Below are 56,656 nucleotides of genomic sequence, written 5' to 3' on the forward strand. Positions count from 1 at the left end.
CCTCTCTTTCTCTCCTCTCTCTTGCCCTGGCTGTCTAGGAACTCACTCTGTAGACCAGTCTGGAACTCAGAAATACGCCTGCCTCTGCCTCCCAAGTGCTGAGATTAAAAGCATGTGCTATCACTGCCAGGCTTACTCTTACTCCTGCTTCCCGCTTGCTTCTCTCTCGCCCTCTTGCTCCTCCTCACTCAGCCTTACCGTCCTTCCTCTCTCCATATGGCCATGGCCAGCCTCTTCTTCCCTACTCTCTCTCTCTCTGTCTTTCTACAATAAATGCCTTAAAACCATGCACTGCCTCTTCTCATCAGGATCTGCCATGCTGGAACAGTGGAGCAGGTCCACCTCTAAAGAGCTGCATCTAACCTCTGGCAGAAGGCCAACTTGCGGTCCCAGACATGGCATCCACCAACCCAAACTGCTGCCTAACCAAGCCAAAGACTTTCCTCCTCCTGCTAACCAGCCAGAGCCCTCCTCCTGCCCTTTTCCCTTTGGCCCCCAGATGGCATGAGGTTGAGCTTTTAACAGACTGAAGATTGTGTTTTGAAAAGCATGTGCCTGAACATTGAAGAAGCACACACAATCCAGTTGAAAGTCTAATTGCAACCACTAGGAAGTATGACTTGTCATTTAGATCAAATAAAAATTATTACATTTAAACCATCCACCTTTTTTCCTGTGTGTGTGTGTGTGTGTGTGTGTGAGAGAGAGAGAGAGAGAGAGAGAGAGAGAGAGAGAGAGAGAGAGATTTCTTAGATACCATCCACTTTTTCTTTTTAATATTAAGTCTTACACCAGCATGGAATTCACCAAATAGAGTAGACCTGGCTAGCTGGTCAGTGAGCCCCAGAAATATGCCTATCTCTGCTTCCTCAGAACTGGAATTACAAATGTGTGTATGGTTTTACACCGTGGGTTCTAAAGTTCCTGTGTTTACCTTACCAATTAAGCTATATCCCTTTTTCCAATTTTCATAATGCTAGGATACATTTTTATTGGTATTTCAGATTTTCTTGTGACTATAAAAATGTAAAGTAGTAACTATTAATATGTCCGAGCTTTCAAACCATCAGATGCTTCAAATAAACAATGCATTAGTTTTATCTCATCACTGTTTCATGTCACTACTTAATTTATAATATTATAACAAAGCTTTTGAAACTTACCCTGTTAAAAGGCACATAAATGAATTGCCAAGTCAATTTGGAAAATTTAACACTGAAGGAAAGTTACATGTTTCTGAGATGATAATACAAATAAATATGCATTGTGGTAAAGAACAGTCTGGTGACAAAATGTTATAAATTAAGATTTCTCTGTTTTGAACTGATATAATGAAAATAATATATAACTGATTCCAAATAACTGTCAAACTCTGTCAATCAAAAGGATACTGAAGTTGACAAAATTCATAAATTATTTCTCTACACTCAAGTAAACAAGCTATAAAATTTGAGAGATAAAATTGATGTTTCATTACCACAATATGCCAGCATTATAGCTGTACTCTTGATCCTTGGTGGTCATCATAAATAAAAGAATGCTTTGGAAGTCAAGTATGATGCTTCATGAATGTACGTAATCGCAGCATTCAGGGTACTGAAGCAAAAGGCTACCATGAGTTCAGAGCCAATGCTGGGTTCATGGTGAGCTTCATCCTGCTAAGTTTACATGGCAAGGAAAAGAAAGAAGAGAAATATTTGGACATTTGAAGACAGCTTTAAAATGAAATCAGGAGGTCATCACTGTCAGAGAGCCTCTTATTTTTTTGTGTTTCTTACCAGATTTAGGAGTTACTGACTTTACATCTCCATGCTGTTATACCATAAACTGTGCCAGTCCAAACCAGTCTTCCTTATTGAAGAGCTGCCTTAAAATGATTTAGCTCATTCCCTAAAACCCCATGAGTCAAAACACTCTCCACAAGTCCAATTAGACCTCTAGTGGATTCCAGAAAACAGATAAACATGTTTCCATGTACATACATAGTCTATTTTTCCTGTACTTATGTGCCAATTATAATCTTTAACCTTTTATTAATTGAAACAGTTCATGGTTCCTCTTAGATACACCCAACTTGAGAACATCCATGGTCTTCCACTTTGGAAGCATTATTAAATAAGAGTTTCGTGAACAAAAGTACAGTGAAACTGCAGCAGTCAGTCTGCTAGCTGATAGTGCTGGCAAGTGACAGGGAATGGGTAGGATATATTGTGGATACTCTATACAAAGAAGTGAGTTGTATCCTGGGTGGGACAGAACAGAGAAGAATGAGGCATGATCACCCTGCTCAGAACAGTGTGCAATTTATAATTTATTGATTACTTATTGCTGAAATTTTCCATTTAATATTTTTGTTCTATGTTGACTAAAAGTAACTAAAACTATAGTAGAAACAGAAATTTTGAGCAAAAGAGGTCTATTATATTCTCCCTAACGTTTCCCATGTAAGATACCTTGGTGGGGGCCTGCCCTCCTCAGAAGGTATCATAACTTGATTCTGCATTGTCAGAAATGTTGGTTTATCAGCATAAACCAAACTTGTCTGATTTCTTATCTACCTCTTGCTATGTAGTCTACTACTGTCAATTTGGTCTGCATGTTTACACTGCTTCAATGAAAGAGTTTTGCCTGAAAATTGTTCCACTTTTCCTACTACTTTGCAAGATCAACTATCCTGGCAAAAGTTTCCATCCATCCCCATCAGTTCCAGAAAGTGGTTTTATTGAAAGCAGTGGTTCTCAGCCTTCCTAATGCCGTGACCCTTTAGTACAGTTCTTCATTATAGTGACTCCTAACCATAAAATTATTTTGCTGCTACTTCAAAACTACTTTTGCTACTGTCATGGATCATAATGTAAATATCTGATGTTCAGGGTATCTGATATGTGACCACAAAGGGTTGCAACACGTAGGTTGAGAGGCAGTTATTTAAAGACCCAGGCTCAGCTGTTCTGGTGGCTAGAGTAAGAGAAGTAAAGTGCTGCTTGCTACTGTCAACTCTTCCTCATCTCCATCCTCTGCATTCTGTGTAATTTGGATGAGGAACAGCTGTCACAAGATCCTTGAAAGCCATCCTAAATCCCTAGCAAACAAGGCAATCACTGTTGAAACAGCTTGTTAAAGCAAGAGTTCCTGGTCACCTTCCTGTGAGTTGGATGCCATACTTTTAAGAGGGAACATAAGAACTGGAATTTTTGCTTAGGACAGCACATTGCTAATCTCCTTCCTCTAGAATAAAATGACATTTAAGCAGTAGAGAAACATTATAGTAAAAAGATAAACATTTAATCATAGCCTCAATGCAATGCTAGTGAGTTCTTGGGTCTCTGTTACAGAATGTGAAGGGAATGGCATTTGCTGGAGCTGTGTATGGCACTGTACCATGCAGTACACCTGAAATTAAAGCTCCACATTATGTCCTGTTTTGAGGCTTGCTAATCATTAGGAAGGCAGGAAATGGTACTATAGCAAGTTGCCTTGAACTCTGCTATCTCATAAAGTCTTCTCCTTGAACATCTGCATCATCATGAGCAGGGACCAGTCTCTCATCCTGGGGTAATGGGCTTTGAGATTTCAGAAGGCCAAGACAGGCTTAGTGTCTTTCTCTCTTTCTGCTGCCTGCAGCTTCAGATGTAGAACTCTCACCTACTCTCCAGCATCATGTCTGTCTGCAGGCTACCGTGGTTCCTGCCATGATAACAGTGAACAAAACTTCTGAACTGCAAACCAGCCCCAATTAAATGTTTTCCTTTACAAGAGTTGCCATGGTCAAGGTACCTTCTCACACTAACAGAACTCTGACTGAGATGAATAAATAATAATAATAATAACAACAAACTATTTATCAGCTGGCTGTTTAGCATAAGACATTAACTTGATTCTCAGCTCAGCTTTCCAGGACAGATATGACTACAAAAGCCTCTCCTTTCTCCTTGCCTTTCTGGATACAAGAGCTAGACAGTGTTTTCCCTCCCTGCACCTGGTGATGTATTCTTGCTAAGGAAAGAATGAGTTCCAGTAACTACACACTTCTGAGCAAAGGTGATCCAAACTGGTTCAAACTTTCTCCCCAACTGGTCCCCTTTTCCCAGTAGGTGACTGAGGATGATGGAGACATGTACTGTAAAGTAGGTGCTGGATCTTGAATCACTGATTAGAACTGGGCTGCACACACTCTCTTATCTAGACTGTATGACACAGATATAAGAGTTCACTCTGTTCAGCCACTGAAACTGAAGTTGTTCTGTCATACTATCAGTGTCAGTCATGGCATTAGGCATTATGCCATTTTGCTCCTATGATGACAGTTGATGAAATTTATTAAACTTCTAACTGATCCCAATACTATTTCATGAATGAGGAAGGAAGGCTCTGAGTGGTCAAGTGAAGTATAAATTCACAGCTGGTATGTGATGGAGCCATAGTACAACTATAGATGTGAATCCTACCGATCAAAATGCTTCCTGTAATCTCAGAATTATCATCACGACAGGAAGCATGTTGGTGTGCAGGCAGACATGCTGCTGAAGAGGTAGTTGAGAGTTCTGTGTCTGGATCTGCAAGCAGAAGAAAATGAGAGATATTGGGCCTGGTTTGAGCTTCTTACACCTCATAGTTCACCTCTACTGACACACTTTCTCCAACAAGATGATATCTACTCAAATAATGGAAGGATAACTGGATATAACCAGAGTAATGCTTTCATGCTACATTGTGATTTTTTTCACTCATTTTCTATTTGACACCTCATACTCTTAGCATCAAGTCAATTTATTGCTGAATGTATAGTTCAAGTAACTGTACTCTAAAATATGTTTTGGCACCATTAACTGGGATAACAATCCACACTTGGTTAGATGATAGAGCTTAGGGTAAAACATAATATTATTATCCTCTTCAATGGACATGATATTAAAATGACACCTACTTCTTCTTTTAATGACCATAGATGAGTCTATCTCTCTACTTTTATCAGAGAAGCTTCTTTTTGAAGTATATGGAGAGTAATTCAGAAACTGATGAATTGCAAAGTATAAGAGTATGTGATGTGCTCAGCTCTAAATGACACCTCTTCCTCCTAAGGCTCCAAGACCATAGAGGAAGAAGGAATGTAAAGATTGTAAGATCCAGAGTCAGTGGATAATTTCAGTGAAAGAATATTTGCCAGATAAGACAGGGTCATTGAGCACAGTTACTCACAGTTGTGGTTCCTGTGGCTACATGAACAAGACCTGCATAATTTCAATCCAGATAAGATCCTACCTCTGGATGAGCTAAGAGAAACTGATGGCTGCCTTGAGAGGGAGAGTCAGTTTTCTTTAGACTTGCAGCCCTTGAGAGGTTGCCCATACTCCAGTAGATGCTTCTACACCCATTCCCTACAGGAAGAAGTAACTGGATTCACTATCTATTCATCTATCTATCTATCTATCTATCTATCTATCTATCTATCTACCTACATACCTACCTACCTACCTATCTATCATCTATTTAGGTCAGTGAGAGACCCCACTTCTGGAGAGTTATCAAGGAAGATCCCAAGCATCAAGAAGCCTCTGTCACATACACACACACACACACACACACACACACACACCACATGACTGCCCACACACATGTGAACACCATACATACCTTCACATACCACACATGTAAATAATTCAATTAAATTAAGGTGTAACTGTTACACTCAATTCAGTGATTATATAATCCTTCAACCTGGGATGCAGATTTATGTCATTAATATTTTTCAGAAGTTATATAACAAGTTGGGATATCAGAAAGGAACAATGCAGACTGTTTGTTTGAAGAGTGTGAAAGGAAGACACTTTCTTGCAGATGAGACCTTGACATCTGCTGCACATTTAGTTTATCTTTGCAGGCTTGATATTCTGGGCAGAGGTTGTGATTCTGGGATTTACAGATGTATCTTTTCTCCAGGCACTTCCTGGCATCCTCTGATAACATGTGTAATTGGCTATTTCCCTTCCCTATTAAAGTCTGCATATTATCACAGCCATTCTGGCTAAATCAGACTCAAGAGGCCAACAGTAATGAAAGAAGAATTAGGAAATCTGTCTTTATTAAATGGGAAACAGAATAACTGAGAAGGTCAAGATGGAAAAATAAACTGTATCATGGGGAGAGTGATCAGAATCAATTGCCAAGATTCACCAGCATTCAGAATCTAATTCAAAGGCCTTTTTTAAAAAAATGACTCCACTTTCTACCACATTTGATCTCAAGTTTTAAATGCAGTCCATCCTTTCATTGTGTTGGAGTTGGGGTTAGAGGTTCTAGAACTCCATTGGAAGATCTGAGAGCTCGTGTGCTATGCTGAAGAAACAGGACTTGTACCGAACTCCACTATTTCAATTCCATACCACCAATGGGTAAGATAATGACAAGCTCATGATCATGCACCTCTGGGTCTATTCAGTGGCTCTCTACAGTTAATTTTATTTGATATAAACATTAGACCACACCCTTGTGATGAGACAGACATGCCATTCATGCTTCTTTTGCAGTTTCAACAGAGTTTCCAAGCAGCATCCATGATAGGTGCCAATATGAAAACTGTACCCATCATACCCTTTCCCACAGTATATCTGTCATCATCTCAGAAGTCACCATGTCCCAAATCCCTTGAGGGGAAAAACATCTTAACTGTGGGAAGTGCCAGTCTGATTCTTTCTCCCTTTTACTTCTTTAACCACTGTCAAAGAGTAGTGTATTTAATTAGAAAAGGGAATATTGAAGGCAGGCATGCAAATTAGCACAAGAGGGCAAGTTAATTATAGAAGAGTCAAGGTTCTTACTGAGAAATATTGATGGCTGTATCCTCAGAGTTTCTCCTTTGTGTGAAACATTGAAACTGAAGACTAGGGAGGCGACACAATGGATGTCTGAAGCAGGGATAATTTGGGAAACAAAGGTAGCTCCGCTGTGTAATGTAACCTCTATTTAAGTAACCTGCTATTTTTGCTTGTGAACTAGAGACATTTTATAATCAGGTTCTCAATAATCTTCCTTGTAAAGAAGACTTGCTTGCTAATCGGTTTAAGGAACAAAATGTCAAGATTCGCCTGTCTGTCTTATGAACTTGTTCAGCAACCAAAGAAGGAAACCAGACTTCATTGATCCCCTAATGCAAGCTGATAGCCATACCAGGTGCCATCACTTCAACAGTCATGCATTGATTGGATTCTTTCTCCATGTGTGCAGGGCACTGGAATAAACTCCAAAGAGAAGATTTGAAAAGGCATAAATCTTCCTTTCAAGAGGCTGATAGTCTAGAACAAACAACAAACAGATAAAAAGTCAACCAAAGTGAGTGTGTTCAAGGTTTGGTTTCTACTCTGTGGTGCTACTGGGAAATATTGGGAACTCTAGTAGGTGAGGCCTAGTAGGAGATGGTAGAGTTTGCCTAAGGAGGGAGTATTTGTATCCTAAGACTTCTCTGTTTCTGTTTCTCTCTCTCTCTCTCTCTCTCTCTCTCTCTCTCTCTCTCTCTCTCTCTCTCTCTCTCTCTCTTTCTCTCTCTCTCTCTCCCTTCCTCCCTCCCTTCCTCCCTCCCCCCCTCTCTCCCTCTCTCCCATCTGTCTCTCTCTGCTTTCTGTCATGAGTTGAGCAGGTTCCAGGGTTATGGGGCTCTCACCATATGCCACTAGCCACAGGCCCAAAATAACAGGCCAAAGGATTGTGGACTGAAATCTTTAAACTGTGAGTACAAACAAATGTGTCTTCATTAGGGCTCTCTTGCTGTGAAGACACACTGGACACACTGTGCGCAAGGGAAGACACACTATGAGCTTGACAACTCTTCTAAAGGAAAGCATTGAATTGGGGGTGGCTTACAGTTCAGGGATTTAATCCATTATCTTATGGTGAGAAGCATGACAGCATGTCAGCAGACCTGGTGCTGGAGACACGCGAGAGTGCAAGCAGTAGGAAGAGATTCGGAGACCTCAATGCCTACTCCCAGTGACAGGCTTCCTCCAGCAAAGCCACACTTACTTTAACAAGGCCTAAGTAAGTGTGGGCCTTATGAACCTATGGGGGTCATTCTTTCAAACCACCACAAAACCTCTCCTCTGAGGAGAGACTGGCTATGCATGTTCCCATGTGATCCTTCCTTGAGGAACTCTTGTCCAAGAGCAGCAGATGAGGAAATCAGAACTTGTAAAAATTCTCTCAAGTTGGTAGAAAATTATATTCCTAAAAACAATGTTTCTCTTTCCACAATGAGACTAGAAGGAACCTTATTTTCTAGAGAAAGCCATAGAAGATCACATTGCGCCAACATGGGGTGGATAATAAAGTTGACAGCAGCACATTTTGAAACAGTTGCTACTTCCCAGGCACAAGTCTGAACACACTTCGTCTGTTAGTTTACTCAGCCACTTAAGCAATCCTTGTCTAACTCACTGAAGTGGCACAGGTTAAGAACCAGAAGCATCGCCAGGCGGTGGTGGTGCATGCCTTTAATCCCAGCACTTGGGAGGCAGAGGCAGGTGGATTTCTGAGTTCGAGGCCAGCCTGGTCTACAGAGAGAGTTCCAGGACAGCCAGGGCTATACAGAGAAATCCTGTCTCCAAAAACCAAAAAGAAAACAAACAAACAAACAAACAAACAAACAAACAAAAAACAATGAACCAGAAGCATCTGAGCAGGCTCCCAGGCCATTTGGCTCTATGACCTGAAAACATCTGAAATGGAGAACTGGGGAGGGGCAGAGGAAAACTGCAGAGTTCTCCTTAGAGGACTCGGGTTGGGATGTGAAAGAAAGCTTTTCTAAGTCAAGGAATTCACCCAGATACTGGCGCTGTTGAGAGAGCTCCAGAACTCTCTAGTCTGAGGACAGAGGAACCTCTAGAAAACATGACCTTCTATAAGGAAGGCATGTTGAGAAGATGGGGGTTACTTAAAGATGAGGCTGTGTGTATTTTATGATATCTGCATCTTAGACCCCAGACTTCTACTCCTACTAGATGATATGTTCCATATAGATCAACTTGGGGCTGTAACCCAGGAAGTTCCCTTTTAGAGTTCTGACTCTTTTAATAGAAGGTGGCTAGAGTTCTGAGTGATTCCTTCCAGTATTCATTACTCTTTCATTGCTGTGATGAAATACCAGGACCAAGAGCCAGCTATAGAAGAGAATATTTATTTTGCCTTCCCATAACAGAGGGAAGAGTCCATAATGGAGTGGAGACTAGGAAGCTGGCTTATCTCCATACACAGAAAACAGAAAGTATGAGCTAGAAGTGTGGTAAACCTCTGAACTCTTAAGTTTAGAGTGCTATAGTTCCTCCATCAAGACTCTACCTCCCAAGGATTGTAAAATAACATCCCCCAAACAGGACCACCAACCAACTGGAAACCAAGCATTCAAATACTTGAATCCTGATGGATATTTCCCATTCAAACCACTACAACTGAGCTTTCATGAATGGGGTAAATGTAGCATTATCCTCTTTCTTCTACTTGAGTAGCAAGTGAGATGACTAGCACCTACGAAACTAGGATGCTGACTTAACTGAGCTACCCATTTTAAGACCCCTGGTTGGATTGGTAACTCAATTGGGTGATTATCCATGCTGCTTTAAAATGACAGTTTTACAACTCACACTCATCAGGCAGATCTCTTTTACCATTATTGAGATAGCCCTTCACTGTACTATCACAACTGTATGTGGGCAATTGATTCATTTGGGCTTGTTTAGGTCTTCCCCATGTATGCTACAGAAAGTCTCAAGCAATCCACGACTTTCCCTAGACTCTGCCTGATCTCATGCTAGCCTATAGCTACAGTCATCTTCTAGAAATAGAAGATTTCTAGAGGCATCACATGGATAAATGTGTGGACCACTTAGAAATGTTTTTCTCACATACCATCCTATGGAGTTGCCAAGAGCTCATGGTTGAGGTAAGGCACTACCATGAAATATTCTGACCTTACAGGTGAGAAAAATTACACAACAATTTAGCTATTCTGAAGTTGGGGATACTGATGGATAAACTATTGAATTAAATGAAATAATATCCGTGAGTGATAGCATTTAAATAGTTTTATAGTTGAGTATATTTTCTTTCTTGTGGGTAGGAGGAATATTTCAATGAAGAAATTATTTGTCAAGAGACAAAGTTTAAAAGAATCTCCTAAACTGAGCTTCAGTGGATAAATTAGCTAGAGCTGCCAGTAATTCAGGATTGAGAATAACAAGACCAAAAGAGACAAGCAGTCCCTTGGGGCGGGGTGAGGTTAAATGATGTACCATAAGAAAGGAGAACATTTGGCAGTCCCTTCAACCCTGCCTAAGAACTATGATTTCTGCTCACTGCATAGTTGTTTGTTTATTCCACTAAAGGAATCCAGAATCTCAGAGCAGCCATTGTTGTAAAACTTTCAGGAACTCTTCTACCCCAGTGGCTTAGTCTGACTCTAAACGTTCATCCTTTATAACAAACCAGTATCACCAAAACATATATAATTTTTATATATACAAATCAAAAAGTGAAAGTCTAGGCAAGTACCAAACAGCATCTGTGTGTAAATGTTTATTTTCTTCTATTTTCCTAGTAATTCCATCTTCTAGAAATATAGCAACACACACACAGGTGGGTGGCTGGGTGGACTTTAAGGTTTTTTTTTTTTCAGTTGTCTAAGTGTATCCTTGTATGTGCCTGTGAGTTGGTATCCTATGAGGGTGACAGCATATGCACGACTATTTTTCTATTTTGTAACATTTTTATTTTATTTTATGGATATGAGTGTTTTGCCTGCACATATGTATATGAACCACATGAGTGCTCAGTTCCCACAAAGGTCAGAAGAAGACATCAGATCTCCTGGAACTGGAGATACAGGTGGTTGAGAGCCACCATGGGAATTCGGAGAATTGATCCTTGGTTTGCTGAAAGAACAACAAACGCGAGTACAACTGCCCTGTCCTCTGTAGATAGTCTTTGTCCCTTAAAATGTTACACAACAGGGAAGGACTGCTCTGTTCAACATCCCTCCGCCAGCTCTCAGAACAAGTAAGTCAACAAATGGTTGCAGTCTGAATCTGGTCCCAGGAATGACCTAAGTCCTTGTAATAAGGTGAATGTACTTTGCATGTGGCTTACTAAAATAGAATCTCATAAACTCAGAACATTTTAAACCCTAAAACATAGATTTACACATTTAAGTGTTTGTTTATTTATTTATTTATTTATTTATTTATTTAAAGGGGGTTTGAGGAGATGGCTCAGTGGTTAAGAGCAATGTCTACTCTTCCAGAAGTCCTGAGTTCAATTCCCAGTAACCACATGGTGGCTCATAACCATCTGTAATGGGATCTAATGGCCTCTTCTATCTGATGCTGTCTTCTGTCACGCAGGCATACATGCAGATAGCTTGCTCCTATACATAAATAAATAAATCTTTAAAACAAAAATGTAAAAGGAAGAGTTGGAACTCTTTAACAGAATAGGACTGTTTCATAAGCGAAGCACTGAGGAAGTGCCCATAAAGGTAATGAGGTCACTGGGAGACTGCCTCACAGTGGCTTGCAAGTCACTTAAATTCTACTCAAATGCCATTTTCATGTTGGTTCTCATACATAAATGCTTCCAGGCAAACAAAAAACATTCACGTTATTAGATTCCAGAGGCAACTGAGTATTGGTGTTATCAAAGGCAATTTGCATATACAATTTGCATGCTATTTTACAACCTTTCTGATTTAATGATTCATTAGAAATGATCAAATTATCCTGTTACGGGAACTGTTGAAAATAAATACAGTGACCCATTTTTTTTTCTGTTATTAGTTGGCTTTGGAATATACACCTGTGCTACATTATCTTTGAAGCTAAAACAAAGATATTTGCCATTGAGGGTCTGTGGGAGGATAACAATTCCTCAGAAGCTTTTTTAACACACACAAGTTAGATGTACTACTATACACAAGCTGATTCCCAAACATTTACAAGATCTATGTGAGTGTCTCTGATTTGCAGACTAAATTTGATTTTCTGGAGTAAATATGAAATTTTGATGTTTCTTTTAACTCATATTTTGCATGTTGCCTGAAAGAGAATGTTGTCTCAAATCCTAAACCCTGAGGCAGCTGACTCCTTTTTCCCTACTAGCCCAATGTAACACTTCAGTCTTCTATTCCAGTCTAAACCAGAGTTACCTTTAATAAAATAAAACCTATTAGAGTCATTCCTCTCGTCAGGCCCATCTGCTCATTCCATCCTTTAAAAGCCCTATACTCCCAACTCTATGAAGTTATCATGTCTCCATGTTCATAATTGGCCTGCTGCCATGAGAATGCTGAGTGCTAGATGGCATCAGGGAGGGTGAATGATGTTTCAGAATATTTTGAGCCAAACAAGATTGTGTCAACTTGAGATAAATTGGAAAATTTTTTTGAGTCCTTTGTTGAGGGTGAGATCATAGTGTTACAGATTGAGCAGTTGTTTATAAAAGAGAACTCTGTGGCCTTTGTCGGCATCATGACTACACTCAATTTCTGGTGCGTAACAAACCACCAAGAACTTACCAGCTAAAACCACAGGCATCCATTATCTTCAAACTCTAGAGATCAGAAATCTGAAGACTGTAGAGAAGAATTCATGTCTTGCCTCTCCTCCTTCTGGTGGCCCTGGGTGTTGGTTGGCTTGTGGCTTGGACATTTTGACCTTGGCCTCCCTTCTCCTGTGGCCTTCTCTTTCGCTACAAACTCTCTCTGCTCTTCCCACAAGGACATTGGTAGCTGGATTTGAGGCCAATCCAAATACGCTGAGTTGTCTTACCTCAAGATCTTCCTCTCAATCCCATCTACAGATATCCTTTCTTCAAATAAAGTCATACTCAGAGATTCAGGGAAGATCTAAATTGTAGAGTGTCAACCAGTCAACCCACCTGCATAGTGTTTCATTTTAAAAATCCAAACAGTTTACAAGCTGACCTATATCAATGTAGTTTTATATAATGAGGTCCTTGTGGGCAGTTATAACCATCCTGAAGTTTGATTCACTGAAAGCTCATTTCCCAACTCCTCTCTCTGCTTCTATGATACAATGAAAGCGAGACCCTGACCCCAGTTCTGGTGCACAGACGAACACTTATTGACACACTGACTTAAAGCATGTCCTCCATGGCTCTTGTAACTCAATGAGTTGCACATTCTTTGTACTTCATGACCTTTATTCAGCACGAGGCAACAATAAAACCACAAAATAAAACAATATTTCAGTGCCAAGATTCTGTTTGTCTTCTTGCTATGATTTGAGTACTCCCACCCAAGGGCCTATGTGGCAGGAGGCATGTTTCCCTTGGTGACCCTATTAGAAGATGGTAAAATATGTAATAGGTGGAGCCTAGTTAAACACTATTAGATCACTAAGGGTGAGAGAGTTTTCAAGTACAAGCAGCCGTTTGATCAATCTCATATTATAATGGGTATAAAAGAGGTTCTTCCATCCCTTTAACTCCTTAACTGACATATGACCACTCCCTCATTCAAATGCTACACTATAAAGTTCTACCAGCTTGGCTGTATAGCCCACAACATACCATGCTACACTTTCCAAACCAAAAGCTAACAAACATTTTTCTCATAACATTAGCCTTAGGTATACTAGTAAAGAAAACTAGACTAATATACTTCTATTTTATAAATTTTCAGATTAGAGTTTCTAGATAATCATTGTGCTATAAAATAAACTTGGGATCATTGGCCAGCAACTTATAAAAGAAAAATATAGTAGAATTGAATTGAAAATAGCAAGGCAATTATACAAGTCAAGACTTAGTAGAAAACAAAACACCTACCCTGTGTTTGTGTGTATGTGGTGTGTTTGTGGGGTATGTTTGGGGTGTGTGTATGTATCTGTATGTGTGTGTATCTGTGTGTGTTCATTAGGTCAGGAAATGATGGTGTTGACTATATTTAATACTATGATCTCAAAACAAAAAAGTCAAGCCAAAACAAAAAAGTCCATTTTAAATGGATGTGGGCACAGAATGTAATTGATCCTTTTACCTAAGACAACACTCCTATAGATGCAGGCTGCTGGGCACCCTTGTGACCCACACATGCAATGGAAGCTGCTTCTGTGTAATTATTTCTAGGCAGTTTAAATGAGCCATTCATCTCATCAATTAAAAAACTCATTTTAACATTATTTCACCCAATCAGTAAATGTTCTAAAGATAGTCAAAGACTTACAATAGTTTCCCCTTGAAGATGGATTTCTGATTACATTTATTAAAATACAAATTGCGCCTGATTATGTACTCTTGACTAAAGCATTTTTTTAACTATTATCCAGCTCTAAAGTATAAACAAAACAAAGCTCTGCCTTGTGTGTTGAAAGTGTATGTACAACTGTGTGTGTTGGGGGCAGGGAGTGTTTGCATGTAAGCATGTAAGTGTGCATAAATTCCTCTTATATCTGTGGTAAAACTCTGACTAAAAAGATTGTGGAGGAGCTGGCTTATTTCCATTATACTTCCAGGTCACGATCCACTATGGAAGAAAAATCAGGATTCATGATAGGAACCCGGAAACAGGATTCACAGAGGAAGCTCAGCTTGCTGGTTTGCTCTCTGGCATGCTCAGAGGTTTATGCTTAGCTAGCATTCTTGTATAACTTAGGACACCTGCTTAGTGATGATGTTGCCCACAGTCATCTGGGCCCTCTTGTTTCAATTAATAATAAAAATAATTGCTCACAGGCCAATTAGATCCAGGTAAGTCCTCCATTGTGTCTTTCTTCTAAGTTGACGTTAGGTTGTACCAAGCTGATAGTTAAGGCTAACTAGACTAATGAGGGACAGAGGCTGGCTGCAGACATTCTTTCAAGAAAGATGGGAAAAAAATTAATAGAATGTGTAACCCAATACCATGTGTAATATTGGCTCATAATCATTGATATTCAATGTAAAGGAAGCCACAATTAAGTATACCACGTGAAACCTCACCTGTCATCTACTTAATAGAGGTTCAAAGCAAGGCAATCAAAAATTACAACAGCATAATCTGAAGATGATATATTCAGTCTAACCTCATGAAGCTGTTTCTAGTTATTTTGTTTATACACAGCAATATCCATTCTCTGACAAATCACTGACTTTCCACTATCTGGAAGACAGCAAATATGTCATAATAAGTGCCAGAGGCAGAAAGTAAAAGCAGATTGTAATCTACACCTTCAGCTGTGCCTGCCATGGCTGCAGGGCACATGTGGAAAGTCACTCTGAGCCCTTGTACATGCAAAGGTTGAGACCACTGGGAAACAAAAAACAAAACCCAAATATCTGAAGCCCTTTGTTCAAGAAGAGAAACACTTCCCCCCCCCCTTTTTTGTCATCTTTACCACAAACTGTACAGGTGTTTTTTATTTGATATGTAATGTCCCACCCTCTCAGGTAGAGGAAACTTTCAGATAGGAGCACTGACCTCTTGGTTTGTTTCATAGAGAATACCTGCTTTAGTCCATGTTTCTCAAAGACCATCCTCAGGGCAGCTGCAGTGGCTGGGTAGTGACTGGTCCATCTCAGCGAGGTAGTGGGAGGCAGCTCCTGAACTCAGTCTCTATAGGTCTGGTACATATCACTTTGTCTCACTGAACCATGCTTTAAAAATTATATTACATTATTTAATATCCTGTTGTCAGGTCCCAGTCCTTTTCCTGATTCCTCCCTCCCCATCCACTCCTCCTGTTTCTCATCAGAAAAGGGCAGATCTCCTATGAGTATCAACTGGCCATGGCATATCAAGTTGCAATAAGACTAGGAAAACCAAGCTACAAACCAAGATGTAAACTGAAATACAAACCAAGATCCCCCTCTTTTATTAAGGCTAGACAAGGCAACCCAGGAGGGGAAAAGGGTAACAAAGATAGATAACAGAGTCAAAGACAGCCCTGCTCCTACTATTAGGAACCCCATAAGAAGATCAATCTATACAACTGTAACATATGTGCAGAAGGCCCAGATCAGCCCCAGGAAGGCTTCTTGGTTGGTGTTAAACACACTTTCAAACCACAAAATCTGATGATAAAATTAAAAATTTCAATCCTGCATGCCCAGTCCACTATGACCCAACTGTAGATATTCTGAGAAGTCTGTGTAAATAAGCCTGCTGCATGATCACAGAGCTGATTCTGTTGAGTAGCCCTCATTCTCAGCTCTCTGGTCTTCAAGTCTTTCAAGCTGTGATACTCTGTGGGACAACATGTACCTGAATATCTTCCTCTTCTAATGATTTAGTGGAGTCAATTAAAATAATAATAATAAATTTAAAGTAGCTAAGTTGCTATCCAGTACCACACTTAATAAAGTCTAGAGTCCTTGCATTTTGTAGGATTACAAGACTTTACATGTTACAATTGGCACTTAAGAACTTAGGGCCTACATGTTAAAAAAGATGAGTGATTCATACTTGCTATGTAAGTATGAGTACTTCAACATCACATAAAAGTGGGCATGGCAAGCAAATGTCTGTCACCTTGGTGTTGGGAGAAGCAGAGACAGAAGAATTCCTGGAGGTCACTGGCCAGCCAACCAAGCCAAATGGATGAGATCCAGGTTCAGTGAGAGATTCTGCCTCAAAAACTAAGGTAAAGAATGGTCAAGAAAGATAAATAATGATGACCATTGGCTGGCAGTCGTGAGCACCCGTATCTGGAAATTGGAGGAGGGAGAGAAAAAGAAAGAAAAGCATTCAGAAATTCCTTGTAATTGGGGCTAGGGTTTATTCTCATAGAAATTTGGATGTACTTTGCAAATCTGTGAATGCCTTTGACTGTTTTCTTTTCTACCAAAAGCATGTGTTTAATGGTAAAAATCTGATCTCAAACCAATGTGCATGTTCATTCCTTCATGACATTCTTTTCATGTGGTATAAACTTTTCTCAAAGTCCTTCCAGAACGTCCCTGATCAGACCCTTCCTTCCATGGTTGCTCATGACATTTAAATGGGACTTTCGTCTTCAGAATGATGTTACTATAAGTTGAGTGTGCATTGCCTTGGTAGCCAGAAGAGATAAGCAGAGCATTTGTGTTGGAGACTTGGACTCAGATGTCATCTTAAACTGGGTCTTGACCTTAGACTACAGCTGGCCAAGTTTCCTTTGTGTTCCTAGAAAAGCCCACTTTCGTGGATCAAAGCCATCCGAATGCATTTCCTTTCAGCTATGATTGCCCTCCTCCCTGATCTGGCTGGACTATAAGAGGTTAACGCCTCATACTTTTCTTGATATTATTTTTTCTCTTGTCTGAAAGAATCCCGCTCCCTCCCTTTAGATTTTTTCGTTCCACTCAGCAAAGGCAAATCCCTCAGAATTGGAAGATGGATGAATTCATTGATGGTTAGCAGCAGTTGTTCTATTATGGACTATTTTCTTTTTTTTTTTTTTTAACTTGGTTTAAGTTTTATTGCATCATGATGAAAAAAGATACATAATTTCAGTTTATCTGAATTTAACATTTAAAAACTTAAGTAAATAAAATTACATCACATTCTACTTTCCCTTTTGCACCCCAACTTCTCCTAGAAACCCCCTTGAATACTTGCAATACCTTTTTTTATTTTGTCATATTCTTTAAAATTTATAAAATATTGTAACAATAAAACTGAGTAACATAAAAGTTGTTTGATATAAAACAATCAATTAAACAGTCTTATGTAGATGCTTGTCTGCAGCAATACTGAAAATACACACATTTTTCTCAATATAGATTTTAAATAACTCCAAACATATTAACTGTACATTTTAAAATAATACATCACTACTAGTTTTTTTAAATAAACATAAACAGATAAGGTCTTTTTGGTTGTTTGTTTGTTTGTTTGTTTTTAGTAGAATTTAAAATCTTGGATCTTATTGTGGTACAAGCCCAAAATAAAAACAATTTTTAGACATTGGAGTTCATTGTAATAAGACTGTACTTCAGTGTTTCTCACATCACCAAAGGATTGTACCTCCTTAGTAGCTAAGCTAAGAATTGACAGTTCTGCTGTGCCAAGGAGTGAACTGTAGGCACAATTTTTGGATTCAGACTTCCCACTATGGTCAAAGCTATTTGACTGGAGTGATTGTCTTCATTCCCAGCCCACAGACAACAGGTTACATTCATTTAAGAAATAGCATGTGCATTAAGATGGTCTATCCATGAAGTCATTCACCAACTGTTTCAATGAACAATGGTTCTGCTTGGAGGGTGGCACAGACATTAGGTGAGGGTAAGAATCTTGTTCATTGGCTGTGATGATTTTGAAAAGCATTAATCTCAGAAAAAGAGTAACTTATAAATTTCTCTTCTTCAAAATTGATACACTAGTTTACAAACATCAAGCAAAGGTTTCAGTCTCATTCTTTGTTGTTCTCTTATAAGCCACCTCCCAAGTTAATTGTTCATGTTTCTTTTGGCTATATAAATAATTTTGAAATATGTAAGTTGTTCCGAAAACCATAGTATAGTGTAAAAATATCAAATAAACAATCCTATTAATAGAGAGGCTGAGATAGGAGAAGCATGGTTTCAAGACCATTATGTGGTGCCTGGCAAGACACTGTCAGGTACAAACAAGCAGAAAGTGTGTATAGATTGTACAATATTGGACTTATTTCTCCAATTACCAAATTAGAGAAACCACCAGATGATAGCCAACACATTTTCACTTCCTCATACTTTTGAATTTAAATCAATTAGGATGAGTTGGTAATATTAATTTTCATATTAAGAGATATTAAGAAAAAGTAAGTATTACTTCCTGTTATTTTTGTTGTTAGAGGTGAGATTATGTTTGTGTGGGTTTGTTGAAAGATTACTTTCTTGCTTCTTCTGGGGTGTAGTTTTGCTCCTTATGTTAGTGTTTTCCATCTATTATCCTTTGTAGGGCTGGATTTGTGGAAAGATATTGTGTAACTTTGGTTTTGTCATGGAATATCTTGGTTTCTCCATCTATTGTAATTGAGAGTTTTGCTGGGTATAGTAGCCTGGGCTGGCATTTATGTTCTCTTAGCATCTGTATGACATCTGCCCAGGATCTTCTAGCTTTAATCGTCTCTAGTGAGAAGTCTGGTGTAATTCTGATAGGTCTGCCTTTATATGTTACTTGACCTATTTCCCTTACTGCTTTCAAAATTCTTTGTTTAGTGCATTTGGTGTTTTTATTATTATGTGACAGGAGGAATTTCTTTTCTGGTCCAGTCTATTTGGAATTCTGTAGGCTTCTTGTATGTTCATAGGCATCACTTTCTTTTGGTTAGGGAAGTTTGCTTCTATATTTTGTTGAAGATATTTACTTGCCCTTTAAGTTGAGAGTCTTCATTCTTTTCTATACTTATTATCCTTAAGTTTGATCTTTTCATTGTGTCCTGGATTTCCTGGATGTTTAAGGTTAGGAGCTTTTTTGCATTTTCTTTGACAGTGTATCAATGTTTTCTATGGTATCTTCTGCCCCTGAGATTCTCTCTTCTATCTTTTGTATTCTGTTGGTGATGCTTGCATCTATTACTCCTGATTTCTTTCCTAGGTTTTTTATCTCCAGGGTTGTCTCCCTTTGTGATTTCTTTATTGTTCCTATTTCCATTTTTAGATCCTGGACGGTTTTGTTCATTTCCTTCACCTGTTTGATTGTGTTTTCCTGTAGTTCTTTAAGGGATTTTTGTGTTTCCTCTTGAAGGGCATCTAGCTGTTTACCTGTGTTCTCCTGTATTTCTTTAAGGGAATTATTTATGTTTTTCTTAATGTCTTCTATCATCATCATGAGAAGTGATTTTGGATCTAAATCTTGCTTTTCCGGTGTGATGGTGTGTCCAGGATTGGCTATGGTGAGAGAATTGGGTTCTGATGATGCCGAGTAACCTTGGTTTCTGTTGCTTATGTTCTTACCTTTGCCTCCCACCACCTGGTTATCTCTAGTGCTACCTACCCCCTGGCTAAATCAGACTGGGGCCTGTCTGTGGGGAGCCGTGAATCTTGAGAGGCATTCACCATGGCAAGATGGCGCCTACTTCCGCTGTTAACTCCTAGTGGACAACTGTTTGCGCATGTGCGTGGAGTGAAAAAGACGCCATGTCACGGCCCATCCCGGGGCGTTACGTAGGGTAATGAGCGAACAGCCAATCATGAGCAGACACGCCACGCTGTGGGCAGATACCCTGCACTGTGGTGTATATAAGCAGTGCGGATTTTGGGTTCGACCTTTTTTTACTATGGATGGAGACAAATAAACAGTTGCTGCAGAAGGAACCTAGAGTTTCCGCGTGTCTTCTTCCCGGCGAGAAGACTGCGCGGGCTACACCTGTCCTTCCTGTGATCCTGGTTATGTTAGAAATCCTCAGAGTCAAGTTGTCTGGTGGTGTGATCCTGTGATTCTGGGATTCTGTGATCCTGGGCTAATTAGAGTGTCTGGGAGCTCCTCTGGGAATTATAGGACTCTGCAGAGTTTTTTGCCCAAGGTCTGCTCAGGGCACCAGCCTAGACAGATTGGACAGAACCAGCGCCACTGATCTGGTAGAGTTCCTGTGTGCCTGAGTCCCTCTAGTCCCAGTTATTCCCAGTGTTGGGACATATGTTTTGTCCTCCTCACCTCTGATCCTTTCTGGTCCTTGCTGCATTAGAGTGCCTGGGAATGGAGCTTCCTCTGGATGTTGTAGGACTGGCTGCAGAGTTTGCACCCAAGTTCTGCTCAGGACACCAGCCTCTGATCCTCATGGACTATTTTCTTAATAAAAGTCAATTATGGTAGCTAAAGATAATGGAGTTATTTTCTACAAATATTTAAACACTACATGAGGCACAGACTTTAATATTTTTACTTATTAATATTCATATTTAATTCATATAAGCTTACTGGCATTAATAAATCATAGAATGTAGATTTTAAAAATTTATCTATGTAAGTATACTCATATACATGCATATGTGCACATACGTGTATGTATATTTTAAGATAATTAGTACAGTTTGAATAGCATACCACCCTGGGTATTTCACACATGAGGACAGTCTCTTCAGGAGCTTGGATACTCTAGCTAGCGAGGAGGCTTAGTGTGTAAATGACACTTTTAGACATCATAAAGCAATGAGTGAGCAAAGAGGGATGCAGACTGTGTGGGATGAGACTTAGGGAGAGACTACTGGAATGAGGCAGAACAGTGAAACTTGATGTTTAAGGAACACTCTTTGAGAAGAATCGTGGAGACACTTGATTCTAGTTCCTGGGTCCTTGGACATCTATGGTATATAAGACCCAAGGACAGTAGGGACAAGCCCAGTTGGGTTTTAAGATCTGCCCTACTTTATTTCTTTTTATAAAGGATATCACATCTCATTGAATACCTCAAAGGCAGTAAAACAATGTGTCTTTGAACTATATAGTTTAATAATATTTTATTTCAATTCTCAGCATCACTGTCTACTTTTGTCTTGTTAAAAAAATGGAGATGATCTCTTAAGTAACTTTTATAAAGTCAGACACTTGGTCAGCAGCTGAATCAGAGGGGCTTAGCAAGCCTAAAGAAACCAAGAGTTCTCCTTTATGAACAGGAAACTTCTCTCTTGATGATTTTATTCAGTGAAATCTAAACCCAACAGCTCCAGAATCATCATAGCACAGTGACCAAGCACAGTACCCCACCCTCCTAGAGTTCATCATAATCCAGGAGGTATTTTGCCTAACTACAGTGAATTTGAGAGCTGTGCAAAGCCTTTATTGTCTGAATCTCTCTTGTTTCAAATCCTCAGCCTTTGTTCCATGGATGGCCAGACCTGTCAAATCCATCAAGGCAACTTATGACGAAGAAAGCTAGTCTCTTTCAGGAAAGCACAAACCCTAACCCAGCCTTGGGACATAGCTCTACTCATCAAACTGAAGTTCACAGTGAACCTCTCTGTCTCTCTCCCAGGAAGGAGGAACCAAAGGATGCTTTAGGCTCAGGGATCTATGCTGTCCACTTTCCCCATAAGACACCTGCTAGTGGCAGCCACTAGCACACCAGGTAATATCTGATCACAGCAATGGCAAACTAAACTAACAGTCAGAGGCTTAGATAAAGAACAAGGCAGAGGCTCTCTCTCTGATCGCTGACTGTTACACCAATAAGCCCTCCCCTGATTATGTCTCTGCTTCCAGAGAGGCTGACAACACTTCTCTAGGCCTCAACTTCTATCTTGCCTCCTAGTAACCACACCCCTTCCAGTCTGGACCAACTCAAAAGCAGGGTTTGAAAAGTTCATTTGAATGAAATGGCTTGATTACAAGGGAGAGATGATTGGTTGAAAAAAAGTCAATTTTCCATCCAGTGACAGGTGCCCTCTTTGAAGTCTGGGCACCTGCCGGCATAATCACTGGGATTGGCAGTCTCAGGCCCTTATTAAAAACAGAATAGGAGAACAATGGACCCGAGTTTTGTTGTTGTTCCTAAGCAGGGCAGAGCAGAGTAATTTACAGCTAGCTGGTCATCCCCTCCCAGTGAGCTGATGGAAGCATGAAAGGCTTGGGCTGCTGCAGCTGCTGCTGAGTCTGAGTGAGGCTCAAGGTCACAGGAGTGCAGTATGATCCCTGCCTCCAGTAGTTGCAGAGAGGTTAATGAACTCCAGGAAGAGGAGCGGAAGGGTTATGTGTACAACTTTAAGCATGTTAACTGCTCCAATCTGCAGAGTATCCAAATTTGCATATTTATTAACAGGAATGAGGGATCATGTTAAGCTAACTCAAAACACAGCACAGGATCCAGAACTGAAAACAAAGAATGATTTATCCAGTGCTGAGAGAGCAGCCTCAGCCTTATCAGGTTCAATGGTGGTCTCTTCTCACTGCCCACCTGGTCTCCTTCCCTCTGTCAAGGCCCTCTATTCTCTGCCTCCATCTTCATTCACCCAGACAAATGAATGCTGTGGTTGTCAGCGGCAGATGCATAGAGTAGAAGTGGGTGGCAGCAGCAGTAGAGATATCTGGGGTCCACAGAGTGAGGATGAAGCTGTGACTTTCCAGGTAACATCTGTGATTGAGTCAGTCACGGACAGAAGGGAATTCATTATCATATGTACCCTCAAGGCACTTGTAACTTAGATCAGGTGTCAAAAATGTATGCTTAGAGGGCCAGAGAGGTAATGGCACTATGTAAATCCAGTCAGAGTATAACAGCAACAGAGTATAACAGAAGACTGATGAACTAGAGAGTCAGTGTACCATCTGAAAGCCACCTGGAATATAGTTCCAAAGGGGAGTGGCCCTGTTGTGATAATCTAATGTTGAGAGAACATCCAAATTTGCAAGGCGAGTTGGAATCTGGATTTGGTACTTTGTAATGATACTGCTGTTTCCAGGGTTGTGTTTTTCTACAAAACAAATGTGTAGTTTGTTTCTAGTCTATGATCCTCCTATCTTTTTCTCATTTATGTTCTAGAATATATTTATTGGCTTCCTGTCTTGTGATGAGGTTAGTAAAATGGCTGTGGCCACCATGATCATAATTTGACTAGGGCTCATTACAACTGGCAACATGCCTGGCCCATGATGATGTCATTAAACTTTATCCTATGTGAGATTATGGCATTGCTATATCAATTTTACATGTAAGAAAAAGCCCTAGATAACATCTATCAGTCAGATTTGGGGCAAGGGAAAAGAACCATTCAAATTGAAAGTTAATGAAAGTTTAGTAATGGAATTAGCTACACAGAAGAAAGTACCACCGAGCAAATTTCTATGTGGATCCAGGATACAGAGAGAGATGACACAGTCCACTGTGGGACTGATGATTACCACCTTACCAAGTGAAGGAGACAGGAAGTAGTCCTACCTGCTAAATAATGCAGAACCTGGACCAACATCATCACCCTCCAAGAAGACAAAGACACTGTCTAAGAAAATCTTACTGTCCCAAGTTTGAAAGCCCGTTTAAAACATACTTCCCAATGATCGTCAATGATACTCATTTTGAAGGAACATTCATTGAGGATGGATGGATATTTCCATAGTATGTCAGCTTCATGTGGTGAGTTAGAGGCTCATGCCTAAGAGTTCCCTGTACTCGTAATAGCTGAATATTCTATACCCACATACACCAAATTACATCTTTCCTTGCTGACCTGGAAGCTCTGTGAGGTCTGAAGCCAACATGACCATAGAACAACTCTTTAATGAAAGTGAACCTAAAAGACTTCTTTTAAACAAGACAAGGACCCCTAGTTTGCAATAATTTCCACTAGTTTGTACTATTCAGTGATTGGCTTTAAGCATAGATGTTGTCTTCTTGGTGCTTAAACATGACAAGTGTTTGGCTCCTGATCTAAACTATAAAACAGAGGACAAGTGTGGCAACATAGCCTCCTGTATGCATGAGTAAGCTAGCAGTGTATTTTAGTTGATAGCATGGTCACATCTTTATTAATGTCCATCTAAGTAATGTTTTCTAGATTGTTCTCTGCTTTTACTGTAAAAAGTTGTACATTTCAGAAATAGGTATTGCAATCTTGGTATAGGACAAGGTTGGGAAGCCAAGTTTAATTTCTAAGCTGGACCTGGTGTCACGTTTGTAATCCAAGCATTTGGAAAAACTGAGACAGGAGCATTGTCATGAGTTTCAGGCTATCCTGGGCTACAGAGTGAGGCCCTGCCTCAAACAAACCAACCACTATCAAAACTCAGTTTCTAAAACCACATCTTTAGTGACTTTCAGGACACAAATATTTTCTTTTAGTCATTTTAGTTTTCTGGTAGTCACAAAGGAAAATCCTATTAAGAACAAAAGCAACAACCAAAGCTATCCAGAAAGATGACTTGGCAGTTAAAGTGCCTGCCTTGTAAATGTGAGGAACGGAATCCTAATGCCCAGAATCCATATGAATGTCAGGTGGATGTGGCAGTCTGCATGTAATTCTATCGTTCTGAAGGTAACTATCCAGAATCACCATAGCCAGGTGGCTGGCTGGACTAACAGTGTATTTGGGCTCTGGTCTCAATTGAGAAAACTTGTTTCAATGATAAAAAAGACTCCTGATGTCAGTCTCAGGTCTCTCCTCCACATGCATGTGACACACATACATGCACACATGCAATTATGTACTTGTAAACATATATACTCATATGTAAGCACACAGCACACACGCACATGCACACGCACATACACACTCTTGAGAAAAAAAACAGAAAAACTCTTTGCCAGTATATTCTATTAGTTGAATACTCTGTCACTGAACATCTGCAAAGTCTTTAAGCTCCGCACACCATCTGTCAATAATTTATATTGTGATCCCTATGCGTACTGTGCTGGCCCAAGGCATTGGTTGTTTGTTAGAATACCTGATAATACCAATGATTCATCCACTCTCATGAGGATTCACAGCACAATATGACACCTACCTGCTACCTAAAGAGCCCAATAATACAGTTGCTCTTGTGTAATCTCAGAGTTCTGGCTTGTTCTCCCCCACTTCCCCAATCCTCCACTGAGAATACCCCAAAGCTGCTATGTTAACTTCTTTTCCTATAATCTTCACTTTATTTACAGAGAACTTAGTATGATTCTAGACTTATAATACCCAATATATATGTACACTGAGCAAAAAAATAATGTTGCTCTATGTGGCACAATAATCCTAAAAGTACATTAGTAGCATACATACACTGCTGGTAGCCAGTAACTCTCTAAATGTTCTTATCTTCCACTTGACAAGAGAGACATTTTATCTGGTTCTGAACACCTAGCCCACTCCTAAGTGCTAGTGAAATCACAGATCTTGAAGGAGGACTTATAACCAATACTTTACTAATCCAGCAGAATGTCTAACTACATTCTAAATATTTGTCTTTAAGCCCACAGATGAAAGTAGTTCTCAGTTCTCATTAAGGACACTTCTCTTTGCAACACTTGGGAAACCGTTTACATAAAACCACAACTGATCCAAGTGTGGAGTTGCTGAGCACAGTCCTAACTGATCCATCTACAACAAGACTCCTGTTCCTAAGACTCAGAGGCCATTTTGGAAGAGGGAGCTGAAAGACTAAGGGTCCAAGGAAGAGGAGCTTGCTGCAAGATTGTGTCTCCTGGACATTCCAGAGCTACTCCTATGAAGTCTCACCAACATGGCTGGCTAAACATGACTGGAATAAAGATGACATCAATAGAATGCTAATGTGGAAGGGGAAATCTCACGAAAACTTCAACCCTCCACCCAGAACTAGAGGTAACTGAACAATACTGTGTGTATTTATCACAATAGCGCTCTTATCTACTCTTCTGTGTTATATAATTCCCTGGAATTTCTGGAAAATATTTTCAATACTTCTTATACATGTGTTTTCTGACTTGTTCCCTAAATTGCTCATCTCCTAGACTCTGTGAGGCTCCATGGAAATAGACTTCCCTAGGAAAGAGCACATCAACTGGCCATCCAGCCTCACATTGGTTAACTCTGAAAACATACATACAAGCAGCATTATAAAAATGATTAGAGAAAAGAGGCCATCAATTTGAAAGAGAGAAGGGAGATTGGCAGAGAGGGTTTGAGGGGGGAAAGGGAAAAGATATGATTCTATTATAATTTCAATAAAATAGAGTAAAATAAAGATGTAATGAAAAAAGGTATCATGTTTTAAGAAACGACAACAAGTCTGCATGGGTGCACATTTTCCCTGAATAGCTTTGCTCTATGATTTGTTGAATCTATGGATGAGAAAGTTGGAGACAGAGAAGGCTGAGTGTATTTTTGAGAAAGTAGAGAGCTTGAAGTTTTGACTATACATGAAAAGAGTATGCATGGTACCCTAAGCCTGGGCATTACTATATTGATTTTGGTTTTGTATTATGATTACTGTTTTTAATCTGACTACCATTATCCCTGATGCAGTTTGTTTTCTTGTAGACTCAAAAGACTCATGTAGAACTTCTGGGGTCTGTGGAACATTGATCTTGTGGTAAACCCAGGCAGACATACCCGACTCACATAGGAGTTTTTGTGCCCATTACTGGTCGTCACTCAGGATGGGGGATTTCATTCACAGTGCTCACAAGGCTGGGTGTATAATGTTCTAAACTGGTGGTGGGTGAAAATTGCTGCTGAAATTAACATATTATATTTTAGAGGATAAGTCTGGGGGTTTGAATAAGAATGCCTCCCATAGACCCATATGCTTGAGCTTGATCTCCAGTTAGTGATACTCTTGGAAAAGATTAGAAGGTGTGGCCTTGTTGGAGGAGGTGTGTCACTGGGGTGAGATTTGAGGTTTCAAAATCCCACACAAACCCCACACTCTGTCACTATTTCTGTCTGTCTGTCTTTCTCTTTCTCTGTCTCTGTCTCTGTCCGCTCTCTGTCTGTCTCTGTCTCTGTCTCTCTGTCTGTCTGTGTCCCTCCCTCTCTCTCCCTCTCTCTGTCTCTTGTCTCTGTCTCTGTCTGTCTGTCATCTGTCTGTCTCTCTCTCTCTTTCTCTTTCTCTCCTCTCTCTGTCACTTCTGAGGATCTTAGCTACTTCTTCAGCACCATGCTTGTCTACCTGTGACCATCCTTTTGGCTCTGATGATAATAGAGTAATTCTCTGAACCAAGGCCACAATTAAATCTTTTGGTTCCCTTGATCATAGTATTTCTTCAGCAGCAGAACACTAAGACACCAAGTGCCCTATATTTGTGAGTGTAAGACTTCAAGTGTAGCTCTTTCTCATGTGATTTTTCACATCCCAGGAGGGCTAGCCCAGAGAAATTTCACACAGTATGGATGGACAGTTTAAGTAAGTCAGCAAACACAGTTTGTAGGAATGTATTACAAATATTTTCCAAACCCAGGGGAATTATATAACACAGAAGAGTAAATAACAGAGGCATTGTTTTATATCATGCATTTCCTCCCAATGCCTTTGTTATGAATCTTTTATATGGTGGAGGCTCTGCTGGGTACAGGGAATGTGGCAAGAATAAGCTTTCTTCCTCTCTTAACGAGAAAAAGTAAGGTTATAAGAGGAGAAAATATATCAGCAACATAAGATAAAATATGTGAATGGTACAAAAATCCAGCACTCCATCCCTTTGTTCTTTCACCACTTCATTTTGGAATGCATTTGGGATGCAATCCTTTCTAAAAGAACTACATTGAAAGGAAATACAGGTAGCAAATAAGAATATTTCCTTGATTGATGGTTGCCAGGATCCAGAGCTGAAGTTCTCATCTACCAACTTGCTGATAGATGAATATTGCACATGTTCAGCTCAATAGTCATCTAGTAAGTAACACCTAATGTAAAATACAAGCAGTGAACAAGACTGGTATGGTCCTTGTTCCTTTGACCTTACATCTTCTAGAGCAGTGGTTCTCAACCTATAGTTCGAGACCCCTTTAGGTGTTGAACAGCCGTTTCTCAGTGGTCTCCTAAGATCATTGGAAAACACAGATATTTACATTATGGTTAATAACAGTAACACAATCACTAATGAAGTAGCCAGGAAAATTATTTATGGTTGGGAGGTCACCACAACATAGGAGCTGTGTTAAAGAGGCAAGGCAGCATTAGAGGATAGAGGCATGTTAATGAGGTAACAGTGAGGAAGAAAGGATTTAACAGTGATTCATTGGCAGAGGAAACACTGAGCATCATCATGAGAATAGCTGCTGGGGAGGGACAAGGAGGACCCCATGCCTCTGAGGACTATGGAATCAGCCACTCTCAGGTTGAAATGTCTGTGAAGCAAGTATAGAGATCTGGTTAGGAAGGAGTGTCTACTCGTGGCTAAATAGCCACAAGGGAATCTTTTTCAGGGTTGTGATGGTCAATATTAAATGTTAACTCAAGGATCAAAATCGCCTCGGTCCTAGGCCCTAGGGCGTCATCCTGTGAGCATGTAAGGGAGTTCATCACCTAAGATGTCACCCCATATATAAGGGCATTGCTACTCTAGGTTTGCTGAGATGGGAAGATCCACCCTGAATGTGAGCAGCACCATTTCCTGGACTGAGTCTCAGACTATAAAAAGGAAGACAATGCACAAGCATTCATCTCTCTCTGTTTCTTAAATAAAGATACAATGTGACCAACTGCTCCACATTTCTCCTACTCTAACTTCCTGCCATGGTGTTCTGAATTCTCGAACTGTAAGTCATAATAAATCTTCTTCCTTAAGTTATATTTGTAAGACATTTTGTCACAGTGACAAGCAAAGCAACTAATACAAAGGATTTTCTCATTTCCCTCATTACCCTGAGCCAAGGTGAGCCTCTGCTTCTAGAAGTATTAGATGGTATCTTAGTCCATTTTGGTTGCTATAGGAAAATACCTGACACGGGTGTCTTAGTTGGGGTTACTGTCACTGTGATGAGACACCAAGGCCAAAAGCAACTTGGTGAAGAAAGGGTTATTTGACTTTCAGCCAACTGATGGAAGCCCAGGCAGGAACTGGGTAGAAAGGTACAGGTAGAAGTTGATGCAGAGGCCAAGGAGGAGTGCTGTTTCCCATGGCTTGCTCAGCCTGCTTTCTTACAGAAACTAGGATCACCATCCCAGGGATGGCACCACCTACAATGGGCTGAGCCCTCCCTCCTCAATCACTAACTATAAAAATTTCCTACAAGCCTGCCTACAGCTTGATCTTATAGAGGCATTTTCTCAGTTGAGGTTCTTTCCTCTCCGGTGACTCTAGATCCATTGTTCTCAACCTTCCTAATGCAGCAAACCTTTAATACAGTTCCTCATGTTGTGGCAACCCCTAACCATAAAATTATTTCTGCTGTTACATCAGAACTGTAATTTCGATACTGTTACAAATTACAGTGTAAACATTTTGGAGACAGTGGTGTGTCAAAGGGTTTGTGAAGCACAGATTGAGAAACACTGCTCTAGATTATGAAAAGCTGACATAAAGCTTGCTAATACAACTGGGTAATTTACAAAGAAATTCGTTTCTCATAGTGCTATAAGCTTAAAGTTAAAATTTATGGCATTTGCAGGTTCTGTATGCAATATTAGTGGATCTCTGCCTCAAAAGTGGGATCTGGTTGCTACATTTTCCAGGGGGATTAACATTGACTTTTCCAAAGCATAACGGACAGAAACACAAAACAAAGTCTATCTAGACCTGCCCTTTCATAAGACTACTACTTCAACTCATGAAAGTTCTATATTTATTGCTTGGAACTACCTCTTAGAACACTGGGATTTAAGTTTTGGAGGAAGCAAACACTGGAATGGTGTGAAGCAATGAGAGCACTGGGCAATATTTATCATACATCTGTTCCTCTTCATGGTTCCTCAGAGATGATTGACAGTTCTAGAGTATAAGTCCAGACTATCAAAAGATTTGTGTGAGGGGAACACATGATTTTCCTATCATGTGTTCACGTATCCATAAAGCAAAGTCTTAAACTGGTATGTTGGTTTAAATGAGAACAGCCCCCATAGGCTCATACATTCAAATTCTTAGTTTCCAGTTGGTAGAACTGTTTTGGAAGGATCAGGAGGTGTGGCCTTGTTGGAATAAGTATGTCATTTGGGATGTACTTGAATGCTTCAAACACCTACCTCATTCCCAGTTAGCTGCCTCTCTTTCTTTGCTTCATGTTGTGTATCAATGTATATACTTCTAGCTGTTCCTCTAGTGTTGTATCAACCTTCCTGCTTGCTGCCATGCTTCCCATCATGATGGTCATAAACTCTAACCCTCCAGAACTGAGTCTCAAAATTAAATCTTCCTTTTTAAGTTGCATTGATCATGGTGCTTTATCACAGAGTAGAAAAGTTACTAAGATACTTGGTTTATCTGCTGACTCTGATTAGGATTAGACACACAACCCTGGTCAGATCTAAATATTCTTTGAAATGTCCTTCTGAGGCCTAAGTTCCTACTCACTTGTAATGTGAGCAGGAAGCTCAAGGTGGAAAGAATGTATGAGGTCCCTGGTTCCCATTTCATTCCTTTTCCCAACTTCCCAAATTAGTGTTCTCACAAAAGAAGGTGCAATGTATTAATAATTGCCTAGAATTGTCTACTTTGGAGACATTGGTAATGATTTGCCACTGCAGGACTCTGTGTCCTATGATCTCCTGAATTAAGTTCTGAATTCTTCCTCTTGTTAAAAATGACTTGTATACAAATACACAGGCACAGCAGACAGACACACACTGATATACACAGAGATACACACACACACACACACACACACACACACACACACACACACACCCTACCCATTGCCCTGACTCAGATGTCTGAAAGTGAAAGATTTTCTAATTTGATGAAACATCTATATGGACTCCCATCATGGTGTGGGAGTGGGGTAGGGAATTTCTCCAACTAAGCATTATGAAAGCCACAAGGTAAGCCACTGAGAATCATATCTGTCAGCACAGTCCTCCCAGAGGAGGAATGAAATGTGTTGATCCTCTCAGATATCATCATCAGCATCAGACCCCTTGCTCTGTGCGAGGGATGGGGAATTGTGCTCTTCACAGGTCACCTCCTGAGAATAATCAGAAGTGGTAAAACACATTGATGTCAGAAGTAAATAGGTTGTGTTAAATAATAGGAGAAAGGAAATCAGTCGTGAACCTCTCCTGTAAAGTAATAAGGTACCAATTAAGCAAAAGGAAGTAATATTTGGAGACACAGCCACTCAAACTTGTGTATCGAAATGAGCATTGCTTCCTTCTAAATAGTCCCTTTGGGAAACTAAACAGTTGCTTCAACTGTGCTTCCATAGACCAAGCTATTTCTGTAACTGGAACTACTTAAGTACGAGTCAACCAGAAAACAGCCTCATCGGAAGATCACATGTCATTTTTCACAACCAGAAACAACTCTGTGTGGTTTGAACATCCATCAGACTCTTAAAGCTTCCTCGGGAGACAACAAAATCACTGACCTGAAGTGGGCTCAAATAGCAGAGACACAGAGTGGGTGTGGGGAGCCATGCAGTGCCCTCTCTCTTAACTGCCCAGAATCCTGATTCTCCTTCCCTCTGCCTGGGGCTCACCTCCTTCACTGTGCCCGGCACTCCCCACCTCCTCCTTCATCACTGTTGCCAGTTATCTTTCTCTCTTCATAACTCAGTTCTGACTGAGCATGCTCTTTCTTACTTGATATTTAACAGCTCTGTCCTTGCTTCTCTCACTTCATTTTCATTCTGTTGTCATTCAAAAAAGTAGACTCTGCAGACTTTCAATATTAGCAATTAACCAACAGCAGAGGTGAGCAGAGCTTGTGCTCTATCTGCATAGAGGTCAAGCAATAGCCAAGAATGAAGTGAAGCCACAGAGAAAGAGGACTTCGTCTCTTCCCCTCCCTTCTCCTCCCCTCCCCTCCCTTCCCCTTCCTTCCTCTCCTCTCTTCTCTTCCTCCTCCTCCCCTTCTTCCTTCTTCTCCCCTTCTTCCTCCTCCTCCCCTTTATCCTTTTTTCTCTTCTCTTTCTCGTTCTATATAGGTCTCTCTCCTCCCACTTTTTCCTTTCTCTGTCTCTGTATGTGTCTGTCTGTCTCTCTGCATGTGTTCATGTCTGTCTCTGTCACATTCTGTGTGTCTTTGTCTCTCTGTGTGTCTCTCTCTTCTCTCCTCTCCCCCCCCCACCCCTTTCTGGATCAGACATCCGATGACTCTGACAGCCTTCTAGCAGCCTGATCATTTTGCCTCCTGTCAGCACTCTCTTCATACAAAGTATTACCTCTTTCCTCTCATCTTGTCATCTACCCTTCAGAGCCCTCAAGCTCATGCAGGCCTTCTGGGTGATCCCTCTCTATTTTACCTTCTCCTTACTTTAGTTTTCATGTGACCTTTCTTTTCTTCCCTAATCACAAAAGTCGGTACAGAGGCACTGGACTCAAAGCACAGTGTCCATTTTTGCCAGCCCCTATCCCTACTCTCATGTGGAATTCTAACCCATCTCCTTGACTCTTCGTACCATGTCTGTTTAAGTTTTTGATATTTTCTACATAACTTCTTCACAGGCAGGCACTCTGGAGGACTGAGGATATTCTGGGGTGACACATAACTCCATAGAAATTTTCCCAAGTGAAATTCACAGCCCAGCACTACTCAACCATGGAACTATCTATGGAAAAAATATATTTGGTTTCTGATATGAGGTAGGTTTGGTAAAGGCAGTAAAACCCATTGAAACATTCTCCCCTGATGATTGACATCGTGGTCTGATAGTCTCACCCTTTGATCTATGATAAGTACATAAATAAGTAGAGAAGCACACCAAAGGCTGTGTTAGAACAAGTGTACCCAAAGAGTGTGGGTTGGAAAGGGAGCATTGCCACTGACTTAATTGGCCAATTTGAATTATGGAAAGTACCTCAAATTTACTAAATATACAAAACCCATTAAGCGAGTTGTCAAAATCCAGTTCAAACATTTTTTCAACAAGCCATAACATGTTGTGGTATTACACACAGAAACTTGGAATAAGGGTATTAGGGCATTACCAACTGCCTGAGAAGAGTAGGTAAAACACCGAGCTCCATGGTCCACACTTTTATAAAGTTCAATCTATACTCCTACATATGTTTTTATGGGACTGGTTTACAGTCTCCATTCTTCATTTTTCTTTTTTGATTGTTTGGTTTTTTTTTAAGCCATGGCACTCTCTATTCATTATTTGATTGACAAGATAGAATATAATTAAATGACTGGATCCCTTGATTCAGAAAATTGCATTGGAAGTAGCTCATTTTATTATTTTAAGATGATCCCCCCAGCTAAAGTTTCTGGGAAAGTTACCACCTGTATATAAACACCACAGAAGACAGGTGAGAGGCACCAATCAATGCATCTCTGAGCTTCACTCCTGAGAGATCTCCTAACTGGACCTCTCATCCAATGGAGAATGCTTCTGTTCTGTAAGCTTTCAGACCAGGGTTAAGAAAATCAAAGGGAAAAATAATGGCATCAAATAAGGCCCCAGTCTCAGTGCCTGAGGAGGATTATTTATGAGAGCTCCTTAAAATCTATCCAGCAGTAGGGTCATTTTGGTGTCCAACTGTCCAAATGTTTCCAGATAAGCAAAGGAGAAGAGTACAGGGAAAATCCAGAGCTAATTGGACCTGTAAATTATATATTATCAATAGTCTCTGACGGACAAAAGGAAAAAGAAAAAGACAGTAACACCTGTGAAGTCCTCACGACTTGAGAGAATATTCAAAGACCCTTGTTTTGTCCCTTCTTTCTCTTCAGTGCTAATTACAACAGTCACTGGGGCATGAGTTCTCTGGGATTATTGAAATCCTACATTTTTATCTTATTGTCCTCATTTAAACGAGGCAATTGAATTAGGAAGGGATCCTTAGTCTACCCCCTCTACTCACCTATCTGGAAGACATAGTTCTCAAATTCCCTCTTGTTACAGATGACAATTCCACTGGCCTCAGTTAAAGCTGTAGTGGGTAGAGGGTATCATAGCAAAACAAATAAGCAAGCCTAAAGGTCATTACGATGACTAACAGGTAGTTATCACTGTCAAAGAAAATACGCTGTTAAGAGTTACCACAGTCAAAATAACTACACAAAGTAATGTTACAGAGTGTAGTAGATATTTTTCAGGTCTTATAGGAAAGTATTTCATTGTTCTGGAGCCCTTTGTTATGCCCTGTATCAACAATTTAATACTGGGAACACTAAAACGGAAAAGACATGTTATGGTTTGAATGTGAACTGTCCCTTTTAGGTTCATTAGACCAAACACTTTGTCCCTAGATAATGGTGCTGTTTGGGAAGTGGAATTTCACTGAAGGAAGTATGTCACTGAAGGCCAGTGGCTTGTAGACTTGCTCCATTTTCTGTTCACTCTCTGTTTCCTGAGTGTGGATACAATGTCATCAGCCAGCCTCCAGCCCTTGTCACCATGTCTTCCTTGCTATCAACTCTTCCCAGCTCATTGTAGTCTGTATTCCTCTAAAACTGTAAGCCAAAATGAACCCTTTCTCCCTTAAGTTGCCTTTGCTAGGGTACTTTATCACATCAAGGAGAAAGTGACTAAGTTGATCTCACTAACAAAACTTCAGATGAACTTAATTGGCCTGTGTTTGGGTTATTGTGTATGACTTATCTCTATAAGCTAGATATATACACTTCGTGTACAAGGTTTCGACACTGGGTGAAATCCAGGATACCTGAAGCCCACGGAAAAGAGGCAAGTTTACATTTACTTTGAGACATGAGTTTCTTAAAAGATAAAAAGACAATCAGCCACACTTTTTGAATTGACACTTTTCTTGCTGAGCAGATGTACCTAAAACCATGTAAGTTAAATAGGTGTTTAGTAGGTTAGCAATCTACAAAGAGAAATTTGTGTCTTCAAGAAAATGACTTACTTTTTCCATAGCTCACTGCCTTTACCCACCAAGATATGCTAAATGCATAACAACCCCAAATCTTAGTGCCTTAAACTAGTAAAGGACTATTTTCAACCAGTGATGTATATTCAATGTGGATTAGATTAATCATTCTCAATGCCAGCATTAAAAATATCACCATCATCTTATGGTCTTGCCAGGCTCAACAAAGCAAAGAGCATGTAGAACAGCACTAAAGGTGTCTACGTAGAAGTGCTAGTCATGCATTGTTTCTAAGTTGTGTTTCATTGTCTAACAAGTGGTATGGCTAAACCCCAAACCTTGCAGGAGCCCAAAGGAGTGATCAACATTTGCATAAGTACAAGAAAACCCACTAATTATGCTGACCTTTTGTGAAAGAACTAACATCACATAAACTTTTTTATGGCTGTTTGAAGGAGGGCTCACCATGATACTTGAGTATTTGAGGACAATATCATCGAGCAGTGAAACTGGGTTTCCAAGCATCTGTCAGGAAAACAATAGAAATTGAATGTGGAGCTTACACAAATCAGCAAATCAGTTAAAAGTGGAGTGCCTTGTCTGTTTAACAGATTTATTAGTTTTCTTACTGCTGTACTAAAACACCTGAAAGAAGTAACTTAATAGAGGAAGGACTTATTTAGTTCATGAGAGAACAGATTCCATCATGACACAGAAGATTTTGGCAACAGAAACAGTGGTGGCTGAAGGAGCAGGAGCTTGGGGTAGCTGGTCATATTATTAAGGCAGTCAAGAAGTAGAGAGATCAATAGCTGGGTGTAGTGGCACCTACCTTTAATCTCAGTTGGGAGACAGAGGCAGGTGGATCTCCATAAGTTCTAGAACAGTCATAGTTAAATAGTGAGACTGTGTAGCTATCTTAATAACAATAACAACAACAACAATAATAATAATAAAATAATAATAATAATAATAATAAATATTTTTTCTTTAAACAGTAGATCTGTTGGTATTAAGGCTGGAGAATATCCCAAATGTCCCACCTGAAGTGATCCACTTGTTATTCCTATGCTCCACCTTCTAAAGATTTCATAATCTCCTAGCATAGCACTTCTATCTGTAGACCAACATAGTTTAAACACATGAGGTCTTTTCATAGTTTAAACACATGGGGACATACAAATACTAAACAATATGAGGGCATGAACCTTAGGACTGGACTTACAGAGACTGTGGTTGCTACGTAGAATCCTATTATATACTATAATAGGATAGTACTATTATACTATATATTAGCATATATTATACTAGTATATTATACTAGTATATAGTATAATACTCAGAGTCTAGATGCCAAACAAAAACTCCAGACAATTGAAGAATCTGTGAGCTTTCTGTTAGTATCTGTGCTGATGCTAAGAAGCAATATCTTTTTCTCTTCTAAGGGGACTTTAGAGAAAATATTCAACTATCGTGTTTTGTGAAGTGTACTACAGCTACAAAAAAATGCTTTTAAACAAGCACTAAGGGGCTGGAGAGATAGCTCAACACTTAAGAGCACTCATTGCTCTTGTATATGGTTTGAGTTCAGTTTCTAAACCTACATCAAGTGGCTCATGACCACCTCTAACTCCAGCTTCGGAGATCTGAAGCCTTCTTCTATCCTCTGCAGGCACTTTGCACACCTGTGTTTATATACACACCCAGGCATATACACTCAAAAATAAAAAATAATAAAGTAAAAATGTAAAACCAAAGAATAAAAGTCAATATGTATTCATTGTTCACGACTCGAACAATCTTGTGTTACGTGTCTTTGATTTGAGATGTGAGAAGGAACTGGAAGTTTGAGAAATGTCTGTCAATGTCAGACCAGAAGAGAGGCAAATCTAAGACACAGCTTCAGTTAGCTGCATCTTAACTCAGTTTAATGGCCATTCATATGTTTGGAGAGTGTCACAAGTAGTGTGCTTCATTTGAGTATCCTTGATTAAAAAATGAGTCCAACCAATGAAAAATGCTTCCCATCAAATGCTTTTACAACAATGGTTACCATAATGAAGCAGTTAGCTAAAAATCCATTGAGTTGGGCCAAGTCAAAAGATTTAGGGAAATTATTGTTATTATTATTAATTATTATTAATTATTATTATTATCATTAGCCTTTAGAATAATGGAGAAGTAAGTCTCACTTTCTGTACTAGGTTTAAAAGTGGAAATGAATGCATTTAGAGCAATCAGCTCTCTCAGAAAAGAATCCTGGAGAACAGCAGGGCAGAACAGGGCAGAGGCTTGGAGTTAGCAGCCTCCACCAAGGGTACCACTACTGTGAAGCAAAGAAACCCAGGATGCAGATCTTAACTGCTACACTTGTCCTGGTGGCTGACACGTTCTGTACTAGACTATATTCATCTCATATAAATAATAATAAAAAAAACTAGCATTTTGTTGGAGAAATTAGGATCAATACAAGGAAAGGCATTTGACTCTAAATGGTACTAGCATAACGAACAACAAATGCTGAATATGAAGTCAAGAGCTTTTATGAGGAATGAGTCTCCTTTCATAGCTTGACCCAGAAAATGGCGCTCACCAGTGACATCATAAGCATGCAGCTGCCATTATGGCAATGGGAAGTGGAGCCCCTGGGGTACCAAACAGCTGCCCCTGTTTTCTTTCAACTAAGGAATTGTGTCTAGGATTGATGCACCTAAACTTGGAGTCCCTGGGAGTCTTGAGATCTTCACAGGAGGAGGAATTGGAGTAGAAAAATAATCAGTGTTTTTGACAAAATGATACAGGGCTTATACCATTTGTTAGAAGAATGAAAAGGACTATCGCTTACCTTGAAGCTTTAGGTGCTGAGGAAGAATCCATTAGCTGCAGTGTTACAGCTACAGTTGTTGATTTTTCAACTAGAATTTGAGTAGCTGCTAAGTGGGAGCTCTGTCCATTCATCATTGTCTGGGGTGCACTGCACTGCAGATGTTTTAGGTTGTGAGCCTTATTCTGTGGCTGCAATGCTATCTCTCAAGCTCCACACTTCTTTATAGCAGGGAGCAACAAACTTTTTCTAAAAAGGGACAGATAATTAAATGTTTTATAGTCATTGTGAATCATATGGTCCTTGTCACAGCCATTCAGATCCCTCTTATACTGCAAAAGTCGCCATGTATAATACATCATCAAGTGGATATGGCTATGTTTCAGTAATATTTTATTTATATGAGTAAGTGGTAGGTCCAGAATCATATTTACTAATCTTGCTATATAGAAGAGGAGAAAACTGTGTGTTTGAGGCAAGATAACCCTTATGTTAGATTCTACCCCTTCCTCTCATGTGGCTTTTCAATCATTCACAGTTTTCTTTCATGAAAAATGATATTTCACATAAATGAAAATTATATGTATAAGAGCTCTTGAGAATATTCCAATGCTAGAAAAGCACTTCATAGATGTATTTCTCTAGTAAATTAATTTTTACAATTTAAATTTTAAGATATTTTACTTTATGAAGTCTCTTGACTAGCTTTTCCCAGGGAAAGAACTCTTTTTATCTTATATACAGTCAAATTCAACACTGATTCTGAAAAAAACAAAAACAAAAACAAAAAACAAAAAAACTCATGCATTCCAAAAGATCAAATGGAATTTAGGCTGTAATGCCAATTGATATAGGTTGATTTAAACCTTTAAGGCAAAGGTAATAATTCAGAAAGTTGAAAAGAATGAGGGAAACAGAGCCTTCAAACTTACTGTGATTAACCTTCAATGTATGCAGGGAAAAGAGCATAATAAATGTATAGCATTGCCATGTTCTTTTGACAGTGAAATTAAAAAAAAAAATAAGCAGAATCTATCTACAGCAGGATATTGTTCAGGAGCCTGCTGAATTGGGTTAATGTCTCAACAAATCATTTTTTTTTATGAATTACATAATGATAGCTGTTATTGGCCTGTGTGTTGCAAACATTGTACATGAAGAATTTGCTGTTCACTGTGTACTTATTGAAAAGAATGGAATTAATGTTTGAAATGCATTCTCTCTGCTAAGGTATATAAACAAAGTGCTTTTCTGGCCTGTTCCCTCAAAGGGACATGACTATAACTCTATGTCTCTATAAGAGTAAGGTGTACAGAGAGGCACAATGTTGCACAAGAGTGGCCAGAATTACAAGATGTTCTATAGTTTGTTTAGTGCCACAGTCTTAAAGACCAACTCTTAATTCTTTCAAGCCTTTTCAGTGGGGGCGAGGGTCTCCTGTGACACCAAGGTTGAGTGCTTCTCCTTCATGATACTCTCAGTTGGATGGGGCACTTCTCAGAGCACTCCTTTCTTTAGGAATTTCTGTTTCCATGCCCCTCACTTACTAAGAATGCAGATTTGGAGGCTGAAGAGATGGCTTAGTGGTTAAGATCACTGGCTGATCTTTGAGAGATCCTGTGCTCAATTTCCAGCAACTACAACCATCTCTCTTAGGATCTGATTCTTTCTTCTGGTATGCATGAAGAAAGAGTGTTCATGCATATTAAATAAATAAACAAATATTTTAAAATGGCAGATTTGTCTTCAAAAATAACATTGTGGTGATGGGTCAAGAGTTCTGGATGAGGGTGTTATTGTAGGCATCCTGGGACAGAATTGAAAGCAAACCTTTGAAGAATTCTGGGCATAAGTAACCTGTAAAGGGAGGTGGTTTATATTTCCAAGTTGACTAACTTTGCGGAGTCTGCAGATCTCATTATAAAATGGGAGAGTAATAACCATGATTTAGGCAGTAGAAGTGAATAATAATGAATGTGGCATGCATAGCATAATATCAAATGACCAATAAACAGTATTTTACTATTACTGTTTATGTTCCTTTAATTTACTCAAATCAATGATTTACACACTATCAGATACAGAGAGTTAGCAAAGGATGTGGGACTTCTAAGAACTAGGAAGAAGTATTTCACCCAAATCCTATTGAATAACCGTTGGTTGATTTCATACAACCATTATTTCCATGCTCTGATGATTCCAAATGAGGCTAGAGATCATTTTCTTAGCTATTTTAATTGGAATCACATGGTAGAAGAAACAAGCATTAGGCTTAAGAATCTGTTTTATATCAACCACAAAAGGATGGTCAGAGGAAACAGTAGATCTTTGCAATCCTTAATTTCAATAAGCCAAACAGAAGGAGATTCCCCAGACACACTGGTGCTGTGTCTCTCTCAGTGCAGGATAATTTGATATAGGTTCCCTTTCCCAATAACAGAAGTTAGGACTATGACTCAGCAAACTAGGCAGGCAACAGATTAAAAGAAGACAGCTCTGTGTATGCTCCTAGACATCAGATTGGAGGCTCCTTGTTTTATCTGGCCTCTTCATATTACTCAGTGTTGGCCCTGGGTATCCTGTTTCAGACCTGGGCTCACCTCCTGCCAGAGTTCTGACCACATCTGCCATGTGCTCCTGAGAATATCAATGTCACAACAGTGGCAGATGGATGGAACACTTTGTGAAGCGTGTCTCTCTTTTCATGTTCCTAGGAACATGTGTGCTGTGGCCCTGCCAAGAATAACCATGTACATGCAGACTGGAGGGGACAGGAATGGAGTGTAATTTTTGTGTGGCTCTTTGATGCTAACACAGTGGGCAAGGGGTTCAACTTCTTGTGTATCCTCTATGCAAAGGCTGTGGTCATTTATCTCTTACAGATTTTTTCAGATCAAGTGCTTATTTTTTCCTTCTTGGAGTTATGTTTAAGGAGTGAAACTAAATAGAAATTTAAAGCCACACATGGTACTAGGGAACTCACTACCTGTGACCAAAGGAAGTCTCTCTTTTCAATAAGAATTCTTCGAGAAAGTACACCAAGTACACTGCCCAGAACACCCAGCTGTATTTTATTGAGACTCTTTACAACCCATACTGCAGCAAGCAATGAAGAATCAAGCAAGCAGTAGCACCCTGATAACACTAAAGGGCTTCCATGCGCTCTCTAAACTCATTGCCAACTCAAGGTTCAAGGCATTACCAAGTATCTTGGTCCATTCAGGTGCTAAAACAAAGGACCACAGACTGGGTTGCATATATACTATAAATCTTTTATTTCTGACATTCGTAGAGGATATGAGGTCAAGCTGTCTACTTAGAGCTGTTTTGTTTGTTTTTTTCTTTTTCACATTAGATATCTTTTCCATGGGTCCTCACATGGCAAAAAGGGGCAAAGAGCCTCTCTCAAAGGTCTTTTAAAAATCTTTTTCATCAGCGTCTGACTCTGATAACCTAATTACCTCCCACAAACACCACTCCTAATCCAGTAGCCATAAAATAAGGATGAACAAGCCAGATCCCTTGTAGGATTTTGGAAGCCATCTGGGGATAGCTCAGTCTCATTTGATTTAGTTTAGATTCATTTTACTCTTTTTAAATCTTGGCTATGTTTATATTTTGCCCTGGACATAAGTAAATTTATGCCATTTTGAAAAGACTTAATCCCAAATGCAACACACAAAGGCAGGGGAGACAAGAGTAACACACAAAGGCAGTGGAGACAAGAGTAGTGATTGGTTGTCTGAACAGACAGCATTTGAGACAGGGAGAGCAAGGCCTGGCTTATGGTCTCTGCTATTTCCAATACTGTACATTCTCTGATCTTGGTTAAGTTCGTGCTACTAACTGTTTAACCACTAGCTCTCAAACTTCTCAAATATTAAACAACAGACTCCTTTTTAACAAGCAAACTTCTGTGTACATTCACCTTTACCACTATGTGACAAACTTATAAAGAAAAATGGAATATTTTACTTAAGTCTTTTCATGACAGCCTTCACACACTTTTGTTCTATCTTACAAATAAGGTAGCAGGTTGGGTGTAATGGCACTCACCTTTGATATCAGCCATCAGTGGCAGGCAGATCTCTATGAGGTCTAGTCCAGCTTAGCCAACACAGGGAGTTGAGAAAAGACTCTGGCTAGCTCTAGCATGTTGAACATGGCTCTGGCAGGCCTGGTTCCTCTCCCCCATTCCCTTTGCCTAGCAAAAACCCACTAGATTACATTCCTAAAGCTAGCCACCAAGATCTATTTCCTTATTTGGCCACTTCCTCCTCATGAGGCTGACTACTGAGATAAGAACCCAGGAAGTTTGGAACCTTCAGTTAACATTGCAGCTACTAACTCAGCCAAAGACAGCTTTTTTCATAAAGAAGAAATTACACATGAGACAAAGAGGGCAAGGTCAAAATAAAGCTGGAGAGTAAGAGCTACACTTATTTGTAGATATAAAGATAAATATTTAATAAATATTTAATTTATCTTTATAATTAATTAATTAATTTAAACCATAAATAATAACTGCATTGCATTAATAAAGTAGCCATTGTAGGTTTTCCTCAAAGAGCCATGACTTTACCAGCTCCACATAGTTGGTTAAGTTTCCAGTGCCGAGCATGATTTTCCTCCTGTTGAACAAGCCTTGAATTCACTTAGAAACTTCTTTTTGCAACAGATGAGGAACATTACAGAAAGCCATAAGTGATCAAAATGCAGAAAAAAAAAAACTATGTGTTGCCCAGCCCTAACTGAGAATGAGTGATTGTGCTTCACAGACCCTAACGGAGACATCTACTACACAAGTCCAGCTCCTGAGGCTCAGAGACCATCCCTGTCAAGGGGGTGGGAGGATTGTAAGAGGCAGAGGGATAGGAGAGTTCATCTTCAAGAACTGTCAGAGAAACTACAGCCATGAAGTTTCATCTTCATACTGCCTGAATAAGCATGAACAGAAATAGTCACATCAAAGAGGGGAAATGTTATAGGGCCTCAACTCTAGACAAAGAACAACAAGCTACTAGGAATACTGAGAGTGGGGGAAATAATCTTCCAGAGAAGAGTCCTTCTAATTGGTTATCCAGTCACACATACACACACACATACACACACACACACACACACACGTAACAAAAGTTAAAGGAAAAGGTGCTATGAATTTGAGAGAGAAGGTGGAGTATATGGGAAGATTGGATAAAGGAAATGGAAGGGGAGATAATATATTTTAGCTATAAAATAAAAATTATTTAAAATAATAATAAAATAAGGGCTTTTACACTTATCTGTGGTTGAGTGTGGGGACAATACCCTGCATATTGACCCTCATTATTAACTATTTTACTTAGAGCTCCAGGGTGTAGCCTAGTCCTCTAACCCTTGCCTGATAGGCAAGAAGGCTTCACTTCTATCCCAAGCTATATATAAAAAAATTGTATTTATTTACAATCATAAAACTTTAGTACTTCTTTTATTATATCCAAGCCTTAGTTAGTGGTTTGTCTGTTCCGTTGGAACAGACCTTAGAATTATCATTTCTTATTCCTTCCTCATGAGAAAAACAAAGAGTAGAAATGTATTATTATATAAAGTGGCCTATCATCAGATGACAGTTATAAAGAGACTAGAAAATCATTCTGCTGAACTTGAATTTTCAAATGAATTGCTAAGGTCAGTGTTGAAATTCAGACTGACCATCATGAGAAGTCACATGCTACTAGTATATTTTAGAGTGAGTTAACTTCCTTGGCTCTATAGCCCACTACCTGACAGAAACAAGGGAGGAAAGATTGACTTCGGCTCTCAGTTTCAGAGGGATTGCTCCAAGGAGAAAAGAGTGGAGATAAAAGCATAGCAGGACAACCTAGTTCTTCACAGTGAGTGTGTGCTGCTGAAGTTCTTCATATCATGGTGGACTCATTAGCAGAATGGAACCTGGAGACCCATGAGCAGAATGGAACCTGGGGTCAGACATTTCCTTTGAAATTCCACCCCAAGTAACTACTTCCTGTAGTTACATTTCACCTATGGAATGTTCCATGGAATCCCAAATCCTGTCACCAGATGGGAAACAAGCTTTCAAAACATGCTGTGAGGGGCACTTCAGATCCAAATCATAACGCACAGCAACACACAGCTTATTTACTTTTAATGAGGCTCGGAGAGTGGCATCAGGTCAGCTCCAAGCCTTATTTATTCTGATGAAAAACCAGAGCTTCAAAAAGGAATGGGAAATACTGGTTAGATACAGGCCCATAAGCACCCGTAACATTAATAAGAGGGACAATTAATGGTTCTGGTGCTTTGTTGATAAATTCTTTTCTGTTGAAATATATACTTATTTGCTTCAGTTAAATAAATAAATAAATAAATAAAAGATATAAGGAAACTAAAGTGTCCCACTAGGCAAGAAGTAAGAGTAGCCGCACCATTAGCTAGGGTTCCAGCCCCCTACTCCCGGCTGCTCTGTCTTCATTGTGTGCAGACCCACCAACTATGAGAGCATGGTCACCTGATGCCATCACTAGTCTTGTGCTCCACATACTGAGACCTTTTGTTAAAGAAATCATAAACTTTCGTCTTAAATGTTGCATGTGTGCACATGTCAAAATTATCCTAATCTGATATCTAAAGGCATGTGTAATGCAAATTCAGGAGATTTAATCTCTGAATATGCAATGTTAATCTAATTGAAAAGATAAGAAGCCTAGCAACCAGACCAAATGGTATATGCTTGTGACAGCTACAAAAAAAAAAAAAAAAAAAAAAAAAAAAAAAAAAAAAAAAAAAAAAGATCACTTGCTTGTCCTGCTATGGATAAGGATCTACAGCACACACCTTTAATCCCAACACTTGGGAGGCAGAGGCAGGTGGATTTCTGAATTTGAGGCCAGCCTGGTCTACACAGTGAGTTCCAGGACAGCTAGGGCTACACAAAGAAACCTTGTCTAGGAAAAAAAAATTAAAATAAAACCCTATGGGGCCTGTATTGGCCTGGCTTTATCTCAGAAATCTGAATGACTAGTTACTTTAGACAATCCTGCAGTAGAGCCTGGATCCAACTGTTTCCTTGTCTAATTCCAAATCTTAACATCTTGCCATCAGCTATTTCAAAGAAACAGAATCAAAAGGTTTTCATGCATGGCTTCAGAAACCACAGTTCCCCAATCATTTCTGAAGCATGAGTGAAAGGATGAAAATTAATTTTAAATTAGTGTAGAAGGTGAGTTTTGAATCAGATTAGTTCAATATCTCTAGTGGTTATCTAACAAGCACATGAAAAGGATGGTGAAATTCATCATTCTTGAATGCATATATATCACTGAGCATTTTGTTTTATTCAAGTTGAGTAGCAGGTTTTTGCAGAACAGTAGATTATTCATTTGGAAGAATTCACCTTCTCTTTATCCCAAGTTTTCACTTGAATTCACAATGCTCTGATTGGAACAACACATTTCATTCCTATGGCAACCAGAATTCCCCTATCCCCTCCCCTTGAAAATCCAAAGGGACACCTTTTACTTCAGAATTAGAATATGCAGTAGAAACAGGTGACTCTATTCTTAAAGCATGTTTCTTTCCACAAATAGCCTCTTACCATTAGGTTAGAAGAAATATTATCCTCTATCTCTTCCTCCCTTACTTTAAATTTTGTTCAAAACTATTGTTAACCCTTCACAAACACAAGTTCTACCTCTCTATATTCAACCAACCATGGATTAAAAAATACTTGGGAAATAAAGGTACCAATACTAAACATGAATAGACATTTTAATTGTCATCTTCTCCTAGCCATATAGTGCATAATGTATAAGCCCAGCCTATGCTATACAACAGCCATTTGCATTGTATTTGTATAGTGTCTGTATTATATATATAAGCTGCAGATAATTTTAGTTGTCCAGGAGGAAGGGCATGGTTATATGCAAATACCATGTTTTTTTTTTCATGTAGGGCACTTAAGCATCTATGGATTCTCCTGTCAATACTAGTTCCTGAGGACAATCTCCCATAGAAAACAAGGGATAGCTGTATTAGTCACCAAGGCAATTACCAACTGAACTTTAAGCTTGTCAATAGAGCCTAGGCTTAAGGCTGCCCAGTCTCTGGACTGTATTTCTCTTTGGAATGGAATGGAAAAAGTCCCTTAACATTTTGGTTGGCTTTTATATATCTTGTGTAACAATCCATAGATGTCTATGGCTGATAGAGATGTCACATGCATTTTAAAAATAGCCAGGAGAAGAAAAATTCTACTTTATAAATAGAACTAAATGTAGTTCTCTGCTGTCTCCAACTCTCAGCGAGTGTGGCAGCTATAAGAACTGGCTTATCTCAGCATCAGAAGACTAAGGAATGCTCTCTGGGATTGTAATGCCAAGAAATGTTAGGCAGAATGGGGCCATAGATGCGACTTTTCATCACAGCTATGCCTATGAGTTCGTTCAGCAAGGCATCTCTCAGGCTTCTGGGACACCCTAGTGGCCAATCACCCACCATTCTTGGTAGTGGCCTTCCTTTAAATAGCTATTGATGGATGTTTGATGTTTCACCCATCCTCCCACCCGTATCCTTGACAACTGTTGATGAGAAGGCAATTCACTAGAAGGCATATACATCCTCCTCAGCTCCCTCCCCTAATTGATACAATAGATGATCACCAGCCTCCCTATTAGACAAAGTTACTTGATGTTGACCTTCTGAAGCTTGTTTGTCTTGTATGAATCTCCAAGTCTTCTTCTGGAATTCTAATTAAGAATACCTTAGACACTATGGTCTTGTTTGTAAAGCACCTGATATAAAACCTAGCTCACCTTTTAATTTGATGTTTCTGTTTTTAATCTTCATCTCATAGGCCCTCCTCATCCTCCTTGTTATCATTCTGTCCCTAAGCTTCCATAAGAAGTGATTATCTTAGAAAGATTCTCTCCTCTCCCTCCTGGGGGAAAGCCTGATCTTTTCATTATGCTCTTCAGTCCTCATCTGCACTGGTTTACTGGTTCTAGTTACTATCTTGTAATGTGCCAGCAGTCAAGGCAGAAATAAGGGTTAAGTTACAGACTCATGCTTGGACTAAGAAAAGACACGAGTTAAATCTCAGTTCTAATACATGCTAACATTCTGTGACTGCCCTGTGGGTAAACCAGGGGCCTCTCAGATCTTCATCTCCTCTTACAAATTTGGAATGAACAGGATTTTTAAAAAGACAGTTAATACAGAAACCTGACCAGATGAGGCAATAATTAACTTGCTTACTACACAAGAAGCATGCCTATAAAGCTTTCAAAATAGTCTTAGGAGGGAGATACTATTAATGAGTTTATTTTACAGATAAGGACTCCAGTGATTTCTTCCAACTTGTAAGAAGCAAGTCAGTGAGTAGTAGAGTCGCATTGGCATGGATCTTTGCAACTTCTCTCAGGAGTAGAGTCAGGAATGAGGAACACAGCATAATTTCCAAGACTGAGTTGTAAAAATTCCTTGCTCTTTTACTTCTGTTTTGAAGTTCCCACTCTGTTTTCCTGCAGTCCAGGCAAGCCAGAGGAGAGGGAGGAGAGAGAAAGAGAGGAAGGTGGAGAGGGGTGGTGCTATGTAGAAAGAAATCACCAGGTCTCTTGGTCCCCAGATTTGATTGAATGCTCAAATCAAACCCAGCTTTTAATTTGGTTCAACATCTTGGAAGTGGCTCTTCTGATCTCCAGTTAGGCCACCATGCCCAGCTGGAAGCCACAAAGCAAGTCACAGTGAGTTCATGCTGAGCTCCACATACAGTGCTGATTATTTGTGAGAGAAGCTTCTGGTTATTGTTGCCTTACGTGCTTATGTTTTGAGATTGCTTGGTTTGCCTCAATTAAATGTTTGCCTTTATAAGAGTTATCTTGATCATGATAAGGCAGTATGTAATAACCCCACTTCCATGTCCGGTTATATGAAATAACCCCCTTCCCTGTTTAACTCTATACAATAAACATGCTGAGCTCCCAGGTGTTGAGTTTTCTCCAGCAGGGAGCTTAGACAACCTGACCCTAGCTCTCATTATGAATATGTCTGTCCTTTCTTCATTCTCTTGGTACCCTATACCAAGGACTATTCAGGACTATCCCTGAAGCCACGTATGAATGTAGTATAAAACTTTATCTTAAAAACAAAACAAACAAACAAAACACCTCATGGTAGGCAGAATTAGAATAGAAGAAACTTGTAGTATCGCATCTTACATCTCGACATTGGCAAACAAAAGACTGGCTTGGCCTTTTCTGGCAAATCCTCTCACAAAATCAAACTAGAACTCCTTTCTAAAATAATACCCCATGCCCTAAACACTTCCACTAAACCCAAGTTCTTAGAGGCTCTACATAATCTCCAAATATCACCACTGTAGGTCCCAAGCTCCCTGGGAGGCACAGCACAGCAGTTATTTGGGGCTGTCACACTGTCTTCCTGAATATCAACTACATAGAGGGCCAAGTGTCATTATGAGCACAGAATCAGATAATAGCACGACTGAAAATGTCATGCTGCTCAAATGAAAGAATAGATTCAATTAGAGAAAGCCATCCAAGTTTGTTAATAGGGCTGATGTGAGTCATGAGCCTACTCAGGGAAGAGCATCCAGCTTAGTGAGAATCTGTAGAGAGAAGAAGCTTACCAAGTGACTTGAGATCTTGAAGTTAATTGCATAGAGTACATATGGGGCTGCTCGAGATGGACAGGTGTAGCCCGCGCAGTCGTCTCGCCAGCAAGAAGACAAGCAGACACTAGGATCCTTCTGCAGCAAGCATTTATTGCATCATAAAGAGGAAGACCCCGAGCCAATAATCGACACTGCTTATATACACCACAGTGCGGCGTGTCCGCCCATGATTAGCTGTTTGCTCATCACCCCATGTGATGCCCCGGGATGGGCCGTGACTTGGCGCCTTTTCACTCTACGCACATGAGCAAACAGTTGTTTACCAGGAGTCGACAGCGGATGTAGGCGCCATCTTGTCAAGGCGAATGCCTCTCCAGCTCTACCGCTCTCCACAGACAGGTTTTCAGTGTGTGACCGACTGGGTGTGCTACCTTGGTGGTAGAACTTTAAGCTGATGAGATAATGAAAAACCTACACATGAGAAGGAAGTCCACACCAGTGGGTACAGAAAGACTCGTGGTGGGGCAGCCATGTGAAAGGTCTTGGAAGGAGTTTGCATAGTAAACCAAAGATGAACACAGAAAAACGAAGAGACTGTTGGGTTGGGAATAAGATCACTAGACTTTCATTTTCTGATGCCCTACTATATCTTAAAAGACAAAACAATACAAAAAAAATTAAAAGACTCAGGTTCACTCTGAATATTTTACAAGCTAAATGGAACACTTACTGGGAGGAATAAAGGGCTAAGAAGAGGCTCCAGATCTGCCAGGAAGCCTGTGCTTTAAAAGCTTTGACAGGTGAAGGTCAATTCAGAGCAACAGTGGCCACAGCAAACCTTTGATCATTAAAAGACAAATGCCCTCCACCTACACATATGCTCCAACAGTCTGCAGCCTGTGTAAAGTTGCAAGGTGTCCATGGCTTTGACAGAGAATAACTGAACCCAAATCGTCTCTGAAAACAGATGCTTTCCCTAGAGCAGTCGATCACAACCTTCCAACTGCTGAGACCCTTTAAGGCAGTTTGGTGACGCCCAAACATAAAAATATTTCATTGCTATATCATAACTGTAATTTTCCTAGTGTTCTGAGTCATAATGTAAATATCTGTGTTTTCCAATGACCTTAGATGATCCCTCTGAAAATGGTTGTTTGGATCCAAGGATCATGACCCACAGGTGGAGAACCACTTCCCTAAAGCATCAAAGGCAAAATCAGAAGCTAGTGGTATCAATACATCCTTCCTGATGCCCTCCCATGCATTCATTGGGAACACATGGTACTCAGCATCCCCAGAAGTATCTTCAGTGAGCTGACTTGAGAATTCTGCCACCACACGACATAATTTCCATAGACAAGTCATTCATAATGTCTCAACAGCTGAAGTAGAAACAAGCCTTCAGAACAGAATAGCTTATACCCCATAGCTAGCCCCAGTGGAACATCCATAAGAACTTTCCCAGGTTCTTATGGAAATCTGTAACATGTACAAAAGTAGAAGTATTCAATGAGCTGGCTGTATTCATTTTCTTGCGATGAACACCTTGATCTTTCTCTTCTGGATTCACAAGTTCCTCTGAGTATTTCTGTTCATCCCTCTCCAGGCTTGGATGTGTTTTTAATCTCCAAAACTCTGCACATTCAACTACTCTTTTGAGACCTACAGTGAGAGTTTGGATCTTCAGGCATATTTACAGTCAGTGGTGATACATACCCATGAAAGTCTGGGAGCATGGCTCTCTTGTTTCAGACAAAGCAGTGGCCATGGATACAGTTTGGCTGATAGGCTGCTTATATCGAAGGCATGTAATACTGAGATCTATCCCCAATGCTCTCAAATACACAAACTGATCTTCAAAGAACAGATCTCCCCACCCCAGAGTTGCCCAGAAGACAGAAGTAGAAAGCCCAAAGGTGGTTTAGTGTGGGAAGGGAGATGTGTAATTAACTGGAAACCATTGTCTTTGTTGTGATCATAAAAAGAGAAAGCGCTATAAGAATTTGTTCTGGCGAGGTGTCGGGGAAGGGGGTGTCTCAGGGGGCCCATGCCTAGGCATCCCTTCCCCCTGAGGGACCTGACACACACTGGTATAGTATAGAATAGAATTTATTTAGGGCATGGGGAGGGGAGTTCAGAGGGTAGCAGAGGCAGAGAAAAGCAGAGAGAAGGAGAGAGTAGAGTAGGGGCCTGCCATGACCATGTAGAAAGAGGGGGGAAGGGAATGGGGAGAGAGGGGGAGCAAGGAAGCAAGAGGCAAGGTGGAGAAGCAGGAGTAAGAGAGAGAGGAGGGGGCAGGCAGCCCCTTTTATAGGGCCAGGCCTACCTGGCCATTGCCAGGTAACCATGGGGAGGAGCATACCTGGCTGCTGCCAAGTACCTGTGGGAGTGGAGTTTATACAGAATACCAACATTCCCCCAGTAAGAAGCATCTGTGACAGGTCTTCTCATGGACCAAATAGACTCCATCCAGATAAGTACCTCCGCCAAAGTCCCCACTTACTACCTATTCCAAAGGGTGGGATTCTGCTGGGTTTCAACTGTACACCCTAAATTTTTTTTTCTTTCTCTCAAACATACTTAATCTTATTCTCTACCTATAATAATGTGTTTCAACATCTTGTCATGTCCAGGTGCTTTCTACACCCAGGACAGCTTCAGAGAAGCAACCTTCAGATGCTCCATCTCCTGTCATAGACGCTTCTTACTGGACCTGTTCCTTCTGATGTATCCTCAGATGGCTGCACAGGCCCTGGACAGCAAACAAACAGCCCACTCTCCTAAGACTGGACAAAGATCCCCTATACCCATTCCTCTAGGTTCCCCAGAGACACCTCTCCCCAATGCCAGCATGAAACAGCCAGATATCACGTCGACGCTATTCCTACTTATTTCATCACCTCTTTCTAATTGTTTCTATTTTAGCTAACTTTTTTAACTGTATAAACTCCACCCCCCACAGATACCTGGCAGCATCCAGGTACGCTCCTCCCCATGGTTACCTGGCAACGGCCAAGTAGGCCTGGCCCTATAAAAGGGGCTGCTTGCCCCCTCCTCTCTCTCTTACTCCTACTTCTTTCCCTTGCTTCTTGCCCCTTTGTTCCCCCTCTCTCCTCATTCCCTTTACCCCTCTCTCCATGTGGTCATGGCCATCCCCTACTTCTCTACTCTCTCCTCTTTGCTTTTCTCTGCCTCTGCTACCCTTTTAACTTCCCTCCCCATGCCCTAAATAAACTCTGTTCTATACTATACCAGCTTCGGCTGCATGTGTCTGGTCCCTCAGGGGGAAGGGATGCCTAGACATAGGCCTGTTGAGATATGCCCTTCCCCCACACCTCGCCAGAACATATTCTTATAGCTCTTTCTCTTTTTATGATCACAACAGTATTCCCAAAGTTTCTAGGGAGCCAAATGTCAGAAGAAGGGAGTGGTCTCCTGGATACTTTCTTACCCTCTGCTATTGAAGAAGTAGAGCAGACCTCTAAGACTCCACTGGGGAAAAAAGTGAAGTTACCTGGGACTTGGCAGCTGAAACCACACCCTTGTGGGTTGCCTGCAGGCAAGCTCTTCTGCCACATTCCAACTCCAGTGTCCCGGAGAATTTCCTGGATACAGCACTCACACACAAATCCTCCTCCTGAGGAATCTGAGGGGCTGGACTAATAATACAGTTTATTATCAGGAAAATTCAGAGCTCCATATTTCATCTATACAATTTTTTTCAATATATAATATTAATAAAGATTTACACTTTTGTATTTCTATTATGTTAGTACTATATATACACATTAATTCCTTTTCATTTGTACCATCTAATAGACTCTGTGAAATTCCACTTGGATTTGTATTTTCACAAATTAGTTACGAAAGTTGACACATTACACAGGATAGGTTTCTTTTTGCCATAGTTACAACTGGAATGTTCCCTTAAAAAGGCTCATGTGCTAAAGGTTTGTTCCCAGATGACAGCACTATTGGAAATCAGTGGCTCCATCAAAAGATGAAGTTTAGTGGGGTTTTTTTCTGATAATTGGGAGCATGCCCCTTGAGTAGTGCTGTCTCTTGCTCTCTCTCTTTTTGTCTGTCTGTCTGTCTGTCTGAATGTCTGTCTGTCTCTGTCTCTGTCTCTGTCTTTCTCTCTCTCCTTTGTTTCTCAGTCATGAAGTGAACTGATTGTCTCACCATGTACTCCTGCTTCCCATATTGTCGGTCATAAGGTCAAAGCCACAGGTTAATCAAGCATGGGCAGAGAAGTCTAAAACTGTCAGCCCAGGCCTTTTCTCTTTATAAGCTGATTGTCTCAAGGACTTGTTACAGTAAGAGAAATCTGATTATGACTGTTTCTTCTAAGGAGCTTCTTTTCTCTTTAATAAAAAATATTTATTGAAAAAATGAGCGAGTACTACTATGTCTACCCTTTGCTATTCTTGGAAACATGCCATTCAAAGCCTGCAGACTCAGTTTTCTCTATGTTATTAGTTTTCTTGCCAAGAGAATCTCACAGTTGGGAATCATTACTACTTTATGCTTTACATGAGGAGACTACAGTGTCTGGATCACATTATTCCTCACAGACCCATCCTTTATAAAACCCACTGTCACCCTTTCATCAAGTGGCTTTACTACCCGAGTGAGTGAGGAGTGTTGATTCTTACAGTAGTTTCCTTCTATATTTATTACTAGAATTCAACTCGAGAACTTTTCCCAACTACTGAAGGATCCTAAAACATAATTTGTAAAATGAAGCAAGATAACCAACTCTTTGATTCATACAGTTGTAGAAAAATGACTTGGTGTCCCAGTAATAACTATGGGTGAATGACTAAAGGTAGTATGGTACAAATTCTTGGATCCCTCCATATTTCAACCCTTACTTTTGGTGCTGGGGATATTTGGTATATTTTTAATACACACATGTCATTATCTTTTTTGGTACTCAATTTATGCCAACTTTGGAACCAAGACCGTTTTCAATAATAGTAAAGTGTGTGTGTGTGTGTGTGTGTGTGTGTGTGTGTGTGTGTAAGCAAACACTCATCCACCTCGTCACCTTCACATGAGCTCTCTCTTCACATAGAGGTTTAGAATGAGTCTTTTGAGTCGGTAGACTATATCAGTTCCTACAAAGACATTCATAATCTTACTTATTTTTTTTCTTTTCAATATCTCTTCAAGTTCAATCCAACTAAATCTATATTATAGAGCTAACTTTATGTCTTCAGTATATAATCATGTCTCTCCCTGGGCCTATGGGAGAATCCATATCATTACTTCGAGTCCCTGGTACTTAACAGTAGTAGCCATTCATCACATAATGGCTGAATAAACTAACATATGCAGATCCAAAGTCAAACAGTCTCAAAATCAATTTTCCCTAAACTCTCCAAATCATGATGAAGAGAAGGATAAAAAAGAAAGCTTAGAGAAACCGACAGCTAACCTTCTTAATTTGATAAATTTACTGTAATCGAAGACTTAACTTCAATTGACTCCATATCTTGTGTCTCATTTATGTAATAATTAAGTGCCTATATATCATTTCTGTTCAAGTATCCATCTGGCACATCATTTATAAGAGTAAAGATGCTGCTAGATTGGTCTGGCTTATAGAGAAAAGCCACTGGAGCATAGAAGCATACACTTGTGAAGAAAATGGAAAGAACCAGGATGAGTACATCAGAGCAGACCATCTGCTTCTCAGACCAACAGAGAAAAATCCAACACAGAAAACATTAAAATGAAGGAAGATACATAGATGGAACAAATGACTATAAAGTTATGTTCACTATGAAGTGAGAAGGATCTCTCTTGCCATTTAGAAATTTTACCAATTCTCCAAGAAAAGTCAGGTTATAAAAAATAAAAGCCACACCAACTATTTTCTCTGACCCTCAGTCCTGTGACTGTGTGGCTAAGATTGAATCACTTTAAACGATAACAGTGTAAAATTTGGAAGAGAGCAAATTTGGAAGGCACCAAACAGAGTGTGTTATTTAACCCTTATCAAACTGCTTACCTAGTTCAAGACCCACTCATTGGGCAAGTATAAGTGAAAGATTGCCATGTGTGTCCATTTTCCTCAAGTTTAAGGAAGAAGGCAATAGAGACAAATCAGCGATAAGAGCACTCTCACATTCCATGTACCATAAAATGCCATTGATACAGAGAACAATAGAATCTGGGCAGAAGAGAATACAGTTGACTCAGGCATTGCCAAAATGGAGCATTATTACATATTTAGCAATGTGAATAGCTGAATCATCTGCAGGATTAGAGTTTTATAGTTATTGTTGATATTTTATTATTAGTTTTCAATCAGAGAAAGATTCTTAGGAGGACGAACAGAAGGATGGAACATTTTCCAGGAAACAAATATTCAGAGGTATAGAGATTTGAATATTTTATGGGCAAAGTGGTTATCATTTTATCACATGGCATAGACTGTATGCTTTCTCAAAAAGATAAATGATGGCTGAGTTGGTCTGCCTAATATGGACATAGAATTAGAAATGTCAAACCAACGTCACACTTCCATTTACCTTTTTAAATTAATACCTGATGTGCAACTCTAAAAACTTGCAGTTCCATGTGAAGAAGACATATGAAAGTAAATCATTCTGTATGTTCTTGTTTATAAGAATCAGCAAGAAGAACTCCAGAGTCATAAAAGTACAAATGGTGTACAGAAACTACCTCGGTACACAGTGGGCTGGAGGACAGTCTGAGTACAGTAATTCACTGCACAGATGCCAGAGGCAGACTGTGTGGGCTCAGATCTGTCTGGTTGCTTTGTTGCTGTATAAATAACCCAAGGACCAGGAGATGGGAAAGTGAACACAACCCCTTCTGCTACCCCCATAGGAGAGGAGCACACCTGCTTGACAGATGATTGTGAAGTATCAAGATACAACAGAGCCTTTGTTGGCGTCTACAGACCTAATTAATATCTATGGGCATAACTACTATGGTTCCTGGCATACTGTCTTCATATATTTTAAAGTAATTTTCAAAACTGAGTTATAACTTTAGGAAATATTAAGAAACATTTACAATAAAGTATAGAGCTTGAGAAACTTTTAAATATGTTATACCCTCTGAAAGCCACCAGAAAAATATTTTCTAGTAGAATATTTCCTTTCTATGGGAAGATGCAGAATTCTTCACACCTTCTTCCTTCTCATTATCTTGCTGCCCAAGTTCACCACTGTACTGACTTCTCTCAACACAGTTTGGGCAGCCCTGGGGATTTATAAATAGAATCAAACACTGAGATCTCGGGTCTCTGACTAATTTCACTCAGCATCACATCTAGAAGACAGTCACGTGGTATGCTATCAGGGGCTGATTTTGATTGATGTGTATAACTGTACTATATGGATAAAGCACAGGTTGCCTCTGTGGTATAGAGTCGATGAATGTTTGTGTTGCTCCCAGTTTGGGACAATTATGAATAAGGCTAATCTAGCCACCCTTGGGCAGCTTGTTGATTTGCTTGGGAATACAAGTCCTCCTTTATGCCTAATAGGATTTCTGAGTCACAGGAAATGTCTAGCTTTAAAAGGTACAGACAAACTGCCTCAGTAAACCAGTGGCTTTGCTTCCGCACACACAGGGAGTGGGTGGAAGTACTTCCCACCCTCACGAACATGATGCCTCATCAGATTTTGGATGTCAGACTTTCTGGTAGGTGTGTGATAACATTGCATTATTATTGTAAGTTCCATTTTTAAAATAATCTTTCAGTATTGAGGATTTCAGTATTGAGGGAGCTAGGCAGATATTTTATTTTGTGAAATCAATCCAAAATTATTAAACTTTTGTTTTAGATATTTTCTTTATTTACATGTAAATTTCTCCACTCGCCGTTTCCCCTCCAAAAAACAAAGAAACAAACAAAAACAACAAAAACAAACCCCTGTTGCCTCCCACT

General features: G+C 39.8%; 1 long non-coding RNA gene across 1 annotated transcript; it reads left to right on the forward strand.

Moving 5' to 3' along the window:
- Window positions 1-6,334: 6,334 nt before the first annotated feature.
- On the forward strand, window positions 6,335-26,182 carry LOC116102408. Its single transcript, XR_004123163.1, has 3 exons — window positions 6,335-6,392; window positions 7,225-7,329; window positions 25,832-26,182. It is a non-coding gene; the product is annotated as an uncharacterized LOC116102408 (long non-coding RNA).
- The last annotated feature ends 30,474 nt before the right edge of the window (window positions 26,183-56,656 follow it).

This window comes from Mastomys coucha, unplaced genomic scaffold (genome assembly GCF_008632895.1).
Source record: "Mastomys coucha isolate ucsf_1 unplaced genomic scaffold, UCSF_Mcou_1 pScaffold21, whole genome shotgun sequence".
Taxonomy (NCBI): domain Eukaryota; kingdom Metazoa; phylum Chordata; class Mammalia; order Rodentia; family Muridae; genus Mastomys; species Mastomys coucha.